At 39.7% G+C, this 72,089-nt stretch overlaps 2 protein-coding genes across 3 annotated transcripts; both read left to right on the top strand.

Moving 5' to 3' along the window:
• Positions 1 to 44,984: 44,984 nt before the first annotated feature.
• On the top strand, positions 44,985 to 47,951 carry LOC122001197. The gene is made up of 4 exons (XM_042555818.1): positions 44,985 to 46,010; positions 46,233 to 47,047; positions 47,136 to 47,241; positions 47,319 to 47,951. The coding sequence occupies exons 1-4, from the start codon at positions 44,985 to 44,987 to the stop codon at positions 47,949 to 47,951; spliced, it is 2,580 nt and encodes an 859-aa protein (XP_042411752.1).
• A 2,333-nt stretch (positions 47,952 to 50,284) lies between these two features.
• Positions 50,285 to 52,331, top strand: LOC122008471. Of its 2 annotated transcripts, none has more exons than XM_042564222.1 (3): positions 50,285 to 50,462; positions 50,546 to 50,713; positions 52,186 to 52,331. In XM_042564222.1, the coding sequence occupies exons 1-3, from the start codon at positions 50,320 to 50,322 to the stop codon at positions 52,199 to 52,201; spliced, it is 327 nt and encodes a 108-aa protein (XP_042420156.1). In that variant the 5' UTR covers positions 50,285 to 50,319; the 3' UTR covers positions 52,202 to 52,331. The 2 variants fall into 2 exon arrangements, with proteins under 2 accessions (XP_042420156.1, XP_042420150.1); XM_042564216.1 differs by lacking the exon at positions 52,186 to 52,331 and adding an exon at positions 51,109 to 51,185.
• Positions 52,332 to 72,089: the final 19,758 nt, after the last annotated feature.

Below are 72,089 nucleotides of genomic sequence, written 5' to 3'. Positions count from 1 at the left end.
TGTCGAGATTATACCACTAATGATGCAAAAGAAAACAAGGAAAGAGAGAGCCAACGTTCCTTTTAGTTCCATTGTAAACTATTATACTTGTTATTGTGTGTAAAATTAAGTGTCAATTTGCTCATATTTATAATGTCAATTCTAAACTTCCTTTATATTAAATTTTGAAATTATTATTGAAAAAGATAAATAATTTATTCTTACGGATCAGAAGTATTTGGAAAAATATTAAAAAAAGAAAACCTTATCATCTTATTGAATGACTATTATGGTAACACATTAATAGTTATTAAAAAAAAGATAATTACAAACATGGAAACAAATATCAAAGAAAAAGTTGAATAAAGAAATTAAAATATTCAAAATTATTATACCAGTAATAAATAAAAATAAATTAAAAAATATTTATGATTGATGCATCTATCTCTAAATATATAATTAGAAATATAATTCTTATTATTTTGAAATTAATATTTTCTATTTTGAAATATATGGAATATTTTTAATTCCTACAAAGTTTAAAATATACATTTTCTAGAATATTTATTTCTATATTAAATGTTGATTAGAGTTAAAAGGAGTCCATAATTATTTATCTTTTAATTAATAGAAATTTTAATTTGACTTTTGTATATGAGAATTTTTCCATATGTGAAGTTATTTCTTTATTTGCTCCAATTCGACATTGCGACATTCTACATCGGGCTACTACTCCAACTCGACGACTCGACTCTCAGCTAACCCAGCCGTATACAAGGCAATTCAGCCATCCCAAACAATTCATCCTTCTCTACTTAGTTGCTTGAGATTATGTCACTCCCCAGGTAGTCCCTGTCCGAAGAAATTTCGGCAGCATCTCCCCTGTACGGGTGACAATATGAATCAAGAATACATATATCTATACATCGGCCCACACGGCCGGAACAATTCAATACAAATAAGAAACACACCGCGCAGTTTATAACAATATTCCACACAGTTCAACATACAATCAATCCACGCAGTTTAATAAGGAAAGACGATATAGAATCTCGAAGATATATGTAAACATCCTACTCCACTACAACGAAGCAAAACAAAATCCACGAAGTAATGAAAATATATCCGCAGCGGAAAACCAAAAGTAGTAAATCCAAGTGTTCGATATAAAGTCCACAATGCAAAACCCCCATCACAAGTATATAAGATGCAAAAACAAAACAGATCCCGACAACAGGAAATCCTCGCGATAAAGGGGCTAGCGACTGGAATCTCTCCTGACGGCCTTAACTCGAAAAATAGTAACAACGGGGTGAGTTCAAAGAACTCAGCAGGTAATCCAATAGATATGTACAGCAACATATAACTACTAGCAATATCCTAAGGTACAGTCTCCTAAACCATAGGATCTATAGTACAGTTTCCTAACAGTACAATCTACGGTACATTCTTCTAACAGTATAACAAATATGCATAGCTGAAATAAACTGTAATATCCAGCAATAGGCATAAAGTACAGTCTATAGCCATAATAATAATAGAATGCATAACTGAAATAAACTGTAGTCACTTGCGAGGCTTGGGCAACTGACTGTGAACATACAGAGATAAAAGAAAACAGTGAGAGCAAATAAGCATGTATCCTGTATGCATGTCAATCATATGCAATCACCAAAATGCATCATCCAATATGCAACAATCACAATTAATGCAATCTGTGCATATGATGAAATATGACATGGTCACCCCTGTCAGCCAGTCAGCCATCTCACACACAATGGTGAGACCGACTGGGTAGGGCTGTGACACCGTGCACTCTGCCATCACTGCCCCTGAAAAGTCACCGAGTGGACGGGATGCTGTCGGAGTACACCTATCCTCCTACCTCAAACATAGTGAGGGAGTGCAATGCTCTCATCTCCCGGTACACAATGACAGGAAGGGATCCTTGCCTGCTACCACGCTGCAGTCACACTACCTATGAGCGGACCAGCGGAGCACTACAGAGCTAACTACCATACACACCCTAGTGCTGTGCCACTACCCAAAAGGGGACACGTTGTGTGCATGCCCATGTAGCCGGTCGACGAGCTCAATAATAATGGAGTCGTCAATCGCCCAACATGCAATCATGCGATATGGTGCATGTGGCTACAATATGACATACCTGAACAAAGCCTCCTCCATATATGTGCGTGCCAAAAAGGTAAGCACATATAACTATAACCATGATATAAGCAGCATAGATCCAACAACATATAACAAGTATCTACAGAAACTGATCCAGTGGAAAATAACACTAAATGTATCTATCCATCTCCATAACTGTAACGACCCAATTTTCTCTATTTCGAGTTCCAAATGTCCATAAAAATATTTGGAAATGTTTTTAAAATATTCTAGATATTTTTAGAGTATTTTTACGCAATTTTTGAAGGTCGTTTAGTATGTTTTCAAAAAGAAAGAAATTTTGACAAAAAACTGTTGAAGGCGAGGCTCGAACCCGTGACCTCGGGTCGAACCCGACCTAACCGGACGCAGCCGACCAGCTGAGCTACGCTGGTTTTGTTAACCATATAGGGAGTGAGATGTATATAAGTTGTGGTGAATAATTAAGCCCGGGTTTAAAAGAAAACTTAGGTTTTCTTTCCCTCAGCCGCTCGAACCTTTCTTCCCCTCTCCTTCGCGTGCGGCAACTATGCGGGCGAAAAATACACCAAGGCGACGGCGCTAGGCTTCACTCCGGCAGCCGGCGAAGCTCTCTCCTCCACGGATCCTTCTCCAAGCCGAACTTCTCTCGGCAAGGTCAGCGCGGGTACAAGAAGAAGCCGAAAATTTTCAAGCTTGGAACCCTAGAATCTCTTCCTCCTTCTCGGTTGTAAGTCCAAGAACGCTCGGTAAGTACTACTCACCTGTGGCAGGAGTAGCTCCGAGGTTAATTTCTTATTCCTCTTCTGGTTTCCGAGTTTAGGGTTTGTTTTCATTCCCTTTGTTTCAGTTTTTTTGCTGTGCCACGGTTCCGGGAGGAATCTGCTTATGCTGGCTTCGAATTTTGGTTGATGTTAGGGAACGTAGAACATATTCATAACGTTACTTGTTTTGTGCCAATCCGATGAAGCATGATTAGAGATTTCGGGTTGTATGGTGTTAGTTGCTGCCATGACTATTAATTCTGAATATTCTAGGGTGAATATGAAATCACTTCATTGTTGAGTAAGCTGGGTTGTAATCTTGCTGTGCCAACCAGTTAGGTGTTAGGAAAGATGGGCATAAACAATTCCTTAAGCTGGCCGTTCGGATTTGGGTTCGTGCCATGCAATGGGTGCAGAATTAGATGTGTCTTTTATCTTAGCAAATGCAGATTTTTATGAGAACAACAAACAGTTCCATGGGAGCTTAGAACAATGCATTCCTTTTAAGTGCAGTTTTTTTAGTTGTTTCATTGAATGCAAAATTCTACATTGTAGCTTAGTTTTTTTCCCTTGCTTAGAGATGCACATGAATAGTATAGAATCCGTATACTTCTCAAGTTTGAGTATGCTATACTGCTCGTGCAATCTTAATATCAACTATTCACTTATAAGTATACTGCTCGTGTATCTTCCCTTGCTATCAACTGTTCACTTATACAGATTTTGATAAGTATATGCACGGGCAGATTTCATAAATTGAGCAGTATTTTATTCCTTTAGAATTTGTTTCATGTCAAGTTTAGTTTTAGTTTAACATGAACAACCTTGTTTTTATGATTTGGAGTTAGCTTGTTGTGCTATTTTTTTGGCATTCTAGTATTTGGTTGCTTGGCATTTCAGTTGCTTAGTTCCTTAGCATTTCAATCCGTAATTCAGAATTTCATGGCTTGGTTTTTAAGCATGAAAGTTTCATAAGTAAGCTTGAGTAATTTCTTATCCAAGGACAGCCTTTAATTAAAGCATGTAGGGTTAGTTTATTGGTTTTCTTGAACATGAACAGCTATTAAGCTTATCTTGTAGTTTGATTTGCTTGCTCTATTTTATAGCATGATTAGTAAGTTTAAAGTTACTTTCTTTTGATCTATTTTATAGCATGTTTAGAAAGCTTAAAGTTACCCTCTTTTGCTCTATTCTATAGCATAATTAGTAAGTTCAGATGTGCTTTCTTTTCCCTTGTTTTACAGCATGTTTAGAAAGTTCAGATTTGCTTTTCTGTTGCTTTGTTTTATAACATGCTTAGAGAGAGTTTAGATTTGTTTCCCTTGTATTGTTTTTATAGCATGCTTAGTTAATTGTAATCCTACACTTGTTAGGTATATCTAAAGGATTCCAATAAACTCTAATTAAGGATTATGAGAAAACTGAGGTAAAAAAAAAAGAAAAAGACCAAGGTCTAGTTAAAAAGAGATAACAAGTAAACTAAAGTAAGAGGCTAGTACCTGACTTCCAAGGTTGTCGTTAAACAAATCCAGGTGACCAATTCCAAGGTCTTAGCCCTATTAAGACTAAGGTCTTTACCTCATAGGACTAGAGGTTCGCTACCTCAGTCACTATTAGAGAGCGCACAAAACAAAGATGGTACTAAGCCTGGGCCCAAAGAAGAAAAGAAAGAAAAGAAGAACAAGAAGAAGAAAGTGAAAGAGAAATTAAAAGATTAATTTCTAGTATAAGAAAAGTAAGAAGAACAAGAAGAAGAAAGTGAAAGAGAAATTAAAAGATTAATTTCTAGTATAAGAAAAGTAAGAAGAACAAGAAGAAGAAAGTGAAAGAGAAATTAAAAGATTAATTTCTAGTATAAGGATATAAGAAAATGAAACAAGTTTATGCTTAGAATCAATAAAAGTTTAGTTCTTTAATTCTAAGCTTACAGTAGTTGTTTCATTACTTTCCTGTCAGTTAGTGAGCATGTTTAGTATTCAGTTTTATTTCTGTATACCATGAGTACATGCTGCTTTGCTTTAGCATTTCAGTTTTAGTATTATTGCATTTCTTTTATGCACTTAGAGTTTTGTGAGATAGATTAGTACTTAATAAGCTTTTTCGCTTATAGTTTTGTTTTCTTTCCTCCTACTACAGATAAAGGAAAAGCTAAGGTATGAAAGGGAGGCGACAGGATGGTGGTGGTGATGAAGGTGTGTGATGTCTGGACTGTGGAGAGATCCAGAATTGGCTGGCAAAAATTGTCAAGACTCTGCTTTTAGTTTTCTTCTAATGTTATATTAAATTTGGGATTGTAGTTGAGTTTATTTCCGCATATGTAATTAGTCACTTCCATTATTTATGGTGTGATGAGTTGTGGTATTGTTTTCTTTATTTTAGATTTATTATACTGCGTGGTTGATTGATATGTGTTCTAGCCGCTTGTGGCTGAGTATATATTGCATGTATTGTTGAATATGGTCACCGGTACAGGGGAGATTATGCCGAATTTTTTCGGTAGGGTTTCCATGTGATTTTTAATCAAACCGGTTAAGTAGAGTTAGTAGTTAAGTAACGGTCATCCTTAGAGAGTAGTAGTAGTAGTAAGAAGGGTGGTCGTTACAATAACATACATAAACATAGCACAAAGTAAAAATCATCCAATTCTAAAGTACAGCAACTAACAGAAGAAGCATGTGATAGGTATCAACTGAGCTAAGACCAGGGAAGAAATAAATCCACCATCTACCACTAGTAATTATATATAAACTATACATATCATAAGACAGTATCAAAAGATAAGTTAAAGGGTACCCACATCAAATAGAAGGTACAATCCAGTCCTAATCCAATGTTGAGATGCTCGTCTCGAATCAGAGTCCTGTGTAAATAAATACATTTATATTTTATTTAGCTAAATTCAAATGAAATAGATAAATAAAATTCCTAAAACTAAATTAGGGCAAAACCCTAATCACGTCACTATTATCCTTCCTAAACTAATCTAACAATTAATTAGGGTTAGTTGCCTAATCCCTAATCATCCATTAGATTAGATACAATCAACATCTACTACAACCTCCAATCAAACCTATTCATAAACCCAATTCCATGCATTTACATCAAGTATCAACATCCCTTCACATACCTCAATTCACAGAACCTATTGACTGCTGGATCAAAGGATGCTGTTAGGAATCGCCTCACGATCTAAAGCCACGGGTGATGATGTTGAAAATCACCTTACGATCACAATTCCAGCAATAACAACACCTCAATCTGGATAGATGCTGCTGGAACCAAACTGAGCTACTAGATCAAGAACACCACAACAAGACCTCCCTACTGGAATTCTTCTCCACTTCAACCGAGACCTCAATCATAGTGAAGAAGAGAAAGTCCAAGTACTGATCAAGAGATTTACAGCAACAATTGAATCTGACATCAAGATCACAACAAAGAAAAGAGAGTAAGAATCAACAATGCATTACCTCGATCGGTTGCCTCCAGAAGGTGTCACCTAATCCAATCCATAATGCAAGGTATTGAATCTACTGACCCTCAACTAGCTAGTGTCTGCCAAGACCTAGCTCCGGCAGAGGAATCCAAGATCCAATCAAGCGATCCATAACCTGACCTAGGATCGCCGACGATCAAAGAGGGAAAGCAAGAATCGAGGATGAAACTCGAAGCTAGGGCACAAATCAAAGAACAGAAAAGCGAGAGGATCGATTGCTTACCCTCGGAGCCCTAAACGCCTCTTCTTGCCGGCAATCGATGGATCGACGATCCAGTGGTGTCAATCGGAGATGAAAAGGGTCGGCACACGCAGGAAGAAGGGCTTGGGAAGGGGTTGAGGAGAAGATACCAATGACCCGCCTCCTTGTTTGACCTCTGGTAGTCTCCGGCGATGAGCTCCTCTGGCGATGTCGTCGATCGCCACAGATGCACCCGCAAGAGGAAACGAGAAGGAGTGGAGTCGGGGGGAAGAGGAGAGTCGAGAGAAGAGAGGAAGAAGAAAGCTGGATTCGGCGATTTAGGTTTGGGAAGGAATAATAAAGGAAAAGAATTTATATTAAACACTTTTCCTCACTTAAATGGGTATCCCTAATAGGCTTTGTCCGTACCCACCGATCAATCCCCTCAAAACCCTCCGTACGAACCTCTAAAAATTTCGAAAAAATTATATAAGGCTATTTCTCAAATAACCCTATTTATTTAAATTTTTCGAGATCTCACAGATTATCAGTTCAAGTCGTCTCAACTTTAATTTTCCCTAATTCTTTGACAAAAATTATCAAACATAACCCGATAGACAACTCAAAGGGAATCAAGTAAAAAATTTATTCACTTTGTTTTTTTCCCAAAGTTTGATGCTCAATTTATAAATTCTTCCGAATCACAACTTTATAATTTGGGAGATCATGAATAGGAAGCAAGGGTCAAGTATAATTTTTATATTTTTTTATGAGGAAATTCTTAATTCTCATTAAAATAATGTCAGATATCAAGTTTTTCAACCAAACTGGTTAATTCCCATTCTCCCAAACAAGTGGAGAAGGGGAAGAAGAAATAAAATATGTCATATGATGGGAAACAAACTTAGTAGTGTTTTTAATATGTACGAGAGCAATAGTGTGTGTTTTATCCAAAAGATTACAAATTTGCAAAATTTGAGCTTTTGTATAATGTAAATTCTCATCACCATCCATGATTTCCTGCACATATGTGAACGAGACAAAAAACACCAAAAGTCTTCTTAATCCCCGAGCATTAGCGAATGCTAGTCCTTTGTGAATTCCATTGAGTTTACCATCTATAAAAAAGTGTGGGGTGCTTGTGTGCACCTCCCAAATCCGTATATATTCCTTCCACGATGATCTCGTATCACTCCACCAATAAATCCATAATGGTTAAATTTCTCATAGACACAAGTGTAAACTTCTAGTTTTAATGTTCCCGATAACGGATCCGTTAGTTCTATGGCTCTTATGTAGCTTGATTCGGTTGGTTTGTTGGGATGTATACTATAAGCCTAGGTTTTGTATGAACATCTATTTTGAAATGAGAATCACTTTGATCAAATGTCTGCATTTTATATTTATATATATGTAGATGCAATTGTCCATTTAATTTATATTGTAGATAACATGGTATGTGGTGTCACACAGAAGATCATGTTATCAGTACTTTGTATTTGAGCTTAATTTTGTAATAAGTTGTCCTAATTATGGTTTTGACCCTAGAGGCCATTTTTATCCATTTTTGGATTTTATTGTTGCGTAAGTTGTGTCGGCATGCATTCTATCGACTTTGTTTATTTTCCTGTGTGGTTTGTGTAAAATGCCGGAAAATAGAGAATAATAATAAGGGAATTTTCTGGAATTTTTTCGGGAATTTTTCGGAGCTCGTATGGACGAGTTAACGGGGATAAAAATGGGGTCCAGAAAAGGCTGTTTAGGCTACCCTATTTTAAAGAGGAAAAGTTTTATTTCTCCTTTCCTTTTATTCCTTTTCTTTTCCTCTTATTCCCGTGCCCTAACCCATGCGACGTCGTCTCCTCCTTTTCTTAACCGGCGCCACAAGCGACGGTTCTTCTTTTCCCTTCCTCTCTGATTGACGCCGGCCAAGTGTCTGCTTCCGCGTCTCTTCCTCTCTTCCGGCAAAGCAGCGCCGACTTTCCCTTTCCCTCGCGCCGCCCCGGTTGCTACGGCCAACACCGGTCGCCAGCCGCTGGTTTCCTCTTCGCTTCTTCACGCCACCACCTGAAGCATACCTCGGCGCTAACCGATCGTCGGCCACCGAGGGTTTGAGCTCTTCCCCCTGCCCTAGTTGGATTCGCCAATCTTCCCTTCTCTCCCGTGCAACCAACCCAAGCTTCTCTGCCCTAGATGCTGTCAGCATTGTCGCAGCTCTTGCATATGGTTCCAGTGCCTGCAATTGGGGGCTACTCTATCGCCGGCCATCCTCACCAGGCTACCGCCGTCCACTAGATCTCTCCGGTGTGCCCTGGATTGGGTCTATAGCAGCCGAATGCTCCACTGATCGATCCACTACTTCCTACTGCAGTCACCTCCCGATGCCTAGTGCCCTCTGCCCTAGTTCACCACCGCAGACACATTTGGATTCCATCTGAGGGAAATCAGTGGACTCAGTTAGGGCTTTTTGGCTGCTAGATTTGAGGGATAGCTGGATTATCTTTTTCTCTAGAAGTGGTTCAGTAGATGAGATATTCAGATTTAGGTAAGGTTTATAGTCATTTGAATTCTATTATTTCGTTAGGGATGTTTGTGGAGTTATTTGGCCGACCATTGTTGATCCTATTACAGTTTTTCTGGTAGCAGTTTCTCCTAGCTCCAGCCATTGTTTACCAATGGCAGGTTTTCTTCGGGTGTGAGCCAACAAAGGAACATCCAAATTTGGGAAGTTGGTTTGAGACGAGCATCTTGACATCGGATTGGACCGGATACAATCCTCTTATCGGAGGCGGGTACCTTGACTTATCTTTTTGATATGTCTTGTTGATATGTCTAGTAGGTTATAGCCTTTAGTAATAATTATGTTCGTCCTTGTTTCGGTACGTCACTACCGGATACTCGTCACATGCTTGTTTGCTCACCTGTTATGCGTTTTTATGCTAGTACCCATATGATTATATATATGCTAAGTGAGGTGGTGACATACCATGCTTGTTATGTTCAGGACCTAGGTTTTTGATATCCTATCTGACCTGTGTACTTTAGATCTTCATCTTTGACCATCGATATTACAGTACTCATTCTATATTTATGGATATGGCTATGCTGATCAGTTTATTGCTATGCTTAATGTCATGCATCATGATTGCATGCTGCGCGATTGTCGGCTCCACTATGGTTGAGCACATCGCCAGTTACATGTACTGCACACACCACCACTCATGGATTAGTGGTATATCAGGCAGGTGTGTGGCAGTTCTGCTGTTTGGCTCCGTTGGTCAGGTGACTCAGCGTGATAGCCGGCAGACAGTTCCGCTCTGTTTGGCTCCGCTAGCATTTAGTGTAGCAACGTAGTAGCCGGCAGACGGTGGACTCTGTTTGGCTCCGCTGGTCAGGTGACTCAGCGTGGTAGCCGTCAGAGATACCTCCCCGTCATGGTGTATCGGGAGATGAGAGCATTGAGCTCACCCATTTATGATTTGGGGTCAAAGGACAGGAGTACTCCGACAGCATCCCGTCCACTCAGTCACTCGTCAGGTGTAGTGATGGTAGAGTGCACGGTTGTCACAGCCCTACCCACTCGGTCTCACCATTGTGTGTGAGATGACTGACTGGCGTCAGGGGTGACCAGGACGCATCATTGGCATCATACGCATTTATGCTTTTACTGCTTGTGTTTGCTGCACTTATATGCTGCATTCGGATGGATGCATATGTTTGACATGCATACAGGATTTATGACACATCCGGTCTGATTATTCTGATAGGTGGCCCTGGTGAGTACAGTACCCTTCAGCCTTTTCTATTATACATTACCTACTTTTGTTCATGAGACTGTACTACATAGTTATTATTATTTGTTATAGTTTACTATACATGTCAACTAGGTATCCGCTGAGTTGTTGAACTCACCCCCGTGGACACTATTTTTTTCGGGTATCAGGTTGTTTATGGAGTCGCTTGGAGTATCCTGCTTGCCGGTCCCCACATCACATATAAAGACCTGTCTCTGCCTTTGTTTATTGTTATTTTTGGTATATGTATTTGTGTACTTAGCTTTGTATTCCGGTTTTGTGTTCGGAGTGTTGTTTTGGTTGTGTGGTGTAAGCCTAGCCGACTAGCAGTGTTTTATTTGTTTTTGCATGGGCTTGTATTTTATGTTTATCCGCTGTATTGGTTTTATTTCAGCCATGTAGGCTGATGATATATATTTAACTGCGTAGTTGTATGTATATTCCAGCCGCCTGTGGCTGATGTATATTATACCTGTAGAAATGCTTCAGATTGTCACCTGTACAGGGGAGGTGCTGCCGAAATTTCTTCAGACAGGGACTCCTCTGGGGCGTGACAATTTAAGTGGTATCGGAGCAGGTATACGATACTTGCTATGTGTTCTGGATTTTTGAGATTTATCTGATACCGATTTATTTGGTATCAGAGCACGGTTTATGAGTTTTATATCCCGTGTTTTGGATTTTTTTTATTTTAGTTTTCTCGATGTGATTTTTTAGGTTTTGGGACCCGGCAGCGGCAGGACATCTCCAAGCTATAAGAGGTATGCTGGTATATGTTATCCTATCTTTTTGGTTAGTATATGCCCTATTGACTATTATAGTTTATGACATGTATTAGTATTCTTTATTAGTACCTGTCTGGTTGTTGTAGCAAAGGATTATAGGCTCTGGTGATATTTTTTTTTTCCTATCATACCCCCAGTAGTTTTAGCTTATGTCACGATTAGTTGGTTAGAAGATCGAGGCATATACCAGCCTCTGCTAGTATTAGCTGGGTAGTGGATAGTGTCTATATCTTCATGTTGACCTAGACAGTAGTATATCATTTTATCTTAACTAATTTCATCAGTAGATGACTGATTTACTCTTGTTAGATTGGTCAGTGGAACACTGATTTTACGCTTGTCGACTTGGGTAGTTGTAGATTGATATACCTTAGTAGCTTGTAGAGGATTAAGGTATTTTTGATTAGTTAGTAGATGACCGATTTAGCTTTATTGGTCCGATCTGAATCTTTGGGTTGTTTGTGCTTGGTTTGGTATCTAGAGCACAATTGAGTACATGACCTGTACTGATATGGAAAAGACTGAATTAGCCGTATATCATTGTCGGCTTGGTCAGTCTATAGAGGATCGATGTATCCTATTCCATGGATACGTTAATTTTGGCTGAATGTACCTAGTTGGATAACTTAGAAGGTGACCCTGTCGTTTCAGAATGCAAGGTGGATTGGATTAAATATGCTGATTTTGCATATTTATGTGGTAGGTGCATATGATTGTAATGAGTTGTAGGAGTTCTATGATGGATAGTTCATTTGCAGGTAGAGTGAGTATTCACATCTAGATATGGTTATTGTAGGTTCCTTGTGGATTATAGCTATTTAGTTAGTTGTACGTGTTCGATTGACATATTGGAGGTATCTTATCGATTTAAAACTGTGTCGTGGTATATGCACATGGGTGTGAGTGTCATATTCGAAGTATCTTGTCAACTACATCAGTGTTGTGAGATGTACATATGTGTTTTGTGTGGTATCTGAGGTATTTTGTTGATTATGTGTGATTTTTGAGTGCATCTGGGTTTAGTATGCCTTATTGGAAGTATAGGTTGGTTATACTCTTGGCATATGCGTATATATATGTCATGTGAGTGTTGTTTGAGGTATATGGTCGATTATACCTGTAACGCCCGAAAATTCTCAAATTATTTTTAGAAATATTCTATGATTTTTCTGGAATTTTTAGATATTTTTCCGGAATTTTCCGAGTAGCGGAAGTAGCAAAAATAATTAGAACCGCAAAATAGCTTAGGCGGGACTCGAACCCGAGATCTATGGTTTACGGATAATGTTAGAAACCAGTGAACCCAGCAGGGCCGTGCTGAAAGAAAGGAGAACCAAATATATTTATATTAGAGTTGGGTTCATTAAACCACTTAATATAAATTAAAAACTTAAAGAGAGTTTGGTTTATTTGAGAAGTTTGGTTCGGCAATTCTCTCTTCACCGAAGCCCTCACGCCACTTCCTCTTCTTTCTCCTTCTCTCGGCGCCAACCACAAGGGAACACCTAGGGTTCCCTCCCTAGGGCCCTAAGAGCACTCTCCAGCGACGACTCCGACACAAGAACGTTCCCCTCCACGAGAGGAACGTGAAGACGCTAGTGGATCGTCGAGGGGATCGTTTCCATCGGAACACCAGCGATTTGAATCGTAAGAAATTATGAATAGGAGGTTAGAAACCCCTCACCTGCAGTATAATAGCTTCGTTTGGTTTTCTACGCATTAGTTTTAGCTATATGCAGGTTTTTCGGCACATAGGGTGTGTTTAAACCCTCCTCGAGGATTAGGGATCTAGTTGAGCACCTCTAGACGGGCCGGACACGTTGGTCTCCTTTAGTTGGAGATTCTAGACGTTGTCGGGTGCCTAGAGGTGATCTCCCTATTAGAGGAGAGAGTTGGAGCACACCAAGTGTTCGGGAAAATGTTAGTATAGCTAAATACCACCTCAGTTATGTTTAATAGCTCAGTTAAATGCATTAGGAGCATTTAAAATAGCACATTAGTTTAGTTCAGTTAATGGACTACGGTCCAATGGGTGGCTTCCACAGTCGCTAGGTTCAGATAACCTAGCTCTAGGTTCAGATAACCTAGAAAGCCAAGTTAAAACAGTTAGCTATATTCAGATTTTATTTTCGGCAATTGGATCAGATATCCATTGGGTTGGACTCCCGTCCCTAGGTTTAGATAACCTAGTTAACCCTACTAAATTCGGACTTGCAGACCCCGGGTCTAGTTAGCAAGTACAGTTGCCGGGCCCAAACAGCATGATTACTATTTTCACTTATTATGATATTAGCTTTCAAACTCTTAATCTAATCCAGTGATTAAAGTTTAAGATCAGTTTTAGCGCAGTTCATTTTCAGTTCAGTATCATGCTCCAGTTTAGTTTTTCCCTGTGAATATGCATGATAACTTTATGTGCAGTTGTTATACATGTTTTTATGTTCAGGTTTAGATATTCCATGATTGTATGCTTATATGCCATGCCATGCTAGTTTATTCAGTATATCCAGCATATGTTTTAAACAGCATGATTTAAAATCATATTTGCATCGTTGCATCGTTGCATGTTTTTGCATACTATTTTTCCTTATACTGCAGATAAAGGTAAAGGAAAGATGGACTAGCAGAGGGAGCTGGAGGACAATGCAAAGGATGGTGTGTGTGGCAGGAACTGGAATAAAAGACCTTAGAGAGTTTAGCAAATTAGAAACTAGTTCTTCCTTAAGACATTTTCTTATACTTTGCTTTTTATGCATTTCTAGTAGTTAAAGGTTATGAGTTGATGAACCTTGCTTTAGCTTAAGTTTAGAATGGTTACTACATGTTATTAGAATAGTTTATCATGCATTAGATAGTTGTTAGGCGGTATTTTGGCACGCCAGAGTGCTGAAATCAGAGTTCCCAGGCGAAATCAGAACTCTGATCGGTCTCTATGTCACTTGATCGGTCAGCCGACCGATCCAGACAGATACAGTATGCTACTGTATCCTCCTGGATCGGTCAGCCGACCGATCCAGCACGATACAGTAGTTTCCAGAGAGCTTCAGGTACCTGGATCGGTCAGCCGACCGATCCAGACATACCTGGATCGGTCTGCCGACCGATCAGTGTACTCCTGGATCGGTCGGGAGACCGATCCAGCAGCATACAGAAGCGATGCAGCTTCTGGATCGGTCAGCTGACCGATCCAGGGTGTTCATCCGTGCCAGTAGCAGCCTGGATCGATCCGTGGATCGATCCAACGGAAAGCAATCGATCCAGTTCAGTTTGGATCGATTGGGAAGCTCAGTTTCGACCAAGAAACTCAGTAGATCAACTTCTAGTCCATGGGGGATGTAGGATACGCTTTGTGTTCCTCAGATTACATCCTTTAGCACATGTAGAACCAAGAACAGTCATCAATTAGTAGAAAAATTTTAATTAGCCCAGCATTCCGCACAGTATAGTTTAGCATAACTGTAGGTCGTTACAGAGTGGTATCAGAGCCAGGTTCCATACTTCCTACACACACATCAGCATTGACCTGCAGCTTCCAAGTAAGAATACCTCTACTTTATTTATGCTCCTTGTCTTGTTATTACAGTTCATGTTTATATGCCTACTGCTTGTTAGTATGTGATAGTTTTAAACATGATATCAGTAGTTATATAACTGTGATTACAATAGTTATGTTATGTTCTCTATGTCTTTAGAAATGGCACGAGGACGCCCAGCTAGAAGGGCATTAGCTACTGAGCCCCAGCAAGAGGCAGGCAGCTCAGTGCCTCCTCCAGACCTTACAGCATTAGTGGCTCAGGTACAACAACAGGAACCGAAATTGACGACTCCGGTAGTCTTAGAGGTTCCACCAGCTCAGCCTACAGCACCAGCACCAGCACCAGCACCAGCAGCCCCAGCAGCTGAGCCAAGAAAGGAAGCCTATCTGATCCAGTGGCAGCGAGTCAAGCCAGAGAACTTCTCAGGCACTAGTGAACCATGGGATGCACAAGCCTGGTTCAAAACACTGGAGAGCACGATGGAGCTTCTGGACTGGCCAGAACACGAGAAGGTGAAGTGTGCCTCCTTCTGCCTGACAGGAGACGCACGCATGTGGTGGGAGAGAATCAGAACGAAGCGCCCAGTGAACCAGATGTCATGGGCTGACTTCGAGAAGGAGTTCTTCGAGGAGTTCTTCCACATACGGGTTACCAACCGCCACTACGACGAGTTCACTGAGTTTCGTCAGGGCAACCTTTCAGTTGAGGAAGCCGTGAAGAAATTCAACAGGTTGGCTCGTCTATGCTAGTCAGCACAGAGAAGGAACGAATCCGGTTGATGCTTAAGATGCCGAGAGATAGCGATGGCCGGTGGCGTATACGCCACAAACCACGAGAGGAGTTAGTGGGGCCTTGACCACGAGCACTACCGCACAAAGCATAAAGCCAAGTCTCCTCGAGTCCAAAGGCCAAGGAAACCCTCACACTCGAAAACAGCAAGGTCACAACTCTAACTGGGGAACTCCAACAGCAAGCGCAAATCGGGGAGTGACCCAAAGGGAGGACCATCTAGCAAGCGACCCGGTTATCCAAAGTGTGCTACTTGTGGGAAATTCCACCGGGGTTTGTCGCAAGGGCACACGAGGATGCTTGAATGTGGACAAGAAGGGCACATGGCCAAGCAATGCCGAACAAGACCGGTCTTCCTCACCCAGATTCAAGATGTCAGCCACCGCTTATATCGATGCAGCCGCTCTAGAAGGTCCACTTATCGGCCGAGGCAGATTAGAAGCCCTCCGATTATGGCGAAGCGAGGATCTACTCACTCACTGGGAGGACGTAGCCAATGCCTCGGCAGTTGTCACAGTCGATTAGCATTTTTGATAGTGTTACTCTGTTCTATTTGATCGGGCAACCCATTCATATATAGCGGGTGTTCTCGAAAAATTAGAAATACCCTTAGAGGTACTCTGGTCGAAGACTACCGGAGAGATCATGGCATCTAAGCAGCTCAGGCGTCATTATAGCGCATGAGAGCTCTTTTGTGATCCGATAGTGCTAGAAATGACCGACTATGACGTTATCTTTGGAATGGACTTTACGATACGGTGCTACCATAGAGTGCCGTAAGCAGAAAGTCATCTTCCAACCTGAGGCGGCAGTGCAATTTGAATACAGCGGAGAACCAAAGAGAAAGGCCAAGAAGTTCCTCTCAGCTATGAAAGCACAGAAGCTACTGGATTCAGGATGTACAGGATTTCTAGCACACGTGGTCAACGCCAGCCAGGACAAGAACCAACAGCTAGCAGAGGTTCGAGTCGTATGTGACTACCCAGCAGTCTTCCCTGAAGAGCTACCAGGCTTAGCACCAGACAGGGAGATTAACTTTGAGATAGAGCTCATTTCCGGTACAAATCCTATCTCCAAAGCGCCATATCGCATGGCTCCAGCAGAACTGAAGGAACTTCAGGAGCAACTACAGGAGCTGCTTGACAAGGGCTTCATACGCCCTAGTCACTCACCATGGTGAAGAAGAAGGATGGAAGCATGCGGCTATGCATAGACTACAGAGCACTGAATCAGGTCACGATCAAGAACAGGTATCCTCTCCCCAGAATAGATGATCTGTTCGACCAGTTAAAGGGAGCGGCAGTGTTCTCTAAGATTGACCTCAGATCAGGATATCACCAAGTCAGAGTTAAGGAGGGTGATATACCGAAGACAGCATTCAGAACCAGATACGGAAACTACGAGTTCGTAGTCATGCCCTTTGGCATGACCAATGCTCCAGCTACATTCATGGATCTCATGAACAGAGTATTCAGAGAGTATTTAGATAAGTTTGTTATTGTGTTTATCGATGACATTCTTATCTACTCAGGAACTCAGGAAGAACATGCAGAGCACCTGAAGACAGTACTACAGACACTTCAGCAGAATCATGAAATGTGAATTCCGGTTGATCGGGTGTCCTTCCCGGGTCACATCATCTCAAAGGATGGTATTATGGTAGATCCCAGCAAGATAGAAGCGATAAGTAACTGGAAGAGACCTAAGAATGCCAGCGAAATCAGGAGCTTTCGGGATTAGCAGGATATTACAGAAGTTTGTAGAGGACTTCTCCAGGATAGCCTCCCCACCGATCTTACCGTAAAGAACAGGAAATTTCAGTGGACAAAGGACTGTGAGAACAGCTTCAGCGAGCTAAAAAGGAGATTGACCAGTGCTCCCATTTTGGCTCTACCAGACAATATCAGCAGCTTTGACATCTATAGTGATGCCCCTAAATTGGGACTAGGAGCAGTACTGATGCAAAACGGCAAGGTGATCGCCTATGCCTCCAGACAACTCAAGGATTATGAGAAGAATTACCCTACTCATGACCTTGAGCTTGCAGCAGTAGTGTTCGCTCTCAAAATTTGGAGACATTACTTATATGGAGCTCAATGCAGAGTATATACAGACCATCAGAGTCTGAAGTACTTCTTCACTCAGAAGGATCTGAACATGCGACAGCGCAGATGGCTTGAGCTGGTCAAAGACTACGATATAGACATCCTCTACCATCCAGGGAAAGCCAATAAGGTAGCAGACGCCCTTAGCAGAAATTCCAGTGCTACCTTATTATCTCTTACATGTTGGGATCCTTCATACGGAGGCTAGAGAGGGGGATGTGAATAGCCGACCCCAAATCGTCGCGTTTCTACAAAGTAGGGTTAGCGCAGCGGAAAATAACACGTAGAAACGAAGGAAAAGAAGACAAACCTCAAACAAACCGATGTAACGAGGTTCGGAGATGAACTCCTACACCTCGGCGTGTCCGTAAGGTGGACGAAGCCTACCAATCCGTCGGTGGATGAGTCCCCGGAGAACCGGCTAAATATGAGCTCCTTATGGGTGGAGAAACCTCGCCACAACTACTTCTTGCAACAGCAAGATAAGGAGTACAAATACAAGAGAAGCAAGAAGTAAATACACAGCAAATGTAAACAACCCTTGCCTTCTTGTTAACTGTTGATGGTAGAAGGAAACTCACGCGAAGCTTCAGCTAAGAAGAGCTCAACAAAGCTCAAGCACCAGCAGCACTTAGGGCAGGAAGAAAGAGAAGAAAAGGAGGAGATACCCTTTATACCGCGAAGAAGAAACAACGAAGAAACTAGCCGCTTGCAGCTAGAACCGACGTGGACCGATCGATCGGTCCCCCGTCACCGCTACGTCGAGACGTCGTGGACGATCGAATACAATTGGATCGGTCCAGGGACGATCCCAACTCTGGCTTTGAAGCTCTTCCTTCGCGACGCCTCGACGATCGGTCGCCACGGATCCCGATCGGTCCACGCACCGATCAGCATCTTCAGCGGACTCGATCGTGTCGGATCGAGCACATCGACGAGGCAAGATCGGTCACCCGATCAGATAACTAGTGACTTGGTTTTGCCCAAACCAAGTCCCAAGCCTTCCAAACCAACATTCGGTCAACCTCGACTGTTGGTACTTCATTCCTAGCATCCGTCACTCCTTGACTGCTAGAATTCCCGCCAAGTGTCCGATCAATCCTTTGACCTACTTGGACTTTCCTCAACACCATGTCCGATCATCCCGATCCATCTGGATTTCCTGGCTTCACTCACCGGACTTTCACCTGGCTCCAGGATTTCCACATTGCCTAACATCCCGATTAGGACTTTCTCACTCCAGCTTCACTCACCGACTTTCCAACCGCCTAACATCCCGCTTAGGACTTTCCTGCTTCACTCAGACTTTCCACACTAACATCCAGTTAGGACTTGGCTTCACTGGACTTTCCACCGCCTAACATCCCGTTAGGACTTTCCTCGTGTCAAGCTTCCTTTTCCAGTGCCAAGTCTCCATACTTGGACTTTTTCTCGATCAGGTGCCAAGTCTCCACACTTGGACTTTTCGCGTGCCAAGCTCCCTGCTTGGACTTTTCCAATGCCAAGTTCGCTGCTTGGACTTTTTCCGTTGCCAAGTCTCCATACTTGGACTCTTTCCCGAATCAGGTCAATCAGGTCAACCAGGTAAACCTAGACCTACGGTTGCACCAATAATCTCCCAAACATCTATTCTTGTCCCATATCAAGAATACAACTCTTCCACGAGTGTCAAACATCAAAATACAACTCAACTAGGTCAACCTTGACCTAAGGTTGCATCAACAATCTTCCTAAGTCAAACATCAAAATACAACTTGAGTCAGGTCAACTCGAGTCAGGTCAACCAGGTAACCTTGACCTAAGGTTGCACCAACATTACAATCATGTCACCGCCCCTCCAGAAGGAGATCGTAGATTTCGGTCTCGAACTCATCGTTGGACAGCTCTCTACTATGACTTTAGAGTCTACCTTGCTTGGTGATATTCAGTCAGCTCAGGAGCAGGACCCTGAAATTCAGAAAATCAAGCAAGGGCTAGCAGAGTGTCCGATAGCGGGGTGTTATATTTTGGTGATAGACTCCGTGTTCCAGGAGGAGCTACGGAGACAGATTTTAGATGAGGCTCACAAGACTTCATGCGATGCATCGGTTCTACCAAATGTATCAAGACCAAGAAACATTTTTGGTGGCCGGGATGAAGCGAGACATTGCAGATATGTTAGCATCCCACCTGGGTCAAGGCGAACATCGGCGACCGGAGGAGTTCTCGCCCTATCTATTCGAGAATGGAAGTGGAGGATATCTTTATGGATTTCATAGTGGGACTACCCGAACCACGAATGGTTTTGACGCCATATGGGTAATAGTGTTGACTAAATCAGCCCACTTCTTAGCTATCAAGATATCCTACTCCATGGAGAAGCTAGCTTTGTATCTCCGTGAGATCGTCGACTACATGGAGTCCCACTACCATTATCTCGACAGGTTTACATCACACTCGACCGTATAGTCGATTGGGCACGGTTAAAGTTCAGACACGATTCCATCCGCATGATGGTCGAGAGCGAGTAAATCGTGTACTTGAAGATATGCTCCGCGCTGTACTTCAAGGAAGTTGGTGCAAATATCCGAGCTTAGCGAATTTGCATACAACAACAACTATCGTGCCACTATCGACATGGCACCTTATGAGGCTCTCTATGGGCGGAGGTGTAGATCTCCAATCTGAGAGTGGTGAGAACTAGAGCTTGAGATCTAGTAGCGATACCACATCTGCCCAGATCCGCGAAGGATAGAGAGGCAAGAGCTATGTCGATACAGCAGACTTAGAGTTTTCATTGGGATTCAGTGTTCCTCAGTAGATCCCATGAAGGGTAATGCGTGGGAAGAAGGGCAAGCTAAGTCCCAGATATGTGGGACCATACCTTATCAGCAGAAGAGTGGGCAAGGTAGCATATGAGCTAGAGCTACCCCAGGAAATGTCAGCTGTCCACAACGTATTTCATGTCTCTATGCTGAAGAAGCATACCCCAGATGCCACCCAGGTGATTGAGCCCCAGTCGGTATAGATCCGCGAAGACCTCAGCTATGATAGTCGACCTATTCAGATAATAGACGGAGCAGTTAAGAAATTACGGAACAAGGAAGTACCATTAGTCAAAGTCATTTGGCACAGTCACACAGCAGAAGAGGCAACTTGGGAGACAGAAGCCAGCATGAGACAGAAGTTCGAGGATGAACTTTTTATAAGGTATGGGGAGTTGTAACGCTCGAAAATTCTCAAATTATTTTTAGAAATATTCTATGATTTTTCTGGAATTTTTAGATATTTTTCCGGAATTTTTCGAGTAGCGGAAGTAGCAAAAATAATTAGAACCACAAAATAGCTTAGGCGGGACTCGAACCCGAGACCTATGGTTTGCGGATAATGTTAGAAACCAGTGAACCCAGCAGGGCCGTGCTGAAAGAAAGGAGAACCAAATATATTTATATTAGAGTTGGGTTCGTTAAACCACTTAATATAAATTAAAAACTTAAAGAGGGTTTGGTTTAATTGAGAAGTTTGGTTCGGCAATTCTCTCTTCACCGAAGCCCTCACGCCACTTCCTCTTCTTTCTCCTTCTCTCGGCGCCAACCACAAGGGAACACCTAGGGTTCCCTCCCTAGGGCCCTAAGAGCACTCTCCGGCGACGACTCCGACACAAGAACGTTCCCCTCCACGAGAGGAACGTGAAGACGCTAGTGGATCGTCGAGGGGATCGTTTCCATCGGAAAACCAGCGATTTGAATCGTAAGAAATTACGAATAGGAGGTAAGAAACCCCTCACCTGCAGTATAATAGCTCCGTTTGGTTTTCTACGCATTAGTTTTAGCAATATGCAGATTTTTCGACACATAGGGTGTGTTTAAACCCTCCTCGAGGATTAGGGATCTAGTTGAGCACCTCTAGACGGGCCAGACACGTTGGTCTCCTTTAGTTGGAGATTCTAGACATTGTCGGGTGCCTAGAGGTGATCTCCCTATTAGAGGAGAGAGTTGGAGCACACCAAGTGTTCAGGAAAATGTTAGTATAGCTAAATACCACCTCAGTTATGTTTAATAGCTCAGTTAAATGCATTAGGAGCATTTAAAATAGCACATTAGTTTAGTTCAGTTTATGGGACAACGGTCCAATGGGTGGGCTCCCACAGTCGCCTCTAGGTTCAGATAACCTAGCTCTAGGTTCAGATAACCTAGAAACAGCAAGTTAAAACAGTTAGCTATATTCAGTATTTTATTTTCAGTGACACCATTGGGTTGGACTCCCACAGTCGTCCCTAGGTTTAGATAACCTAGTTAACCCTACTAAATTCGGGACTTACAAACCCGGGTCTAGTTAGGGATGCGCGCACAGCAAGTATAGTTGCCGGGCCCAAACAGCATGATTACTATTTTCACTTATTATGATATTAGCTTTCAAACTCTTAATCTAATCCAGTGATTATAGTTTAAGATCAGTTTTAGCGCAGTTCAGTTTCAGTTCAGTATCATGCTCCAGTTTAGTTTTTCCTGTGAATATGCATGATAACTTTATGTGCAGTTGTTATACATGTTTTTATGTTCAGGTTTAGATATGCCATGATTGTATGCTTATATGCCATGCCATGCTAGTTTATTCAGTATATCCAGCATATGTTTTAAACAGCATGATTTAAAATCATATTTGCATCGTTGCATGTTTTTGTGAGGTAGATGGTTTCTTACTAAGCTTTAAGCTTACAGATACTATTTTTCCTTATACTGCAGATAAAGGTAAAGGAAAGATGGACTAGCAGAGGGAGCTGGAGGACAATGCAAAGGATGGTGTGTGTGGCAGGAACTGGAATAAAAGACCTTGGAGAGTTTAGCAAATTAGAAACTAGTTCTTCCTTAAGACATTTTCTTATACTTTGCTTTTTAGGCATTTCTAGTAGTTAAAGGTTATGAGTTGATGAACCTTGCTTTAGCTTAAGTTTAGAATTGTTACTACATGTTGTTAGAATAGTTTATCATGCATTAGATAGTTGTTATGTGGTATTTTGGCACGCCAGAGTGCTGAAATCAGAGTTCCCAGGCGAAATCAGAACGCTGATCGGTCTCCAGACCGATCAGAGCCTGGGCAATGTCACTGGATCGGTCAGCCGACCGATCAGTGTACTCCTGGATCGGTCGGGAGACCGATCCAGTAGCATACAGAAGCGATGTAGCTTCTGGATCGGTCAGCTGACCGATCCAGGGTGTTCATCCGTGCCAGTAGCAGCCTGGATCGATCCATGGATCGATCCAATGGAAAGCAATCGATCCAGTTCAGTTTGGATCGATTGGGAAGCTCAGTTTCGACCAAGAAACTCAGTAGATCAACTTCTAGTCCATGGGGGATGTAGGATACGCTTTGTGTTCCTCAAATTACATCCTTTAGCACATGTAGAACTAAGAACAGTCATCAATTAGTAGAAAAATTTAAATTAGATCAGTTTTCTGCATAGTTAGTACAGCAGCAACTGTAGCGATTCGCCTTACAGCCTAGTAGTAGAAGGCGGGTCGTTACAATACCTACGATGATTTATGCACATGGGTTCAGTATGTAATGTTGAGGGTATCACACTGATTTTTACCTGTGTTATGAGTATGTTTGGTGTATACTAATTAGAGGATTATGTCGATCGTATATGTGTTGTGTGTGCACGTGTGCCAGGTGTATGGTTGATAGCATCATGATGATTCTATTTATGTGGAATGTAGAATGTTAAATGTCTATATTATGACATTGGTTGTATTACCCTGTCAACTAATTCTCCTATTAGTGGGTGACCGACCCACTAGGAGGATGATAGAGTTGACTATGGATTTGATTTGCTTATTAGGTGGTTATACCCTAGGCTACCCACAGTGATCTGTGGTAGAGAGATCTCGTGCGGTCTCTAGCTAGATAATTAGGTGCTTTGGACACTTATGTATTTGTTGTGGTGGAGCGTTGCTCCCACACATGTTATGGATTGTTTGTGGTGGAGCGTTGCTCCTACATATTGAGGATTGTTTGTAGCGGAGCATTGCTCCCATATTTATTACAGATACCTATTTTAGATTATTTGTGGTTGAGCGTTGCTCCCACATATGGAGGATTTATTGTGGTAGAGCGTTGCTCCCATATATATGTGGTATTTTGTGTGATGGAGCGTTGCTCTCACACTAGAGGATCTATTCTTAGGTGATTTATGTTGTTGGTGATTAGATTTCCGATTTATTATCAGAGATTTTATGGTTAGGAATGTCTGTGATACGGACATTATGTGTCTCGGTTGTGCCATAGGGCTTGCGGAGCCTTAGATGTTTTCAGAGACTTGATGATTTTGGTATTCCCAGAATGTTTGGATCGGTTTCCATTGTCTTTGTTGACGATGTTGTGATCTATTTCGGGTCCACAGTGAGTCACGCACACCATTTTGCATAGTTCTAGAGATGTTTCGATGGGAACATCTATATGCAAAGTTCAGTAGTGCGTTTTGAGATTGTCTTTTGTGAGATTTTTGGGACACATGGTGACCCGTAGGGGTAACCGTGGTTCCACAGGAGATCGAGTTTGTTACCGTTGGGAGTAGATGGAGTCTATAGAAGAGGCTCGCAACTTCCTTTGTTTGACCGATATTTCAGGAGATATGTTGAGGGTTTCTCACGGATTGGTATGCTACTTACACGCTTGACCAGGAAAGGCGTGAAGTTCACTTGGACTGAGGATTGCAAGACCAGCTTCTAGGAGCTGAAGCGGAGACCAGTGTCGGCTCCGATTTTGGTTTTACCTTTTGGAGAGGACGGATTCGTGCTTTATACCGACGCATCTCTACAGGATTTGGCGCTGTTCTGATGCAGCACGACACGGTAGTCTTCTATGTTTCTTGGTAGTTGAAGGAGCATGAGGAGAATGACCTAGTACATGACTTTTGGCTGGCTGCCATTATTTTGCCTTGAAAATTTGACAGTGTTATCTGAACGGTGTTACATTTGAGATTCTCACTGACCATAAGAGTCTCAAATATCTGATCACTTAGAAAGAAACTTAAACTCAAATATCTGATCACTATCCCAATAGCAACTCTTTCCTGGTATCTCGATCTGGAAGTAATAGATTGCTATTAGTCAACCAACATTTACTAGACGAATAGCCCAATTGACTACTCCACAAATAGAATGAAATAAAAAAATCAATTTTTTTTTTAACTAAGTTGAATGCTCAATTTTTAAATCCATCTAAACCACCACTTTATAATTTCAGAGGTTGCGGATTACGAAGCAACAATCAAGTAAAATTTTTTATGTTAGCATTTGTTTTACATTTTTAATATTTTCATTGCACTAAACTCTTTTGTGTCACCTTGAAAGATATTCACAAAAGAAAATGTTTTATGTTTTAGGCTAAGGACTATTTACCTCACATCTAACTCCTTAATTCAACTATGATCGATTCTATTCCTATCGAAAGCTATTATTTGTTACAATATTTAATTTTTTAAAATAATATTTATTATTTATTTTAATTATATTTTTTTTTATGTTTTTCATATTTAAAATTTTAAATAATTTAGAATAAAAAAAAATCACCAAATGATAATGACTTTTGATGTGCTATGATAGCTCGGATCTTCCCAAAACTTTTTGTAAGTTATAACTAAGGATTAAATTAAAGGTGTGATTAATGCAAAATGGTAAAAATTTATAAATTACTATATTTAAATGAAAAATATTACAATTAAGATATAATAAATTTTATATAATTTTGTAAATTATTTTATAGTGTTAATTTATTATATATAAACTTTTCTTATTAAATCATTTAATGAAAAAGAGATTAATATTGAGTTCACCACTCCATCACAACTTTTTTAAATGTTCGTTTAGAACATCACTTTAATTTATTCAAAGGCATGACATGTATATAAAGTTTATGGACCTAGCCACAAATGCACCTCCAGACCACATTCTGCAAGAGCCTCCTAGTTCCACTGGCAACTGGTGGCACCGTGATCAGTCGTGCTCTGCATGGTGTGCAACCATTACACTTGCCATTGCAGTTCGGCGGCGTCGAACCTTGTTCAATCTGCCACAACTCTTCGGTTGTGATCACCTTGTTGTCTTGCACATTAGAGATTCTTTCGCTTGCAAGCTCCGCATCTATTCCTCTAGCTAAGAATATATAGATTAAACAAGCAATATAAATCTTAGGATCATATATATGTATTGTAAATCAAATTGTCATGCATCAAGAAAACCTTGTCGAGATTATACCACTAATGATGCAAAAGAAAACAAGGAAAGAGAGAGCCAACGTTCCTTTTCGTTCCATTGTAAACTATTATACTTGTTATTGTGTGTAAAATTAAGTGTCAATTTGCTCATATTTATAATGTCAATTCTAAACTTCCTTTATATTAAATTTAGAAATTATTATTGAAAAAGGTAAATAATTTATTCTTACGGATCAGAAGTATTTAGAAAAATATTAAAAAAAGAAAACCTTATCATCTTATTGAATGACTATTGTGGCAACAAATTAATAGTTATTAAAAAAAAAGATAATTGCAAACATGGAAACAAATATCAAAGAAAAAGTTGAATAAAGAAATTAAAATATTCAAAATTATTATACCAGTAATAAATAAAAATAAATTAATAAATATTTATGATTGACGCATCCTATCTCTAAATATATAATTAGAAATATAATTCTTATTATTTTGAAATTAATATTTTCTATTTTGAAATAAAAGGAATATTTTTAATTCCTACAAAGTTTAAAATATACATTTTCTAGAATATTTATTTCTATATTAAATGTTGATTAGAGTTAAAAGGAGTCCATAATTATTTATCTTTTAATTAATACAAATTTTAATTTGACTTTTGTATATGAGAATTTTTCCATATGTGAAGTTATTTCTTTATTTGATCCAATTCGACATTGCAACATTCTACATCGGGCTACTACTCCAACTCTACGACTTGACTCTCAGCTAACTCAGCCATATACAAGGCAATTCAGCCATCCGAAACAATTCATCATTCTCTACTTAGTTGCTTGAGATTATCAGTTCAAGTCGTCTCAACTTTAATTTTCTCTAATTCTCTGACAAAAATTATCAAACATAGCCCGATAGACAACTCAAAGGGAATCAAGTAAAAAAATTTATTCACTTTGTTTTTTTCCCAAAGTTTGATGCTCAATTTATAAATTCTTCCGAATCACAACTTTATAATTTGGGAGATCATGAATAGGAAGCAAGGGTCTAGTATAATTTTTATATTTTTTTATGAGGAAATTCTTAATTCTCATTAAAATAATGTCAGATATCAAGTTTTTCATCCAAACTAGTTAATTCCCATTCTCCCAAACAAGTGGAGAAGGGGAAGAAGAAATAAAATATGTCATATGATGGGAAACAAACTTAGTAGTGTGTTTAATATGTACGAGAGCAATAGTGTGTGTTTTATCCAAAAGCTTACAAATTTACAAAATTTGAGCTTCCGTGTAACGTAAATTCTCATCACCATCCATGATTTCCTGCACATATGTGAACGAAACAAAAAACGCCAAAAGTCTTCTTAACCCCCAGCATTAGCGAATGCTAGTCCTTTGTGAATTCCATTGAGTTTACCTTCTATAAAAAAGTGTGGGGTGCTTGTGTGCACCTCCCAAATCCGTATATATTCCTTCCACGATGATCTCGTATCACTCCACCAAAAAATCCATAATGGTTAAATTTCTCATAGACACAATTGTAATCTTCTAGTTTTAATGTTCCCGATAACGGATCCGTTAGTTCTATGGCTCTTCTGTAGCTTGATTCGGTTGGTTTGTTCGGATGTATACTATAAGCCTAGGTTTTGTATGCACATCTATTTTGAAATATTTTGAAATGAGAATCACTTTGATCAAATGTCTGCATTTTATATTTATATATATGTCGATGCAATTGTCCATTTAATTTATATTGTAGATAACATGGTGTGTGGTGTCACATAGAAGATCATGTTATCAGTACTTTGTATTTGAGCTTGATTTTGTAATAAGTTGTCCTAATTATGGTTTTGAGCCTTGAGGCCATTTTTATCCATTTTTGGATTTTATTGTTGCGTAAGTTGTGTCGGCATGCATTCTATCGACTTTGTTTATTTTCCTGTGTGGTTTGAGTGTATACCTGACATGTAAGTTGTGTATTATTTTTTGAATTTTGTTGTATTTTGGTTCCAACTGTGTGGGCAATATATACAACTGTGTGGTTGTGATTGTTTATATCTGTGTGAGCACTTGTTATCATACTTGTACAGCCGTATGGCTATCTATATAGGATCCATACGTTGTCATAAGAGGGGAGATGTTATTTGTTTGTCAGGCAAGGACTCCTCTGGGGCGTGCCACTATGCCAATAGCAACTCTTTCCTGGTCTCTCGATCTGGAAGTAATAGATTGCTATTAGTCAACCAACATTTACTAGACGAATAGCCCAATTGACTACTCCTCAAATAGAATCAATTAAAAAAAATCATTTTTTTTACCTAAGTTGAATGCTGAATTTTTAAATGCATCTAAACCACAACTTTATAATTTCAGAGGTTGCGGATTACGAAGCAATAATCAAGTAAAATTTTTTATGTTAGCATTTGTTTTGCATTTTTAATATTTTCATTGCACTAAACTCTTTTGTGTCATCTTGAAAAATATTCACAAAATAAAATGTTTTATGTTTTAGGCTAAGGACTATTTACCTCACATCTAACTCCTTAATTCAACTATGATCGATTCTATTCCTATCTAAAGCTATTATTTGTTACAATATTTAATTTTTTAAAATAACATTTATTATTTATTTTAATAATAATTTTTTATGTTTTTAGTATTTAAAATTTTAAATAATTTAGAATAAAAAAAATTCACCAAATGATAATGACTTTTGATGTGCTATGATAGCTCGGATCTTCCCAAAACTTTTTGTAAGTTATAACAAAAGGATTTAATTAAAGGTGTCATTAATGCAAAATGGTAAAAATTTATAAATTACTATATTTAAATGAAAAATATTACAATTAAGATATAATAAATTTTATATAAATTTGTAAATTATTTTATAGTGTTAATTTATTATATATATATATCATTATGTGAAAAACGACGTTTTACTTCGCCACGATTTACTTCATCAATTTAAATATACGAGGTAAAAGTGTATAATCAACTTCGCTCAAAAAACTAACGAAGTATATACAAATATAGACTTCGCAGATTTAAAAACGCGGGCTTCGCTTTAAACTAAAATAAGCTATTACTTCGGAAAGTTGTTAAATACCGAAGTAGTAACGTCGTGAATAGAATTTTTAGTGTTTACTCCGAAGTAATAGTACAAGAGTTAACTTTTATTTTGAGACCACTTTTATTTCCCCCCACTTTTTTGTTAACTTCCCTCTGCCGAAATAAGGATGGACCTCCTCTTCCTTCCCCTTCATTTCAGTCCTCTCCGTTCCCTCTCGTTAGGGCTTCCCTCTGCCGAAATAAGGTTAGACCTCCTCTTCCTTCCCCTTCATTTCAGTCCTCTCCGTTCCCTCTCATTAGGGCTTCCGATTTGGAGTCTTAGGCAACAGAGACGAAGGTTTCCTCGTTAGGGCTTCCGAAATAAGGTTTGGTAACTTGAACTTTCTTACACAGGGTTTAGGTTGCAAGTGTTTGAGATATACCGTATGTTTTCTTTCCTTTGATTTCTTTGCAACGCCCGAAAATTCTCAAAACTATTTTAGGAATATTCTATGATTTTTCTGGAATTATTAGATATTTTTCTGGAATTTTTGGAGTATCGGAAGTAGCAAAAATAAGTAGAAAAGTAAAATGGTTTAAGCGGGAATCGAACCCGGGACCTCTCGGGTCCGCTAAACCTTTAGTTAGCCTTAGTAACCGGTGAACCCAGCAGGGCCGTGCTGAAAGAGAAGGGAAACATTTATATTTATATTTGAGTTGGCCCTAGTTACCCACTTAATATAAATTAAAAACTTAAGTTGGTTTGGGTTATTTTTAGTTTGGTTCGGCAACATCTCTTTCTCAAAAACCCTCACCGCCGAACACCCTCTCCTTCTCCTCTTCCTTCTCTCTGCGCCCAAACAAGCCAAAGCCAACCCTAGGGCCCTAAGAGCACCTTCCGGCAGCGATTCCAACACAAGAACGTTCCCCTCCGCGAGAAGAACGCGTTGGAGCGAGGAGATTATCGAAAGGATCGTCTCCACCGGAATTCTAGCGAATAGAGTTGTAAGAAAATTAGCGTACGAGGTAAGAAACCCCTCACCTGCAGTATAAGTAGCTCTCGCGTGTTTTCTTTTATGTATTAGATTAGTTTTATTGAATTTTGTCAGCATATAGTGTGTATTTTAACTCTTCTCACAGATTTAGGGATTAGTGAGCATCTCTAGATGGGCCGAGCACGTGTATCCTCTGTAGATAGGGGTTTAGACGCTGCTGGGTGCCTAGAGGTAGTCTCCTTGATTGAGAGGAGAGTTAGAGAGCGCCAAATGCTTGACAAAATGCCTAGCACAGCCTTATGATACAGTGGGCATTTAGTTAAATGCCATAGAACATGTTAATTAGCCTGATCAGTTTTTATTTCAGCTTTTATGAGACTAGATGTCTAAATGGGTGGGCTCCCACAGTCGCCTCTAAGTTCAGACAACCTAGTTCTAGGTTCAGACAACCTAGTTCAGCAAAATAAGTATATAGCATTCAGTATTTTACTTTTCAGTGGCACTGTACTGGATTAGATATCCATTGGGTTGGGCTCCCATAGTCGTCCCTAGGTTTAGCTAACCTAGTAAACCCTACTAGATTCAGAACTTGCAATCCCGGGTCTAGTTAGGGATGCGCGCACAGCAAGTACAGTTGTCAGGGCCCATCAGCAGCATGTTTAGTATTTTTACTTACTATATGTATATGGTTTTCAACCTTTCACAAATTAGTTCGTGAATTCAGTACAGTCCTAGCAGTAGCTCAGTATTAGCTTAGCTCAGTTTTTAGTATCAGCTTAGTTCTTCATTGATACCATGTGATTGATATCATGTTCAGCTTTAGATATGCCATGATTGTATGCTTATATGCCATGCCATGTTTAGTTTATTCAGTATACTTAGCATATCCTTTCAAACAGCATGATTTAAAATCATATTTGCATCGTATGCATGTTTTAGTGAGGTAGATGGTTTCTTACTAAGCTTTTTAGCTTATAGATACTATTTTCCTTATACTGCAGATACAGGTAAAAGGAAAATGGAGGCTGGAGGTCAATGCAGATCAAGATGTGTGTGGAAGGAACTGGAATAAAGATCCTAGGGATCTAGTTTTATTTTATTATGCATTAGAACGTGTTCAGTATGCATTAGTACTTATAGCAAGCGTTATCTTATGTTTCTGTTAGTTAGCAAGAGAACAGTTTAAAACCTTGTTAGTTTTGGTTTCCATATGTTTACATGCCATGAATTAGTATTCTATGCCTTAATCATGTTTAGTATGTTAGCCATTACCTAGTAGAATGTTTCTCTTAGCTTTTATAGTGTTGTGTAATGACCTTGGCACGCATCAGTGCTGATATCAGGGGCCTGATACGAAATAAGAAACCCCTGATCAGTCAGCAGACCGATCAGGGAGTCTCTGATCGGTCGGTAGACCGATCAGGGACCTGGTTTCTGCGAACAGAAGCTTTCTGTTCGTTCCCTGATCGATCAGGAGCTGGGTCGCGAAAAAAAAATGGCTCACTGATCGGTTAGCAGACCGATCAGTAAGCCACTGATCAGGGACCAGCTGGATCGGTCGGCAGATCGATCCAGCAACGTACAGGATTGCAGCGTAGTTTATGGATCGGTCGGTTGAACGATCCGGAGTTTCCTACCGTGCCAGTATCTGTAGATCGGTCTGTGGATCGATCCGAAGTTTATTATCAGTTGTAAACACCTCCCCTAGCATGTGTACAACTCCTAGGTACACCCAGAATACTAAGTTAAACTTTACAGCATTTAGTTCAGTAAAATTTTAAATTAGTCAGTTTTCATTCCGCATTAATAGCCCAACACAGCATAATGTAGTGATCGGCTTCGCAGCCTTGCTAGTAGGAGGCGGGTCATTACAGAGTGGTATTAGAGCAGTGTTCCATACTTCCTACACACACATCAGCATTGAACCTGCAACTTCCAAGTAAGAATACCTCTACTTTATTTATGCTTTCTGTTTCCTTGTTATAGTTCATGTTTATAGATAAACTGCTGCATGATAGTATGTGATAGTATATAACATGATAACGATAGTTATACAATTATGATTGTAATAATTATTCACGTTCTGTCCTCTATGTCTTTAGAAATGGCACGAGGACGGCCAGCTAGAAGGGCACTAGCTACTGAGCACCAGCAAGAGGCAGGCAGTTCAGTGCCTCCTCCTGACATTACAGCATTAGTGGCTCAGTTACAGCAGCAGCTAGCTGAACAGCGACAGGAAATAGCCACCTTAAAGGCTAATCACTGCCACCCCCGAACCGAACTTAGCGACTCCAGTCGTTAGAGGTTCCACCAGTCCAACCTACAGTACCAGTAGCCCCAGCAGCAAGGGCAAGGAGAAAAGCCTATCTGATCCAGTGGCAGAAAGTCAAGCCAGAGAACTTCTCAGGCACTAGTGAACCATGGGATGCACAAGCCTGGTTCAAAACACTGGGAGCACGATGGAGCTTCTGGACTGGCTCCTTCTGCCTGGCAGGAGACGCACGCATGTGGTGGGAAAGAATCAGAACGAAGCGCCCAGTGAACCAGATGTCATGGGCTGACTTCGAGAAAGAATTCTTCGAGGAGTTCTTTCACATACGGGTTACAAACCGCTACTACGACGAGTTCACTGAGTTTCGTCAGGGCAACCTATCAGTTGAGGAAGCCGTGAAGAACTAGTCAGCACAGAGAAGGAACGAATCCGGTTGATGCTCAAGATGCTGAGGCCAGAGATAGCAGTGAACGTGGCTGGTGGCATACATAGGCCACAAACCACAGAGGAGTTAGTGAGCAGTGCCTTGACCACAGAGCATTACCAGAACAACATAAAGCAGCAGAAGCAAGTCTCCTCAGAGTCCAAAGGCCAAGGAAACTCTCACACTCAGAAACAGCAAGGCCACAGCTCTAACTGGAAAGGGAACTCCAATCAGGGAGTGACCCAAAAGGAGGACCATCTAGCAAGCGACCCAGTTTTCCAAAGTGTGCTACTTGTGGGAAATTCCACCCAGGGGTTTGTCGCAAGGGCACACGAGGATGCTTTGAATGTGGACAAGAAGGGCACATGGCCAAGTAGTGCCCGAACAAGACCGGTCTTCCTCAGCCACAGCAGATTCAATATGCAGGCCAGCCAGCTAGAAGGTCCACTTATCAGCCAGGGCAGATTAGAAGCTCCTCCAGCTATGGCGAATGCGAGGATCTACTCACTCACCAGAGAGGACGTAGCCAATGCCTCGACAGTTGTCACAGGTCAGATTAACATTTTACAGCATAGTGCTACTGTTATATTTGATACTGGGGCAACTCATTCATATATAGCCAGGAGGTTCTCTGAAAAATTAGAAATACCCTCAGAGGTACTCAGTGGTCAGTTTTTGATGGCACTACCTTCAGGAGAGATGATGACATCCACGCACTGGCTCAGAGCAGTGCCGGTCATTATAGCAGACAGAGAGCTCTTTTGTGATCTGATAGTGCTAGAGATGACCGACTATGACGTTATCTTTGGAATGGACTTTCTGATCAGATATGGTGCTACCATAGAGTGCCATAAACAGAAAGTCATCTTCCAACCTGAAGCGGCAGTGCAATTTGAATACAGCGGAGAACCAAAGAGAAAGGCCAAGAAGTTTCTCTCAGCTATGAAAGCACAGAAGCTACTGGATTCAAGATGTACAGGATTCCTAGCACACATAGTCAACGCCAGCCAGGACAAGAACCAACAGCTAGCAGAGGTTCGAGTCGTATGTGACTACCCAGCAGTCTTCCCTGAAGAGTTACCAGGCTTGGAGATTGACTTTGAGATAGAGCTCATTCCGGTACAAATCCTATCTCCAAAGCGCCTTATCGCATGACTCCAGCAGAATCAAGGAACTTCAGGAGCAACTACAGGAGTTGCTTATGCCCGAGTCACTCACCATGGGGAGCGCCTGTATTGTTCGTGAAGAAGAAGGATGGAAGCATGTGACTGTGCATAGACTACAGATCACTGAACCAAGTCACGATCAAGAGCAGGTATCCCCTTCCCAGAATCGATGACCTCTTCGACCAGCTGAAGGGAGCAGCAGTGTTCTCTAAGATAGATCTCGGATCAGGTTATCATCAGGTGAAGGTTAAGAATTAGATACGGACACTACGAGTTCGTAGTCATGCCCTTTGGCGTGACCAATGCTCCAGCTACATTCATGGATCTCATGAACAGAGTATTCGGGAGTATTTAGATAAGTTTGTTATTGTGTTTATCGATGACATTCTTATCTACTCAGAACTCAGGAAGAACACTCGAGCACCTGACACTTCAGCAGAACCAACTATACGCCAAGTTCACGAAATGTGAATTTTGGCTAGATCAGTGTCCTTCCCGGGTCACATCATCTCAAAGGATGGTATTATGGTAGATCCCAACAAGATAGAAGCGTAAGTAATTGGAAGAGACCTAAGAACGCCAAAGAAATCAGAAGCTTTGGGATTAGCAGGATATTACAGAAAGTTTGTAGACGACTTCTCCAGATAGCCTCCCACCGACTCTTACCGAAAGAGCAGAAATTTGGTGTGGGCGGAGTGTGTGAGCTAAAAGGAGATTGACCAGTGCTCCCAGACAACACCAGCAACTTTGACATCTATAGTGATGCCTCTAAGTTGGGACTAGGAGCAAGACTGATGCAAAACGGCAAGGTGATCGCCTATGCCTCCAGACAACTCAAGGATTATGAGAAGAATTACCCTACTCATGACCTTGAGCTTGCAACAATAGTGTTCGCTCTCAAAATTTGGAGACATTACTTATATGGAGCTCAGTGCAGAGTGTATACAGATCATCGGAGTCTCAAGTACTTCTTCACTCGAAGGATCCGAACATGCGACAAATGGCTTGAGCTGGTCAAAGACTACGATATAAACATCCTCTACCATCCAGGGAAAGCCAATAAGGTAGCCGACGCACATAGCAGAAAATCCAGTTCTACCTTATTATCTTTTACAGCCATGTCACCGCCCCTACAGAAGGATCGAACTCATCGTTGGACAGCTCTCTACTATGACCTTAGAGTCTACCTTGCTTGGTGATATTCAGTCAACTCAGGAGCAGGACCCTGAAATTCAGAAAATCAAGCAAGGGCTAGCAGAATCAGAAAGTAGAGAATTCAGAGTGTCCGATAGCGGGGTGTTGTATTTTGGTGACAGACTCTGTGTTCCAGATCAGGAGGAGCTACAGAGACAGATTTTAGATGAGGCTCACAAGACTCCCTATGCGATGCATCCAGGTTCCACAAAAATGTATCAAGACCTGAAGACCCATTTTTGGTGGCCCGGGATGAAGCGAGACATCGCCAGATATGTTAGCATCTGCCTCACCTGTCAGAGGGTCAAGGCAGAACATCAGCGACCAGGAGGAGTTCTACAGCCTATACAGATTCAAGAATGGAAGTGGGAGGATATCTCTATGGATTTCATAGTGGGACTGCCCAGAACCACGAATGGTTTTGACGCCATCTGGGTATTAGTCGACAGGTTGACTAAATCATCCCACTTCTTAGCTATTAAGATATCCTACTCCATGGAGAAGCTAGCTCAGTTGTATCTCCTGGAGATCGTCAGACTACATGGAGCGCCACGAACCATCATTTCAGACAGAGACAACAGATTCACATCACACTTCTGGGAGTGTGTACAGTCAGCGTTGGGCACTAAGTTAAAGTTCAGCACAGCATTCCATCCTCAGACAAATGGTCAGACGGAGCGAGTAAATCAGGTACTCGAAGATATGTTTCGAGCGTGTGCCCTAGACTTCAGGGGAAGTTGGTGCAAATATCTGAGCTTAGCAGAATTTGCATACAACAACAGCTATCAGGCCACTATCAGCATGGCACCTTACGAGGCTCTCTATGGGCGGAGGTGTAGATCTCCAATCTGCTGGTATGAGAGTGGTGAACAGAAAGAACTAGAACTAGATACCACAGCAGCTATACAACAGATCCGCCAGAGGATAGAGATAGCTCAGTGCCGCCAAAAAGCTATGCTGACCCTTAGAATTTTCGGTTGGGGATTCAGTGTTCCTCAGAGTAGCTCCCATGAAGGGAGTGATGCATTTTGGGAAGAAGGGCAAACTAAGTCCCAGATATGTGGGACCATACCTTATCAGCAGGAGAGTTGGCAAAGTAGCATATGAGCTAGAGCTACCTCAGGAGATGTCAGCTATTCATAATGTATTTCATGTCTCTATACTGAAGAAGCATACCCCAGATGCCACCCAGGTGATTGAGCCCCAGTCGGTACAAGTTCGCGAAGACCTCAGCTATGACAGTCGGCCTATTCAGATAATAGACCGAGCAGTTAAGAAATTGCGGAACAAGGAAGTACCATTAGTCAAAGTCATTTGTCACAGTCACACAGCAAAAGAGGCAACTTGGGAGACAGAAGTACCCAGAATTATTCTAAGTTCGAGGATGAACTTTTTATAAGGTATGGGGGATTTTAACGCCCGAAAATTCTCAAAACTATTTTAGTAATATTCTATGATTTTTCTGGAATTATTAGATATTTTTCTGGAATTTTTGGAGTATTGGAAGTAGCAAAAATAAGTAGAAAAGTAAAATGGTTTAAGCGGGAATCGAACCCGGGACCTCTCGGGTCCGCTAAACCTTTAGTTAGCCTTAGTAACCGGTGAACCCAGCAGTGCCGTGCTGAAAGAGAAGGGAAACATTTATATTTATATTTGAGTTGGGCCTAGTTACCCACTTAATATAAATTAAAAACTTAAGTTGGTTTGGGTTATTTTTAGTTTGGTTTGGCAACATCTCTTTCTCAAAAACCCTCACCGCCGAACACCCTCTCCTTCTCCTCTTCCTTCTCTCGGCGCCCAAACAAGCCAAAGCCAACCCTAGGGTTCCCTCCCTAGGGCCCTAAGAGCACCTTCCGGCAGCGATTCCAACACAAGAACGTTCCCCTCCACGAGAAGAATGCGTTGGAGCGAGGAGATTATCGAAAGGATCGTCTCCACCGGAATTCTAGCGAATAGAGTTGTAAGAAAATTAGCGTACGAGGTAAGAAACCCCTCACCTGCAGTATAAGTAGCTCTCGCGTGTTTTCTTTTATGCATTAGATTAGTTTTATTGAATTTTGTCAGCATATAGTGTGTATTTTAACTCTTCTCACAGATTTAGGGATTAGTGAGCATCTCTAGATGGGCCGAGCACGTGTATCCTCTGTAGATAGGGGTTTAGACGTTGTAGGGTGCCTAGAGGTAGTCTCCCTGATCGAGAGGAGAGTTAGAGAGCGCCAAATGCTCGACAAAATGCCTAGCACAGCCTTATGATACAGTGGGCATTTAGTTAAATGCCATAGAACATGTTAATTAGCTTGATCAGTTTTTATTTCATCTTTTATGAGACTAGATGTCCAAATGGGTGGGCTCCCACAGTCGCCTCTAGGTTCAGACAACCTAGTTCTAGGTTCAGATAACCTAGATTCAACAAATTAGTATTAGCGATTTCAGTATTTTACTTTTCAGTGGCACTGTACTGGATTAGATATCCATTGGGTTGGGCTCCCATAGTCGTCCCTAGGTTTAGCTAACCTAGTAAACCCTACAAGATTCGGAACTTGCAATCCCGGGTCTAGTTAGGGGTTGCCAGGGCCCATCAGCAGCATGTTTAGTATTTTTACTTACTATATGTATATGATTTTCAACCTTTCACAAATTAGTTCGTGAATTCAGTACAGTCCTAGCAGTAGCTCAGTATTAGCTTAGCTCAGTTTTTAGTATCAGCTTAGTTCTTCATTGATACCATGTGATTGATATCATGTTCAGCTTTAGATATGCTATGATTGTATGCTTATATGCCATGCCATGTTTAGTTTATTCAGTATACTTAGCATATCCTTTCAAACAGCATGATTTAAAATCATATTTGCATCGTATGCATGTTTTAGTAAGGTAGATGGTTTCTTACTAAGCTTTTTAACTTATAGATACTATTTTCCTTATACTGCAGATACAGGTAAAAGGAAAATGGACTAGCAGTGGAGGCTGGAGGTTAATGCAGATCAAGATGTGTGTGGAAGGAACTGGAATAAAGATCCTAGGGATCTAGTTTTATTTTATTATGCATTAGAACGTGTTCAGTATGCATTAGTACTTATAGCAAGCGTTATCTTATGTTTCTGTTAGTTAGCAAGAGAAAAGTTTAAAACCTTGTTAGTTTTGGTTTCCATATGTTTACATGCCATGAATTAGTATTCTATGCCTTAATCATGTTTAGTATGTTAGCCATTACCTAGTAGAATGTTTCTCTTAGCTTTTATAGTGTTGTGTAATGACCTTGGCACGCATCAGTGCTGATATCAGGGGCCTGATACGAAATCAGAAACCCCTGATGGGTCAGCAGACCGATCAGGGAGTCTCTGATCGGTCGGTAGACCGATCAGGGACCTGGTTTCTGCGAACAGAAGCTTTCTGTTCGTTCCCTGATCGATCCGTGGATCGATCAGGAGCTGGGTCGCGAAAAAAATAAAAAAATGGCTCACTGATCGATCGGCACACCGATCAGTAAGCCACTGATCGGTCTCATTGACCGATCAGGGACCAGCTGGATCGGTTGGCAGACCGATCCAGCAGCGTACAGGATTGCAGCGTAGTTTATGGATCGGTCGGTTGAACGATCCAGAGTTTCCTACCGTGCCAGTATCAGTAGATCGGTCTGTGGATCGATCCGAAGTTTATTATCAGTTTTAAACACCTCCCCTAGCATGTGTACAACTCCTAGGTACACCCAGAACACTAAGTTAAACTTTACAGTATTTAGTTCAATAAAATTTTAAATTAGCCAGTTTTCATTCCGCATTAATAGTCCAGCACAGCATAATGTAGTGATCGGCTTCGTAGCCTAGCTAGTAAGAGGCGGGTCGTTACATTCTTTTTCTTATTCTTCTTCTTTTTCTCCTCCTTTATTTTGCAAAATCATGTTTTAGATGGTCTCCAATTTGTTGTAGGTTTGGTGCTATTCTTCCAACAAAGACAAGTGTTTGGAAATTTTTTTTGCTTTTTTTTTTCAGTCTCTATATTTACGAGGTCATTACCTAAAAATACGCATGCTTTCAAGTTAGAGTAAGACATGTGTTGTACTCTTACTCCTTCAAGTTGTCCCTCAAAATCTCAGTTCCACATGTATTAATTTTTCTTTAAAAAAAATACTTGCCTCCTAATGCAAGCAAGCATAGCACCAGTTGAATTTAAATATCAACTATAGAAGATGGATTGTTTTCCCATGAGATAGCAAAAACTAATGTAACTAATGTGTGTTTTTGTTTCCTTGTTCAGACAATTTGCTTAGCAACCATCAACATTCATATACAAATCAATATTGCTAGAACACTCACCTTTATAATTTCTATTTTGTCCTTGCTCTCTCGGTGACCACTACACTCCTATTCAAATCTTGATGATGAATGCCTCCTTTCTTTATATAAATGTGATCAGATACTTTATCTTTGTCCTCTTAAAATGGATTGAAATAAAACAGAGATGCATCCAATTTCTATCTAATGCCTTGTGTTGTATACTTGATCCACACTAGGTATAATTTGATAAAGAGTGATTACATCTCTCTATTATTTGCTACTCTCTTTGGCATAAGATAGCTTAGCATTTTCTCCACTAGGTAGATGATGATAATAACTTTTAAATACAACATTCACTAATAGTTATAGTAAATTCTCACCATCCTAACATAATTTGTCTTTGTGCTACCTGTTTCATCCACTATGAAGATCCCAAATACAGCATTTCAGAATCAGACAATCTCAACTATGCTATCACTTATTGAGATTAAATGTGTAACTGCTTCATCCAGCACAAATACAACAATTTAATTTAACAATTTCTAACTATGATACCACTTAAGATAAATAATTTAATAAAATTCAAAGTAAATCTTTGGCTAAAAAAAATATGAGAGTAAAAATACAATAAAACTAAATAAAATTACTATTCACACTTTCTATAGTTACATCTCAAACCTTTCCTAACTCCTCAGGATGACAAAAAAAGTTCTAATAAAAAAACTTGTGTAAGCTCTCTGAAAATGTATCACACAACTTGTACAAATGCAACCCAGCATATCTCCTACATTCTGAAATGCTCCATCCATGAACAATTTATAACCACCATAAATTTCAAGAAATTTGGTTACAATTGGATTAAACGAACTCAAAACTGCTTCCATCACAAATTTCAACAATCACAACAGCATGATTATGAAAAACTAACTTTAAAATCAGAAATTAGAGGGGTTTTCTTTTACTACTATCAGGCTGAATGGTCTCCGACACTGGATTGCTGACAACCCAATAGATTCAATCTATTTAAGAGCGTTCATATGTCAAATGATTGAGTGTGCATGTTCGAAAAAAGACAAGTGTTTGGAAATTCAACTGGTGCCATGCTTTCGTTCTTTATATATCCACATATTGTACAAAATACGCATTATTTTTCTCAATGATGAGTAGAAAATATTGATAGCTATTAGAATGAGTATAAAATATGGAACTATGCTCGATATGAATTTGACTACCTTTTTGCAGTCTTACTCTAATGTTTGCTTAACATATATGTAGTATCTTCAGGTTTTGATCAAAGAACACATTGAGCTAGCGGTAAATAATTTTAGCACGATAATTCTGAAGAAGTTTCTTGGGATTCTGTTGTACTATAATGGATAAATCCTGGATTTACTTAGATAGGAGGTCCAAAGAGTATGAGGAGGGTGTGGAACAATTCATTAGACGTTGTTTGCAGAATCCACATATCGACCCCAATTTAATTCATTGTCCTTGTTGCAAATGTATGAATCTTAAAAAGGGAGCGGTTATGTGGATTCGGGAGCATCTTTACTTCAATGGTTTCAGTAAAAATTATTTGAATTGGATTTGGCATGGTGAGGCTGCGGAGAAGGATAGATTAAATTCGAGTGTCAACCAAGAGACAACTGATAATTGTCATGATGATTTTGAAACTGTTAATTTGTGTGAGGCAGCGTATGATAACCATACAGAAAATCCAGAAGCATTTATGAAGTTTTTGAAGGAAGCAGAGAAGCCACTGTATAAGGGATGCAAACGTTACACAAAGTTGAGTGTGTAACACCCATAGGGTCCTTAGCAAAATTCTAGAATATTCTATCATGAATAAAGAAAAATATATATGCTTTAGTTGAATTTTTGCTCCTAGCCGAACACATAAATAAATAAAATAGAAATAAAAATACATAAGGTCTAGGACTTGAACTCTAGATCTCTCATTAGATACCTGAATAAGATAACCACTAGACCAAGAGAAATTATTGTTGGGAAAGAGAAGGAAACCATAATTAAATGTAAGAAGAAAAGGCTCTTCTCTTAGAAGGAGAAGTGAGAGTTGTCTTCTCCCTCTCTAATGAAGAGATGCTCTAGAATATTCCTTTCTTACTCACCAAGAAGGGATGTATCTAGACTTTTCTTAATTATCAAGAGAGTAAAAGAAAGGAGGAAGAAAAATATATTTTTCCTTCCTCCTCTCATGATGAATAAAAGGAAGAAATTAAAATGAGTTGGCATTTTTCTCATTCACTCTCTTACTCCTTCCTCCTTCACCGTGCCCCCTTCTTCACCCATTCCTTCTTCTTACCGAGACCAAGGAGTAAGGAAGCTTCCCCTCTCTAGGAAGGATCCACAACAAAAGGTTTAATCTCTAAGGAAAACAAGCGCAAGGATGTGAGTATCCCCTCACTGCAGTACAAGTAGCTTCGGTTTTTAGAATGTTTTTCTCTTTCGAAACTCTAAAACTTTTCTTGAAAGAAGATGGTCAAGATAAAGAATAGGTAGTCACTTAGGGTTAACAAGTGATAAGAGATGCTTCATGTTATAAAAAAAAAAAAAAGAAAGAAATTTAGAACTTGTTGCATGATTCGGCCAAGGATGGAAGAAAGGATCTAGAACAAGTTTTTCTTTGATCACATGCTTAAATTTATACTCTATGATATATGAATTTCATATGTTGTTAGTTTAGTCTTCATTCTTCATGTTGTGAAGAAAAAAAAGAGAAACCTATCTATATGGTTCGGCCAAATTGATTATAAGGCCTTAGGTCAAGAATTTTAGTTAGAAACCATACTAGTTGTACCTCTTTGTGATGTATGAATTTTTACATGTTTATAACAAAGGTTTTTATGCTTCATATGGAATGAAATGGTAGTAAACCCTACTGATATGGTTGGCCAAATTGAATAAATGGGTTAGGGTTTAAGTTTTTGAACTCAAATATGCTTAGAACATGAAGTACAATACCTTGTAAGCACTTAGATTAAATGGGCTTGTTATAAGTTTAAGTTTTATGCTTCTTATGGAATAAAATGATATGGAACTCTACTGATATGATTCGGCCAAATGAAAATAAAAGGGTTAGGGTTAGAGTTTTGAACTCAAATAGGCTTATTCATGAAGGATGGTTCCTTGTAAGTACTTGTACAATATTCTATAGGTACTTAGATTAAATGTGCATGCTACATGTTTAAGTTTTATGCTTCCTAAGGGATAAAAAGACATGAAACCCTACTGATATGTTTCGGCCAAATGAAAATAAAAGGGTTAGGGTTAGAGTTTTGAACTCAAATAGGCTTATTCATGAAGTATGGTTCCTTGTAGGTACTTGTACTATGCTCTATAGGAACTTAGATTAAATGTGCATGTTACATGTTTAAGTCTTATGCTTCTTATGGAGTAGAATGATATGAAATCCTACTGATATGTTTAGGCCAAATTGAAATAAATGGGTTAGAGTTAGAGTTTTGAACTCAAACATGCTTATTCATGAAGTATAATGCCTTGTATGTGCTTAGATCAAGTTTACATGCTATGTGGATAAGTTTTATGCTTCATATGAAACCAAATGATATAAGAACCCTAATGATATGTTTTGTCCAAATTGAGATAAATGGGTTAAGGTTAGAGTTTTGAACTCAAACATGCTTATTCATGAAGTATAATGCCTTGTATGTGCTTAGATCAAGTTAACATGCTATGTGGATAAGTTTTATGCTTCATATGGAACCAAATGATATAAGAACCCTACTGATATGTTTTGTCGAAATTGAGATAAATGGGTTAAGGTTAGAGTTTTGAACTCAAACATGCTTATTCATGAAGTATATTGCCTTGTATGTGCTTAGATCAAGTTTACATGCTATGTGGATAAGTTTTATGCTTCATATGGAACCAAATGATATAAGAACCCTACTGATATGTTTTGTCCAAATTGAGATAAATGGGTTAAGGTTAGAGTTTTGAACTCAAACATGCTTATTCATGAAGTATATTACCTTGTATGTGCTTAGATTAAGTTTTACATATTATGTGGGTAAGTTCTATGCTTAATATGGAATGAAATGAGGATGAAACCTACTGATATGGTTTGGCCAAGATGGATAAATTGGGTTAGGAAAGAGTTTAAACCTAACCAAACATGCTTAGGCATTTTTCATGATATGTAGTCTTTGATATATAAGTGGAGTAAGCTTTCATGCTTAATGATATGTTGCATTTCTATGTCTTTTGATAAGATGTGCCATGTTTATGATATGACATGATAGACTTATGACATGATATGCCATGTTAATGATATGATATGCTAGACTCATGATATGATATGCCATGTTCATGATATGTATGCTAAGTTCATGAGATGATATGCCATGTTTGATGATATGAAAATGACATGTTATGCTTTATGTTATGATAAGAACATGTTATGTTTCATAATGCATGTATGAATGGCTTATGTAAGAAGAAAAGCCTAAAGAGTTGCTTCCCTTAAGCTGGGACCAAGAGCACTCTTCATGTTATGGAAAAGAGTTGCTTCCCTTAAGTTGGGATCAAGAGCACTCTTCATGCTATGGTAAAGAGATGCTTCCCTTAAGTTGGGATCAAGAGCTCTCTTAATGATATGACAAGAATTATGACATGTATGATATGATGAGATATGATATGCATGATATTTTACTTTGTATGGCTTGTACCAAGGGTGGGATCCATAAGCGCCCCGGGGTCGACGGACTATGAACAGACCTCGTTAAGGGATGGGCTCCTCAGTACGCCCCTAGGTCGACGGACTATGAACGGACCTAGATCCCTAGTAGGTTCGGGGCTAGCTACCCTGTCCTAGGGATTGCGCGCATTTATGTTTACATGTGGTACAAGCCAGAGCCCTTCTCATGATGATGATATGATATTCAAGTATGTATACTATATGTTTTGAAAGAAGCATGATGCATATGTGCATTCCATGATACATGTTTTCAAAATATACATATTGCATCTACATGCACATATTTATGAAATTATGTTGATGCACCCTTATGAACAGGTATGAGTTATGATACATGTTTACATGATATGATAGACTTCATGATATGTGCTTATAGAATGTGATATGAATCATGATATACACTCACATGATAGACTTTGATATGTTATGCTCCTTATGTGATATGATATATTATGTTCTGCTTTCCCTCATGATATGCTATGAGTTGTTATGGTTTTTACATGATAAGATATGTTCTATGTTATGACTCTCCATGCTATGTTATGCTATGTTATGTTTTCTACATGTTATGTTATGTTATGTGTTTTTCGGATTTATGGGTAGGCAAGGATCTCATTAAGCCTTTGGCTTATAGCTACACGTTTTCCTTGTACTGTAGATAAAGGCAAGGAATGGATTGTTTAAGGGGAGCAGAGCAGGAAAGGCAAGGAAGATGTGTGTGGAAGTGCTGGTGGATAGATCTATTTAAGTTTCTTTGAATTATCTAAGTTATGCATGTGAACAATGTTGGACCTATGCTTATGATGATGATTTCAGCTAGTATTTCATACACTTATGATATTTTACTCATGTTAGAATAATGATGATATGATGATAATGTTCAGTATGCTTTGATTCACATGCCAGGATAAGTAAACTAAATGCATATGATAAAAGAAAAAAAAATTAAATAAGTCTTCCGTTGCCATGAATCCATATGCATTAGTATAATTGATGTCTATGTTTCAGTGACGTCCGTCCCTCCGGGGTGGCCCTAGTGCTACCTGAAAGGGCGGGCGTTACAGAGTGCACTTGTAAAAATATACAATACCAAAGCAAGGCATGGGATGAGTGATGCTCTATTTTCAGATCTACTAGCAGATTTTGGGGACATGCTGCCAGATAACCACAATCTGCCATCGTCAATTTATGAAGCAAAGAAGACGTTGAGTTGTTTGGCTTTGGGTCATGAAAAAATTCATGCTTGTTCCAATGATTGCATCCTTTATAGGAAACAATATAAAGACTGCGTAAGCTGCCCGAAATGTGGCTTATCAAGATGGAAGCTAACCAAGAAAAATGTTGAGAAGAAAGGTGTTCCTGCCAAAGTGGTTTGGTATTTCCCTCCCATACCAAGATTTAAGCGCATGTTTAAATCTTTAGAAACTTCCAGAAATTTAACATGGCATGCAGATAGCACAAGAGTTGTTGGTCAGTTACGCCATCCAGTTGATTCACCGTCATGGAAATTGGTGGATCATATGTGGCCCGACTTTGGAAGTGAGGCAAGAAATATTCGCCTGGCACTTGCAGCCGATGGAATTAATCCTCACAGCAATCTTAGTAGTCGCTACAGTTGCTGGCCAATCATGCTGGCCACATATAATTTGCCTCCAGACATGTGCATGAAAAGGAAATTCATCATGCTAACGATGCTCATTTCAGGGCCGAAACAGCCTGGAAACGATATCGACGTCTACCTTGAGGTTCTGGTTGATGATTTGCAGCTCTTGTGGGAAGGAGTTGATGGAGTTTATGATGCTTATCGAAGGGAGGTTTTCACTCTTAAAGCAGTTCTTTTATGGACCATCAACGACTTTCCTGCATATGGTAACCTTAGTGGATGTACTACACATGGTTATTACGCATGCCCAATATGTGGTGAGGATACTTATGCAAAGCACTTACCAAATGGGAAGAAAATGTCATTTGCTGGGCATAGACGATTCCTACCACGATTTCATCCATATCGGAGGCAAATAAAGGAGTTTAATGGCATGGAGGAACTTGGTGAAGCAGGTAGGCCATTATCTGGAATTAAGTTGTTTGACAAGCTTTCAGACATAACATGTGAGTTTGGAAAGAAAACAAGTGTGAAGGGGAAAATAAGGAAAAAAGCAAAGGAGAATATTGTGGAAGACATTGAAGAAGAAAAGTATGTTGGAGCTACAAATTTCAGTAAATGTTGGAAGAAGAAGTCAATTTTTTTCAATCTTCCATACTGGAAATACCTACATGTTAGGCATTGTCTCGATGTTATGCACATTGAGAAAAACGTTTTCGAGTCTCTGATTAATACTTTGATGAACATCAAGGGAAAAACCAAGGACAATGTGGCAGCTAGGTTGGACATGGTTCAGATGAGAATTAGGCCTCAATTGGCTCCTAAAATTGGTGAGAAAAGAACATATCTACCTCCTGCAGCATGCTCATTCACAAAAAATGAGAGATTACAAGTATGTAGGTCATTAATGGATATAAAAGTTTCGGAAGGTTTCTCATCAAACATGAAGAATCTTGTCTGCATTGATGAGATGAAGCTGAGTAGCTTGAAATCACATGATTCTCATGTTATAATGCAGCACTTCCTGCCAATAGTCATACGTAATTCTCTGCCAAAATATGTTAGATATGCTGTCATAAGATTATGCTTCTTCTTCAAAGATATTTGTTGCAAGATTATCGATGTAGCCAAGTTAGATAAGCTGCAATCTGACTTGATCGTTACACTCTGCTTATTGGAGCAGTATTTCCCCCCTTCTTTCTTCGATATCATGCTCCACTTAACAGTTCATCTTGTTCGTGAAGTCCAATTATGTGGACCAGTCTACTTCAGATGGATGTACCCATTTGAAAGATGCATGAAGGTGTTGAAAAGTTACGTAGGCAGTCGAAAATATCCGGAAGGTTGCATTGTTCGGAGATATGCAGCAGAAGAAGCAGTTGAATTTTGTTCAGAATATCTCAATGACCTTGATCCTGTTGGGGTCCCTAAATCACTACGTGACCCAAACACAAGCATTCCTGGATTCTCAGCAAGCAATTCATCAATCATCGTCCAACAAATTGATCTCCAACAAGCACACTTGACTGTTCTAGAAAATACAGAAGAAATATCTCCATACATTATGTAAGTGTACTGCATAACTAATAATTATATGTACTTGGCAGTCCATATGTATTCATGAAAATAAAACTTTAGAAGTAAAATTCTTCAGTGAACACAAATCCTTCTTGAAGACAATGTTTCCCAAGAAACAGAAAGATGCAAGGTGGATACAAGATGCTCATAATAAGAGGTTCATTGACTGGTTTCGTGCAAAGGTGATGTAGAAGATGCTAACATACAATATTTGTTAATCATTGTTTTGATCACACTAATTAATAGGAATGCATGTCAGGTGGCTGCTGAAATCGATAGTTGCAATGGTGGAATGACATCGTCATTGAGATGGCTGGCCCATGGACCACGTGTGCGAGTCTTAAAGTGTGATAGCTATGTCATAAATGGCAATTTATACCAAACAAAAGAGCGGGATGATGAGAAAGTTTGTCAAAACAGTGGTGTTTCTCTACTTGCCAACACGATGCTTGTTTGTAGTGCCAAAGATAAGAATCCCGTGTTAGAGAATGTGACTTTTTATGGAGTTATTGAAGAGATATGGGAACTAGACTATCATCAATTTCAAGTTCCTCTTTTCAAGTGCGCATGGGTATCAAATGACAAAGAAATACAATACAATGATGAATGTGGCTTCACCTTAGTTAATCTAAACAAACGAGGCCACCAGAAGGATGAATTTGTGCTTGCAAGTAAAGTTAGACAAGTATTTTATGTTGCTGACCCACTGAACAAAGGGTGGTCAATAGTGCTTCAAGTTCCAAATAGATGTTACGATGGAGAAGAGGATCTTTGGACCATAATTCCCGAAGCTCGACCAATTGATAATGTTGATATTCATTGTATTCCTACACATGAAGGATATTTTAGATCTTCTAAAGAGGGTTTCTTTGTAACAAACAAGAAAAAATGATGTTTTCCACTTTTATGTCATCTGCATTAATATTTATTGTCTTTACTAGTATTATTTTTACTTGTTCGTATGTGTTAATGTTATTATTTGTATCACGTCTTCTTTTATTATATTGTCACTGCAGACTTTATATACCATTATCTCATCATTTATTTTCCTATATGCAGGGAAAAGAATAATGCGTCCTAAAAAACAGCGAAAAATAGCAAAATATGATGAGCCACGTGTAGTTGAGGACACCGAACTACACCAAGATGCTGATGGGTTAGCAGCTGCAGAGCTACGAGGAGAGACTGAAATAGAAGAACCTCCTATTACTGGGCAGAAGAAGACTCGGGGGCCTACATCAATGTGCAGACTTATTGCTGCTACAAGATGGGGAAAAAAGTCGACGATTGAATATGATGACATAGGACGACCTGTGTACAATGAAAATGGGAAGGCACTACAATCTTTCATAGGCTCTGTTGTTAGATCCATGGTGCCTATTAACATAAAGTCATGGCCCACTGTTCCAGAGAACATGAAACAGAAAGTGTGGGAAGAAATATCGGTGAGTATAATCCAATAATACACTTCCTTATGAGATTGCTTATGTTTTTTTTTTCATTGTGATTTTTTCAATATACAAACTGATAGCAATTACTGCTGTGTGTTATAGAATGTCTTCGACTTAGCACCTTAAAGCGAGGCGGCAGTGATGAGTTCAGCAGGCCAGAAATGGAGAGACTTCAAAAACAAACTCAACAGTAGGTTTGTCTGGCCATATAGAGATAATCCTGAAAAACTGAGGTCACCACCGAAGCAGTATCAGATCCCATCTACAATTTGGAAAGCTTTTGTTGATGAGAGGCTACATCCATCTTGGGAGGTACATGATGATATTATCATGTTATATTTAAATTATTATATGCACCAAGATTTAAAACATTTAGGGCATTTAATTAACAAAATGAAGTTCTGTATATAATAAGTTCATGTACAGCAGGAATATATATAATAACTTCATCATACTCCATCCTATTGTTTTTAAATTCTAGCCATTCTTCTAAAAATTTACTTTTTTTTACGTGACATAAGTCACTCATGAAAAACAAAAGGAACGGGCGAGCAATTGCAAGTATCATCACAAAATGTCTCGCAAGGGATACATTAGATTGGAGACAGAATTGGTAATCCATGGAATATTATATTATCCTTTTCATGTAGTACGTCATGTTTTAAATGATCATTTTTTGGAATTGTAGAGGCAGAGAAAAATATTCAGGGAGGATGAGGAAGTTGATAGGTCATTCCTTTGGCGTAAGGCCCGCGAAGACAAATCCGGAAACATCACAAATACAGAGACTGCTGAAGTTGCTGAAAAAATTGTATTATTTTAGTTTTATTTCAAGTTCATTCATAATCAGTGAAAAAAGTGTCTTCATTGGATATTTAATGTTACCTCCATATTTTTAGGACGATTTGTTGGACAAAAAAAAGAGGGGAGAGTTCATATCTTTTGGAAGCAATGACGTATTAACTACTGCATTAGGGAGCCAAGAACCTTACGGAAGGGTTAGAGGTGTAGGGGGATTTGTGAAGCCCCAAGTCTACTTCAAAACTCCAAAGAAGAAGAGGGAGTTGGTGTCAAAGGCTTTGGCTGAAAACTTCAAAGAGCAAGCGGAGGAAACAAAGATTTTGAAAGCTGAAGTTGCAAAACTGAAGGCTCTTCTTGCTCGATTTATGCCAGAAACAAGTGATCGAGTTTCTAAACGTGTAGCATCTAACAAGTCATCGCACATGGCAGTTCAAATATTGGAAGATGATGTGGAAGTTTTTGAATGCGACAATTCATTCAATCAGGTTTTGTATTATATTTGGTACATTAAATTTGTTTCCTAGCTTCAGATATTAAAAGATAATATCTTATTGTTCAGGGGAAAAAATGTCATCTGGCTCTGAAGAATAAGAGGAATGTGGTGGCATATGGCACGATAGTATCCGACGGAGGCCCAAATGTAATGCTGCACAATGCTCCACTTGGGGAAGGCAACTTAAAGGTGTCTGCTGATGTTGTTTTATAGGAGGAAGCAGAGCTTCCAATTCCACTTAAGTCAGGACCAACAGTAATGGTAGATGCTGTTGGAACTGTGGTTGGCTGGCCAAAAGAATTGGTGATATTTCCGACGACAAAGGTATTTTCAGTTCACTTTTTTGTTGCTATAGTTATATATGTTGCTACAATTATTTAAAATTACAGAAAAAGGAGAAACCTGCACCACCATTTGCTATTTTGGAGGTTCCTGATGAGAAAAATAAATTCAAGGAAGTTGAAAGTGCTCTACCAATGCCATGCAAGTTTTTGTATTCTTTTGTTGTTAGACTGATGACTGAGGAGGAGACCATTCCTATCGAATTTGATGAAGCCATGTTTGGATGTAATGTGAGTACATCGTTGTTGAGAGAGGATATCATGCGCTGTATGGAAATGAGAGAGATAGGGTCCAGGCAAATTTTGGTTTACATGGGGTAAGTTATGTCTTATATACAATTCTTCTCTTTGCATGAGTTCATGTCTTAAGTAACCATGTTTTTTTATTACTTGAATGCAGTTACTTGTACAAGTACTTGAAGGAAACAAACAGGGCTGAGTATGTGTCGTTTGTGGATCCCAACAAAATACCAGCCGCTCAAGATGGCAGTACCTCTTCACAACACATTGCTAATCAGTTGAAAGCATCAAACGGAGACAGCATATGCCTTATCCCATACAACACTGGGTATATTTTTAATCCCTGCTCAATTCCTAATACATAGTAGCTTAGCTATATATTGACAATCGTGCAGGAACCACTGGATCTTGACCGTTATAAACGAGGACAAAGATACAATTTATTTGTTGGACTTAATGGGTAATAGGAACTGAGATAATGCTTGGAAAACTACAGTGTGCAAGTATGTTTTAGATTATGTAGATTATGAATAGATTGATTAGCAAATATGAAATGAAATAAGTTCTATTTTTACAATGTAGTGGAGTGAGGACGTACCTTTGTATGAGGGGTAATCCAAAACAACCAACTTTCAAACAGTTGACGGTATGTCTTATTGAAAACATGCATTCCTGGTTCTTATATATTTGGTTTTTCACTTTGCATTAACTTTGATTCATTAGGGTAATCTCAAACAACAAGGTTGTGTTGAATGTGGATATTGTGTCATGCGGTACATGAAGGAGATTGTTGAATGTGAGGATCTATAGATGGAGAGGAAGGTGTGTGAATTTCTTCCATTTTGAACAGGAATGCACATACTGAATCAAATCGTTCACGCCCTGCTATTGCATTCTTCTCATGCTTTGATATGGCTTCTTTCCTTTTTTTTTTCCTCGCCCTTAGATGACACCCTGTTTATGGTTTTATACAAAACTGTGTTATGCATAGTTCTATTAGTAGCTGGGGGATATTAGTAACTGATTTGGGCATGGTTACCTTATAGACCTAATAAACTATTAAATTTCTGCTTGCCGATGATTGAGAATATAGAAGGCTGTCAAGGAACAACTATAATAGTCTTGCTATTAGCACTAATGTTATAAAATGCTTTTAATTAATACTAGTCATTTTCTAATAACAATGACAAAACCTTTCTAGACACGTGCTTAGTTTAAATCAAATCCAATAGAACCTTAGGCATCAAAATATAAACTGTATTATGAGTTGAAATTTAGATGTTTTAAGATGAGAGACAAGGGATCATACCTCGATATTGAACATTATTTATGACCAAGGTGGGTAGAATACTGACATCTCCACGAGAACCATGCCCAAGCTACCATAAGTAGATGTTCAGCATATCAGCTAGGCTACTTGAAAGATCCAGTTATCTGTCCACACCGCTAATTCAGTACTTTCGTGTTGTGTGATTATTGAGCAAGTCTCATTGTACAATTTTTTGCTTTTTTGTCATAGTGCATGTGAAATTGAGAATGCAATACATTAATTTGACTGAGCATCTAATCACCATGCGATTGGAACTAATAAAACTTAAGGTTCAAAAAACTGTTGGATCATTTTTATTGCACATTTGATGAAATGTTATTGTTACTATAAGAGTGCATATAACAATACATATTTATTTGTCTTATCATGCTTTTGTTAATTTAATTCATGATTTTTTTGTCAACTTACTGTGTTTTGATTTAGTGTTTTCAGTTACAAAACATAACATGATGGTTCTTTCTAAATTGCAGTTTGCAGGTTGTGTGAAGAACCAGTACTATACGCAGACACAATATGATGAAGTGAGAATTGAATGGAGTGAATTTGTGTACTCGTATTTGAAGTGAATTACAAGTTGTGTGAATGAACCAGTACATGTTTTTGGTTTTTTATAGCTTATTTTGATCATATTTAGGGAGATTTGTTTTGTATAAACATATGCTGAAATCAAGGCTTATGAAGTTACCTTTTGTGATGCTCAAAATTACTGAAGTCTAAAAATAATGAAGTAAAAAGAGAAAAAAATACTTCACTTTATTCTTAAAATCCGAAGTAAAATCTACTTATAACGTCGAAGCAATATAATTTGTTGCTGTAAAATAGTATCAACTACTTCGGTTATTACCAAAAATTTCGAAGTAGTATCTATCTATTACTTCGATCCAGAACGAAGCTAAATGTAATTTAATCGATAATTACTTCAGGAATTAACGATATATGACGAAGTAAAAGTAATCCATTTACTTCATTTTTAACCGAAGTTAAAGTAGGTATATTACTTCACACCAAATACTAAACGATGAAGTCGAAAAGGATTAATTACTTCGATGTTTTTAAAAAACCGACGAAGTTATATGCACTTTTTACTTCGTAATATGTCCGAACCCGACTCCCAATACGACTTCATTTTTTCTGGGCCTACGACTTCGGAGTTTATCCGAAGTAAAATGAATCTTTTTACTACACGAGTGTCTACTTCGGTAAAAACAGGTCTTTTACTTCAGGTAATCAACGAAGTAAAAAGTCATTTTTCACATAGTGTATATATATATATATATATATATATATATATATATATATACTTTTCTTATTAAATCATTTAATGAAAAAGAGATTCAATATTGAGTTCACCACTCCATCACAACTTCTTTAAATGTTCATTTAGAACATCACTTTAATTTATTCAGAGGCATGACATATATATAAAGTTTATGGACCTAGCCACAAATGCACCTCCAGACCACATTCTGCAAGAGCCTCCTAGTTCCACTGGCAGCCGGTGGCACCGTGATCAGTCGTGCTCTGCATGGTGTGCAACCATTACACTTGCCATTGCAGTTCGGCGGCGTCGAACCTTGTTCAATCTGCCACAACTCTTCGGTTGTGATCACCTTGTTGTCTTGCACATTAGAGATTCCTTCGCTTGCAAGCTCCGCATCTATTCCTCTAGCTAAGAATATATAGATTAAACAAGCAATATAAATCTTAGGATCATATATATGTATTGTAAATCAAATTGTCATGCATCAAGAAAACCTTGTCGAGATTATACCACTAATGATGCAAAAGAAAACAAGGAAACAGAGAGCCAATGTTCCTTTTAGTTCCATTGTAAACTATTATACCTGTTATTGTGTGTAAAATTATGTGTCAATTTGTTCATATTTATAATGTCAATTCTAAACTTCCTTTATATTAAATTTAGAAATTATTATTGAAAAAGATAAATAATTTATTCTTACGGATCAGAAGTATTTAGAAAAATATTTAAAAAAAGAATACCTTATCATCTTATTGAATGGCTATTGTTGCAACAAATTAATATTTATTAAAAAAAATAGATAATTGTAAACATGGAAACAAATATCAAAGAAAAAGTTGAATAAAGAAATTAAAATATTCAAAATTAGTATACCAGTAATAAATAAAAATAAATTAAAAAATATTTATGACTGACGCATCTATCTCTAAATATATAATTAGAGATTTAATTCTTATTATTTTGAAATTAATATTTTCTATTTTGAAATAAAAGGAATATTTTTAATTTCTACAAAGATTAAATATACATTTTCTAGAATATTTATTTCTATATTAAATTTTGATTAGAGTTAGAAGGAGTCCATAATTATTTACCTTTTAATTAATACAAATTTTAATTTGACTTTTTTATATGAGAATTTTTCCATATGTGAAGTTATTTCTTTATTTGCTCCAATTCGACATTGCGACATTCTACATCGGGCTACTACTCCAACTCGACGACTCGACTCTCAGCTAACTCGGCCATATACAAAACAATTCAGCCATCCCAAACAATTCATCCTTCTCTACTTAGTAGCTTGAGATTATCAGTTCAAGCCATCTCAACTTTAATTTCCCCTAATTCTCTGACAAAAATTATCAAACATAGCCCGATAGACAACTCAAAGGGAATCAAGTAAAAAATTTATTCACTTTGTTTTTTTCCCAAAGTTTGATGCTCAATTTATAAATTCTTCCAAATCACAACTTTATAATTTGGGAGATCATGAATAGGAAGGAAGGGTCAAGTATAATTTTTATATTTTTTTATGAGGAAATTCTTAATTCTCATTAAAATAATGGCAGATATCAAGTTTTTCAACCAAACTGGTTAATTCCCATTCTCCCAAACAAGTGGAGAAGGGGAAGAAGAAATAAAATATGTCATATGATGGGAAACAAACTTAGTAGTGTGTTTAATATGTACGAGAGCAATAGTGTGTGTTTTATCTAGAAGCTTACAAATTTGCAAAATTTGAGCTTCCGTATAATGTAAACTCTCATCACCATCCATGATTTCCTGCACATATGTGAACGAGACAAAAAACGCCAAAAGTCTTCTTAATCCTCGAGCATTAGCGAATGCTAGTCCTTTGTGAATTCCATTGAGTTGAAATTCTATAAAAAAGTGTGGGGTGCTTGTGTGCACCTCCCAAATCCGTATATATTCCTTCCACGATGATCTCGTATCACTCCACCAATAAATCCATAATGGTTAAATTTCTCATAGACACAAGTGTAAACTTCTAGTTTTAATGTTCCCGATAACGGATCCGTGAGTTCTATGGCTCTTCTGTAGCTTGATTCGGTTGGTTTGTTAGGATGTATACTATAAGCTTAGGTTTTGTATGAACATCCATTTTGAAATATTTTGAAATGAGAATCACTTTGATCAAATGTCTGCATTTTATATTTTTATATATGTCGATGCAATTATCTATTTAATTTATATTGTAGATAAAATGGTGTGTGATGTCACAAAGAAGATCACGTTATCAGTACTTTCCATTTGAGCTTGATTTTGTAATAAGTTGTCCTAATTATGATTTTGAGCCTAGAGGCCATTTTTATCCATTTTTGGATTTTATTGTTGCGTAAGTTGTGTCGGCATGCATTCTATCGACTTTGTTTATTTTCCTGTGTAGTTTGAGTGTATACCTGACATGTAAGTTGTGTATTATTTTTTGAATTTTGCTGTATTTTGGTTGCAACCGTGTTGGCAACATATACAACTGTGTGGTTGTGATTGTTTATATCTATGTGGGCTATTGTTATCATACTTGTACAGACGTATGGCTATATATATAGGATCCATACGTTGTCATAAGGAGGGAGATGTTATTTTTTTGTCAGGCAAGGACTCCTCTGGACCTGACACTATCCCAATATCAACTCTTTCCTAGTCTCTCGATCTGGAAATAATAGATTGCTATTAGTCAACCAACATTTACTAGACGAATAGCCCAATTGACTACTCCTCAAATAGAATCAAATAAAAAAAATCAATTTTTTTTTACCTAAGTTGAATGCTCAATTTTTAAATCCATCTAAACCACAACTTTATAATTTCAGAGGTTGCGGATTACGAAGCAATAATCAAGTAAAATTTTTTATGTTAGCATTTGTTTTGCATTTTTAATATTTTCATTGCACGAAACTCTTTTGTGTCACCTTGAAAATATTCAAAAAAGAAAATGTTTTATGTTTTAGGCTAAGGACTATTTACCTCACATCTAACTCCTTAATTTAACTATGATCGATTCTATTCCTATCTAAAGCTATTATTTGTTGCAATATTTAATTTTTTAAAATAACATTTATAATTTATTTTAATAATATTTTTTTTGTTTTTAGTATTTAAAATTTTTAATAATTTAGAATAAAAAAAAATTCACCAAATGATAATGACTTTTGATGTGCTATGATAGCTCAGATCTTCCCAAAACTTTTTGTATGTTATAACTAAAGGATTTAATTAAAGGTGCCATTAATGCAAAATGGTAAAAATTTATAAATTACTATATTTAAATGAAAAATATTACAATTAAGATATAATAAATTTTATATAAATTTGTAAATTATTTTATAGTGTTAATTTATTTTATATATATATATATATATATATATATATATATATATATATATATATATATATAATTTTCTTATTAAATCATTTAATGAAAAAGAGATTCAATATTGAGTTCACCACTCCATCACAACTTCTTTAAATGTTCATTTAGAACATCACTTTAATTTATTCAAAGGCATGACATATATATAAAGTTTATGGACCTAGCCACAAATGCACCTCCAGACCACATTCTGCAAGAGCCTCCTAGTTCCACTGGCAGCCGGTGGCACCGGGATCAGTCGTGCTCTGCATGGTGTGCAACCATTACACTTGCCATTGCAGTTCGGCAGCGTCGAACCTTGTTCAATCTGCCACAACTCTTCGGTTGTGATCACCTTGTTGTCTTGCACATTAGAGATTCCTTCGCTTGCAAGCTCCGCATCTATTCCTCTAGCTAAGTATATATAGATTAAACAAGCAATATAAATCTTAGGATCATATATATGTATTGTAAATCAAATTGTCATGCATCAAGAAAACCTTGTCGAGATTATACCACTAATGATGCAAAAGAAAACAAGGAAAGAGAGAGCCAACGTTCCTTTTAGTTCCATTGTAAACTATTATACTTGTTATTGTGTGTAAAATTAAGTGTCAATTTGCTCATATTTATAATGTCAAATCTAAACTTCCTTTATATTAAATTTAGAAATTATTATTGAAAAAGATAAATAATTTATTCTTACGGATCAGAAGTATTTAGAAAAATATTAAAAAAAGAAAACCTTATCATCTTATTGAATGACTATTGTGGCAACAAATTAATAGTTATCAAAAAAAAGATAATTACAAACATGGAAACAAATATCAAAGAAAAAGTTGAATAAAGAAATTAAAATTTTCAAAATTATTATACCAGTAATAAATAAAAATAAATTAAAAAATATTAATGATTGACGCATCTATCTCTAAATATACAATTAGAAATATAATTCTTATTATTTTGAAATTAATATTTTCTATTTTGAAATAAAAGGAATATTTTTAATTCCTACAAAGTTTAAAATATACATTTTCTAGAATATTTATTTCTATATTAAATGTTGATTAGAGTTAAAAGGAGTCCATAATTATTTATCTTTTAATTAATACAAATTTTAATTTGACTTTTGTATATGGGAATTTTTCCATATGTGAAGTTATTTCTTTATTTGCTCCAATTCGACATTGTGACATTCTACATCGGGCTACTACTCCAACTCGACGACTCGACTCTCAACTAATCAGCCATATACAAGGCAATTCAGCCATCCCAAACAATTCATCCTTCTCTACTTAGTTTCTTGAGATTATGTCACGCCCCAGGTAGTCCCTGTCCGAAGAAATTTCGGCAGCATCTCCCCTGTACGGGTGACAATATTGTTGGTGCAATATTCCCTAGGTCAAGGTTGACCTGGTTAACCAAGCATGAGTCTTGGTTTGGGTTTCGATGTTTGACAATATATTGGGTTTAGATGATAAGGACAATGCAGGTGCAGTTGTTCATTTGGGGAGATTGTTGATACAATTCCCGTTTGGTCAAAGTTGACCAGTTAAGATTGTGAAGGAAAGTCAAGTGAGTCAAGGTTGACTGGATATTTGACTGAAAGTCCTGGTGAGTGAAGCCAGGCAGAAGGAAGTCCTGGTGAGTTGTAATGACCCGCCTTCTACTGGCTAGGCTGTAAGGCCGGACCGTCACATTATGCTGTGCTAACTATCCCATGACCATTATTAAATCTAATTGCGGAAGCTGAACTAATTAAAATTTTGCTAAACTATTATCTTTTCACCTTTCTACATGTGCTTAGGGGTGTCATCTAGAGTATACCTAGCATATACTACGACCCCTACGGTCACGGAACTGAAATAAATCTTTTCCAGCTGTTATCAGACCTCCCAATCGATCCACCGATCGATTGGAATAGTCGGATCGATCCAGTGATCGATTCAGAAGGCTACTGTATGCGGAACATAGGTTGGATCGATCCAGTGATCGATCCAGCACGCTACTGTGCTCGGGACGATATTTTGGATCGATCGGCTGATCGATCCAAACTGGTCAATCGATCCAGTGATCGATCCCAGAGCTCTCTGTTCGCGACACCAATTGCTGGATCGATCGGCTGATCGATCCAGAAGCCTACTGTTCGTGGAACAGATGTTCCAATCGATCAGCTGATCGATTGGGAACCCCCCAATCGATCCACCGATCGATTGAGGTTTCTGATTTTGCAGCTAAGCTCTGATTTCAGCATTGTTTCGTGCCTCAATCATATTACAAGTTCTAAAATGGCTAGGAAACACTCTAAACACAAACAACTAACAGTCTACACAGGTTTACTAGCAATCTAAGTAGACTTTCTATTACTCCATGCATGCAAACACTTAAATAAGCAAAAGTAGCATAATAAGAAATGCTAAAGGTTCCAATGCTTCAAAATAAACTTGCTGAAATTCCCTAAGGTCTTTATTCCAAGTTCCTGCCCACACACATCTTCGTAGCATTACCCTCCAGCCTCCGCTAGTCCATCTTTCCTTTACCTTTATCTGCAGTATAAGGAAAAGAAAGTATCTATAAACTTTCGCTTAGTAAGAAACCATCTAACTCACTAAAACATGCATACGATGCATTTATGCCTTTAAAATCATGCTATCAAATATATGTTAAACTTGTTAAAACATGGCAAACTGAAATCACTGAACATGAACACCAAAGCATGGCATACCAAACTAACCATAAACTATCATGTGTATCAACAAAGAAGAATTGAGCTGAACATGAATTAAGCTAGACTGGAACTGAATTCAAACTCAACTAACATAACTGATCTTTATGAGTTTTGAAAAGCTAACAATATAATAGATTAAAATACATAATCATGCTGCTAATGGGCCCGACAACTGTACATGCTATGCGCGCATCCTTAACTCGACCCGGGGTTGTAAATCCCGAATTTAGTAAGGTTTACTAGGTTATCTAAACCTAGGGACCGACTATGGGAGCCCAGCCCAAAGGATATCTAATCCCGTACAGTGCCACTGAAAAGTAAAATACTGAACATAAGCTAATACATCCTTGTCTTGTTTTTACTAGGTTGTCTAAACCCAGAACTAGGTTATCTAAACCTAGAGGTGACTGTGGGAGCCCACCCATTGGACATCTAGTCCTGTAAAAACTGGAGCAAGACTAAATAGGCTGTGTAAATGCTTCTATCGCATTTATCCTAGCTAATAAAAATGCCTAATTTGCATTTGACTGTGCTAAACATTCTATCAAGCACTTGGTGTACGCTAATGCACACCCTATGTGCCAAAATTTGCATACGACTAAACTAATGCATAAAAATCATACGAATAGCTTCTTATACTGCAGGTGAGGGGTTTCTTACCTCCTGTTCAGATTTTTGTACGATTCTAATCGCTAGATTTCCGGAGGAGACGATCCTTTCGATGATCTTCTCGCGTCTAAGCGTTCCTCTCATGGAAGGGAGCGTCCTCGTGTCGAAGTCGTCGCCAGAAAGTGACCTTGGGCCGAACCCTGACCTTGCTTGTGATTGGCGCCGAGAGAAAGAGAGGAGGAGGAGGGTTGCGGCGTGGCTAGGGTGAGGAAAGAAGTTGCCGATTAAATCCCATCTCCCCACTTATTAATTCCTATTTATATTAAGGAATTATTTCCCCCAACTCTAATTTAAATAAAATTGTTTCCCTTTCCCTTCAGCATGGCCCTGCTGGGTTCATCCAGTTACTAAGCTATCTATAAGTCGTAGGAGCCAATAGGTCTCGGGTTCAATTCCCACGTAGGCTATTTTACGGTTCTATTTATTTTTGCTACTTCCGCTATTCTAAAAATTCCATAAAAATATTCTAAAATTCCAGAAAAATCATAGAATATTCCTAAAATAGTTTTGAGAATTTTCGGGCATTACAATCCCCCATACCTTATAAAAAGTTCATCCTCGAACTTAGAATAAATCTGGGTACTTCTGTCTCATACTAGCTTCTGTCTCCCAAGTTGCCTCTTCTGTTGTGTGACTGTGCCAAATAACTTTGACTAATGGTACTTCCTTGTTCCGCAATTTCTTAACTGGTCGGTCTATTATCTGAATAGGTCGACTGTCATAGCTAAGGTCTTCGCGGATCTGTACCGACTGGGGCTCAATCACCTGGGTGGCATCTGGGATATGCTTCTTCAGCATAGAGACATGAAATACACTGTGAACAGCTGATATTTCCTGAGGTAGCTCTAGCTCATATGCTACCTTACCAACTCTCCTGTTGATAAGGTATGGTCCCACATATCTGGGACTTAGCTTGCCCTTCTTCCCAAAACGCATTACTCCCTTCATGGGAGCTACTCTGAGGAACACTGAATCCCCAACTGAAAACTCTAAGGGTCTGCGCCGTGTATCAGCATAGCTTTTCTGGCGACTCTGAGCTGTCTCTATCCTCTGGCGGATCTGCTGTATAGCTGCTGTGGTATTTGCCACTAGATCTGTCTGAAGTTCTAGTTCTTTCTGTTCACCACTCTCATACCACCAGCTCATAAGGTGCCATGCCGATGGTGGCCTGATAGCTGTTGTTGTATGCGAATTCTGCTAAGCTCAGATATTTGCACCAACTTCCTTTGAAATCTAGGGCACATGCTTGGAGCATATCTTCGAGTACCTGATTTACCCGCTCCGTCTGTCCATCTGTCTGAGGATGGAAAGCTGTGCTGAACTTTAGCTTCGTGCCCAAAGCTGACTATACACACTCCCAGAAGTGTGATGTGAATCTATTGTCCCTGTCTGAAATAATGGTTCGGGGGACTCTATGTAATCTAACGATCTCCTTGAGATACAACTGAGCCAGCTGCTCCATGGAGTAGAATATCCTGATAGCTAAGAAGTGGGCTGATTTAGTCAATCTGTCGACTATTACCCAGATGGTGTCAAAACCATTCGTGGTTCTGGGTAATCCCACTATGAAATCCATAGAAATGTCTTCCTACTTCCATTCTGGGATCTGGATAGGCTGCAAAACTCCTCCTGGTCTCTGATGTTCTGCCTTGACCCTCTGACAGGTCAGACAGGTGCTGACATATCGAGCGATGTCTCTCTTCATCCCAGGCCACCAAAAATGTTTCTTCAAGTCCTGGTACATTTTGGTGGAGCCAGGATGCATCGCATAGGGTGTCTTGTGAGCCTCATCTAAAATCTTCCTTCTGAGTTCTTCCTGATCTGGAACACATAATCTGTCGCCAAAATACAACACCCTGCTAGCGGACACTCTGAATTCTGCACTTTCTGATTCTGCTAATCCTTGCTTGATTTTCTGAATTTCAGGATCCTGCTCCTGAGCTGTTTGGATGTCACCAAGCAAGGTTGACTCTAATGTCATAGTAGATAGCTGTCCGACTATGAGTTCGAGACCGAAATCTTTGATCTCTTCCTGTAGGGGTGGTGACATGGCTGCTAGAGATAATAGGGTAGCACTGGACTTTCTGCTAAGGGCGTCTGCTACCCTATTTGCTTTTCCTGGGTGGTAGAGGATGTCTATGTCGTAGCCTTTGACCAGCTCTAGCCATCTGCGCTGTCGCATATTCAGATCCTTCTGAGTGAAGAAGTACTTCAGACTCTGATGATCTGTATACACTCTGCACTGAGCTCCATATAAGTAATGTCTCTAAATCTTGAGAGCGAACACCGCTGCTGCAAGCCCAAGGTCATGAGTAGGATAGTTCTTCTCATAATCCTTAAGTTGTCTGGAGGCGTAGGCGATTACCTTGCCATTTTGCATCAGCACTGCTCCTAGTCCCAACTTAGAGGCATCACTATATATATCAAAGCTATCTGCGTTCTCTGGTAGAGTCAGAATAGGTGCACTGGTCAACCTCCTCTTTAGCTCACTGAAGCTATTCTCGCAGTCCCCTGTCCACTGAAATTTTTTGTTCTTCCTGGTGAGAGCTGTCAGTGGGGAGGCTATCCTGGAGAAATCCTCTACAAACTTTCTGTAATAACCTGCTAGTCCCAAAAAGCTTCTGACCTCACTGGCATTCTTGGGTCTTTTCCAGTTACTCACAGCTCCTATTTTACTAGGGTCTACCATGATACCATCCTTTGAGATGATGTGACCCAGGAAGGACACTTGATTTAACGAAAATTCACATTTTGTGAACTTGGCGTACAGCTGATTCTGCTGTAGGGTCTGCAATACTGTTCTCAGGTGCTCTGCGTGTTCTTCCTGAGTTCCTGAATAGATAAGAATGTCATCGATGAACACGATAACGAACTTATCTAAGTATTCTCTGAATACTCTGTTCATGAGGTCCATGAAAGTAGCTGGAGCATTTGTCACGCCGAAGGGGCATGACTACGAACTCATAATGTTCGTATCTAGTCCTGAATGTTGTTTTGGGTATATCCCCTTCCTTGACTTTCACCTGATGATAACCTGATCTAAGGTCTATTTTAGAGAAGTCTGCTGCTCCCTTTAGCTGATCGAACAGGTCATCTATTCTAGGAAGAGGATACCTATTCTTGATCGTAACTTGATTCAGTGCCCGGTAATCTATACACAGGCGCATGCTCCCGTCCTTCTTCTTCACGAACAATACAGGCGCTCCCCATGGTGAGTGACTAGGGCGTATGAAGCCTTTGTCAAGCAGCTCCTGTAGTTGCTCATGAAGTTCCTTTAGTTCTGCTGGAGCCATGCGGTATGGTGCTTTGGAAATAGGATTGGTACCGGGAATGAGCTCTATCTCGAATTCAATCTCCCTATCTGGTGCTAAGCCTGGTAACTCTTGGTAGTCACATACGACTCGGACCTCTGCTAGCTGTTGGTCCTGACTGGTATTGACTACGTGTGCTAAAATCTCTGTGCCTTCATAGCTGAGAGAAACTTCTTGGCCTTTCTCTTGGGTTCTCCGATGAACTCGAACTGTGCTTCTACTTCAGGTTGGAATACGACTTTCTGCTTACGGCACTCGATGGAGGCACCGTATCTGATCAAGAAGTCCATTCCAAATATGACATCGTAGTCAGTCATATTTAGCACTATCAGATCACAAAAGTGTTCTCTGTCGCTATAATGACCGGCACTGCCCTGAGCCATGCGTGGATGCCATAATTTCTCCCGAAGGTAATGTCGCCGAAACGGACTAAGTACCTCTGGAGGTATTGCTAACTTCTCGTGCCCGGATATATATGAATAGGTTGCCCCAGATCGAATAAGGTTGTACTCCGTAAAATACTAATCGACTGTAACAACCGCCGAGGCATTTGCTACGCCTCTCGGTCAGAGTAGATTCGCATTTGTCGAGCCGAGGGGCTTCTAGTCTGCTCGCTGATGTGAACCATCTAAAGCGGCCTGCATCTGATGGCTTCGTACTGGATCGGTTGTGGTGGAGGAAAGCTGGCCTTGTTCGGACTTCTTGTCCATATTCAAAGCATCCTCGTGTGCCCTTACGACAAATTCCAGGATGGAATTTTCCACAAGTAGCACACTTTGGATAACTGGGATGTTTGCTAGTTGGTCCTCCTTTCGGGTAACTCCCTGGTTTGCGCTTGTTGCAGGAGTTCCCTTTCCAATTAGAGCTGTGGCCCTGGTGTTTATGAGTACCTGAGCCTCCTTGCCCTTTGGACTCTGAGAGGACTTGTTTATGCTGCTTTATACTGTTCTGGTAGTGCTCGGTGGTCAGGGCGCTGCTGACTAGTTCCTCGGTGGTTTGCGGCCTATGAATGCCGCCCGCCACGTTCATTGCTATTTCCGGCCTCAGCATCTTGAGCATCATCCGAACTCTTTCTTTTTCTATGCTGACTAGTTCGGGGCATAGACGAGCCAATCTATTGAATTTCTTCACGGCTTCCTCAACTGATAGGTTGCCCTGACGAAACTTAGTGAACTCGTCGTAATGGCGGTTTGTAACCCACATATGAAAGAATTCCTCAAAGAACTCCTTCTCGAAGTCAGCCCATGTCATCTGGTTTACGGGGCGCTTCGCTCTAATCCTCTCCCACCACATGCGTGCATCTCCTGTCAGACAGAAGGAGGCGCACTTCACCTTCTCATGGTTTGGCCAGTCCAGAAGCTCTATCGTACACTCCAGTGTTTTGAACCAGGCTTGAGCATCCCATGGTTCGTTGGTGCCTGAGAAGTTATCGGGCTTGACTCTCTGCCACTAGATCAGATAGGCTTCTCTCTTTGCCTCTGTTGTTGGGGCTACTGGTGCTGTAGGCTGGACTGGGGGAACCTCTAAGACTACTGGCGTTGCCAGAACTACTGCTGTAAGGTCTGGGGGAGGCTCTGAACTGCCTGCCTCATGCTGGGGCTCAGTAGCTGGTGGCCTTCTAGCTGAGCGTCCTCGTGCCATTCTAAAGACATAGAGGATATACATAACTAAGGCAATCATGTTTATATAACTACTATCACTATCATCTTAGGTACTATCATCAATCAACATGCTACAATATCTATAAACATGAAAGAAAGAACATAATAAAGTGAGAGACGTTTCTTACTTGGAAGCTACAGGTTCAATGCTGATGTGTGTGTAGGAAGTATGAAACACTGCTCTAATACCACTCTGTAACGACCCGCCTTCTACTGGCTAGGCTATAAGGCCGGACCGTCACATTATGCTGTGCTAACTATCCCATGACCATTATTAAATCTAATTGTGGAAGCTGAACTAATTAAAATTTTGCTAAACTATTATCTTTTCACCTTTCTACATGTGCTAAGGGTGTCATCTAGAGTATACCTAGCATATACTACGACCCCTACGGTCACGGAACTGAAATAAATCTTTTCCAGCTGTTATCAGACCTCCCAATCGATCCACCAATCGATTGGAATAGTCGGATCGATCCAGTGATCGATTCAGCCGGCTACTGTATGCGGAACATAGGCTGATTCCATGCACGGGACGATATTCGGATCGATCGGCCGATCGATCCAGATCGGTCAATCGATCCGATGATCGATCCCAACCTTTCTGTTCGCGGCGAATTGCTTGGATCTATCGGCCGATCGATCCAGAGCCTCCTATTCGCGATAGATTGTGACTGGATCGATTCAGCACTGTTTCGTGCCTCAATCACATTAAAGTTCTAAAATGGCTAGGAAACACTCTAAACACAAACAACTAACATTCTAAACAGGTTTACTAGCAATCTAAGCAGAGTTTCTATTACTCCATGCATGCAAACACTTAAATAAGCAAAAGTAGCGTAATAAGAAATGCTAAAGGTTCCAATGCTTCAAAATAAACTTGCTGAAATTCCCTAAGGTCTTTATTCCAAGTTCCTACCCACACACATCTTCGAAGCATTGCCCTCCAGCCTCCGCTAGTACATCTTTCCTTTACCTTTATCTGCAGTATAAGGAAAAGAAAGTATCTATAAGCTTTCGCTTAGTAAGAAATCATCTAACTCACTAAAACATGCATACGATGCATTTATGCCTTTAAAATCATGCTATCAAACATATGTTAAACTTGTTAAAACATGGCATACTGAAATCACTGAACATGAACACCAAAGCATGGCATACCAAACTAACCATAAACTATCATGTGTATCAACAAAGAAGAATTGAGCTGAACATGAATTAAGCTAGACTGGAACTGAATTCAAACTCAACTAACATAACTGATCTTTATGAGTTTTGAAAAGCTAACAATATAATAGATTAAAATACATAATCATGCTGCTAATGGGCCCGACACTGTACATGCTATGCGCGCATCCTTAACTCGACTCAGGGTTGTAAATCCCGAATTTAGTAAGGTTTACTAGGTTATCTAAACCTAGGGACCGACTATGGGAGCCCAGCCCAAAGGATATCTAATTGAAAAGTAAAATACTGAACATAAGCTAATACATCCTTGTCTTGTTTTACTAGGTTGTCTAAACCCGGAACTAGGTTATCTAAACTGTGGGAGCCCACCCATTGGACATCTAGTCCCATAAAAGCTAAAGTGTAAATGCTTCTATTGCATTTATCCTAGCTAATAAAATGCCTAATTTGCATTAAACATTCTATCAAGCACTTGGTGTATGCTAATGCACATCCTATTTGCCAAAATTTGCATACGACTAAACTAATGCATAAAATCATACATAGCTACTGCAGGTGAGGGTTTCTTACCTCCTGAAGATTCTAATCGCTAGATTTCCAGGAGACGATCATTCGATGATCTTCTCGCCGTTCGTCTCCGGAAGGTGCCCTTGGCCGAACCCCGACCTTGCTTGTGGTTGGCACCTTAAATCCCATCTCCCACTTATTAATTCCTATTTATATTAAGGAATTATTTCCAACTCTAATTTAAATAAAATTATTTCCTTGCTGTTGGGTCATCGGTACTAAGCTATCTATAAGTGGACCCAATAGGTCCAATTCCTCGTAGGCTATTTTGTCCTATTTATTTTGCGCTATTCTAAAATTCCATAAAATATTCTAAAATTAGAAAAATCATAGAATATTCCTAAAATAGTTTTGAGAAATTACATGAGTGAAGCCAAAGAAAGAAAGTCCTAGTGAGAGGTGTGAAGCTAGGCGGAAGGAAAATCCAGTGAGTGAAGCCAAAGACCTAGTGAGTGAAGCTAGGCAATTGGGAAAGTCACAGTGAGTGATGGAGAAATCCAGATAGTCCAAGAGGTAGGTGAGGATTGACCGATACTTGGCAAGAAGAGAAAAGTCCAAGTGGGTCAAAGGGTTGACCGACACTTGGTGACCCAGCTGGTCAAGGGTGACCGGATGCTAGTCTTATGTACCAACAAGTCATGGTTGACTAGATGTTGGTTTAGGGGCTTTGGACTTGGTTTTGGGCAAAACCAAGATCTGGATTGGATCCAGGAGAGATTGATCGATCGGTGGATCGATCGATCGATCGATCGATTGGATCATGCCTAATCGATCGGCCGATCGATTCGATGAGTCACAATAACCCCTGGATCGATCGGTGGATCGATCCGACATTCCAATCGATCGTGGATCGACGATGCCGCCGCGATAAGCGATGGATCAATCCAAGCGTTTTTTCAGAGCACAGAGGCGCTCTGGATCGATCCGTGGATCGATCCAAAGCCTCCCCGATCGATTGGGATCATTCCAATCGATCGGGATTCGACCGTTAGCATCGATTTAAGTCGCAGGCGTTCATTTCCTTCGACATCGCTTCCACGATTTCATCTCAGATCAACACAGCGACTTCTCCACACTTCTCTCAAGCTCAAATCGCCAGTTCTTGAAGGTTCTTGGAGGTTTCCCAAGTCAAGAGGCGGATCAAAAGCAAGAAGAAGAAATCTAGGGTTAGGGTTTTCATTCCATATCTTGTAAGATATCTATTGTATTTGTTTCCTTTGCTTTCTTCATGTATTGTGAGAGTTGTAGGGCTTCTCCGCCTTCAGTAATTACTGAAAAGGAGTGATTTCATAGTGGAGGGTGTGTGAGTGTGTGGATCCTTAGACTAGACACCTCTTGTGAGGTGGATACAAAGTAAATCCTCTTGTCAGCGTTGTGTATTTTGTTTCTTTGTATTTTCGCTGCACATTCTTGAAGAAACAAGCAATGAAGAGCACACGAGGAGCGCAACGAGCTATTCCCCCCCCCCCCCCCCTCTAGCTACTTTTCGGTCCCAATAAGTGGTATCACAGCAAGGTTGCTCTTCACCAGAATCATCGCCGGAAGGGGCAAACAAAACAAGGAAATCTAGAGGGTGAAAAAGTTGAAGCAAATTCATCAAAAGTCAAAGATTTCAAGAAGCTCAACTTCAAGATGCAATTCCAAGATGGACTTGGATTTGACACAAGGGTGGCTCCACCATACACATCCACAAGCTTTGATTCTTGGAAATCAAGAATCGAAAATTTTCTTATGATGGAGATAGAGCAATGGCTTGCTCTAATGGAAGGCTTCAAAGCTCCAACAAACTCCAAGGGCAAGCTTCTCAAGAAAAGCAAATGGATCTTGGAGCAAATTCAATGGAGATAGGCAAATGATAAAGTGACCAAGCTTTTGGTCAACTTATTGCCTAGCCACATTTTGGCTCAAATCGGAGAATTCAACGATGCCAAGGAGCTTTGGAGCAAATTGGCAATAATCCATGAAGAACCCTCCACTGTACCGAATCAAGAGGAAGACAAAGAGGGCGACTCATTGGAGCAAGATCAAGAGGAGGACTCCGAAGTTGAGAGATGCTCAACTTCCGAAGAAGAGGAAGTCTAAGAAGCTTCATCCTCAAAGGAGTGCAATCAAAAGAGCAAGGAAGGAGCATATTCCTTGTTTCATGTACAAGAGGATGAAGAAGAAGGTGAAGCCTCCACCTCTAGGATTGAGGGGGAGCAATCTTCATTGACACCGGATCAAGAGCAAGAAGAATCCTCCACATCCGGGTCAAGAGAAGATGAGGATGAAGAAGCTTCCACCTCCGCAAGTCAAGCAAAATCGAATGGAGGAATATCTTCGGATCAAGAGGAAGCTTCTACCTCCGGATCAAAAGGAGAAGATGCCACCCCTACAAGCAAAGGTATAAACGTTTCAATTAATGATAAAAATCATATCATATGCTTTGAATGTAGGGAACATGGGCATTACAAAAGTAAATGCCTAAATTGGCCAAGAAGAAGGGCCAAGTGGCACAAAAGGGCAAGGTGAAGCCCAAGGAGACCATCCCCAATACAAAGAAGAGCAAGGAGCATATTATATGCTTCTCTTGCAATCAAAAGGGACATTACCGAAGTCAATGCCCCAAGGGGAAGAAGATGGTCAAGGCTCAAGGAGGAAGCTCAATTCAAGGGGGAGCCTCTAAGGTAAAAAGAAAGGTAACTTTCATTGAGCCTATTCGCTTGCATAATGGTAAAAAGCATGCTAATTCAAGTTTATATCATTTTAATGCTATTTACCATGAAAATAGGAGGCATGATAAAATTAAAGAAAATCATGTAGCCTATCATGCTAAGACTACCACACCTAGGATTAGGAAAATAGATAAAAATCTAGGCAATCACACTAAGGACCATAGTTATAAGCCTAGAAACAAAAATGCTCATCGGTGTAATGAAAAATCAAAATCTAAGGATTTAATGATAGAAAATCAAGTCTTGAGGTCAAGACTTGACAAACTAGAAAAGACCCTAAAAAAGATGGAAAATATCCTTAAAGGGCAAAATGAGCAAAATCTAGGTTTAGGACAACAAGGGTCATCCAAGGGCCATAGAGGTTTGGGATACAAACCTAAAATCAAAAAAGATGTACCTACTTACCATAGGGTTCCATATAGCTATGGAATCAACCCTAAGTCTAGAAGTCAAGTCAAGAATACAAGGAAAGTCATCCCTGTTAGTGCAATATCCCTCAGGTCAAGGTTGACCTGGGTAACCAAGCTGAGTCTTGGTTTGGGTTTAGATGTTTGACAATAAGATATTGATTGAAGAAGAGTCAAGTAGGTCAAGGTTGACTGGATACTTGACTGGGAAGTCCTAACTGGGATGTTAGGCTAAATGAAAGTCCTGGTGAGTGAAGCCAGACAGAAGAAAAGTCCTGGTGAGTGAAGCCAGGCAGAAGAAAAGTCCTGGTGAGTGAAGTGGAAGTCCTAGTGAGTGAAGCTAGGCGGATGGAAATCCCGGTGAGTGACGGTGAAAGTCCTAGTGAGTGAAGCTAGGGATGGAAATCCCGGTGAGTGAAGCCGGGAAGTCCTAGTGAGTGAAGCTAGGCGGATGGAAATCTGGTGAGTGAAGCCGGTGAAAGCCCCTGAGGTGAAGCAGATGGAAAACCCTAGTGAGAGAAGCTAGGTGAAAGCCCGGTGAGTGAAGCCGGGCAGGGAAAATCCAGATGGATCAAGGATGATCGGACATCCAGGAAGTCCAAGTAGGTCAAAGGATTGATCGGATACTTGGCATGAAAGAAAAGTTCAAGTAGGTCAAAGGGATTGACCGGATACTTGACACAGAGAAAAGTCCAAGTGGGTCAAAGGATTGACCGACACTTGGTAAGGGAGTCCTAGCAGTCAAGGGTGACTAGATGCTAGGCATGACATACCAACAGGTCAAGGTTGACCGGATGTTGGTTTGGGAGATTTGGGACTTGGTTTTGGACAAAAATCAGGCTTGGATCGATCCGTGGATCGATTCAGAGGCAATTCATCGATCGCGCGATAAGCGCCGGATCGATCCGTGGATCGATCAGAGGTCCCAATCGATCGCTGGATCGATTGGGACGCAGCCGCGATAAGCGCCGGATCGATCCGTGGATCGATCCAGCGCTTTCGAGCAAAGCGCTCGATCGATCCGTGGATCGATCCAAAGCCTCCCCGATCGATTGGGAACATTCGAATCGATCGGGATCCGACCGTTAGCGTCGTTTATAGCTGCAGGCGTTCGATGGCTGCGGCATCTCTTCTCCGATTCACTTCAGAGCTCTCGCCAACTCCTCCACAGATCGCCAGTTCTTGAAGGATCTTGGAAGCTTTCCAAGTCAAGAGGCGATCAAAGCCTAGAAGAGAAGCTAGGGTTAGGGTTTTGTACTCATTGTAAGCTTGTAAGCTTGTACTTCTTGTATCCTTTCCCTCTCTTCTTGTATTGAGTCTTGTAGGGCTTCTCCGCCCTCGGTAGTTACCGAAAAGGAGTGTTTTCATAGTGGAGGGTGCGTGCGTGGTGTGGATCCTTGGATTAGTCACCTCTTGTGAGGTGGATACCAAGTAAACCAACCGTGTTAGCGTTGTTGTATTTGTTTCTGTATTTTCCGCTGCACATCTTTGAAGGAACAAGCAACGCCGAGCACCGAGCGAACGCGACGAGCTATTCACCCCCTCTAGCTACTGGTATCAGAGCGAGGTCGCTCTTCACCGGAATCATCGCCGGAAGGGTCAAGCATAACAAGAAAAGCTAGAGGGTGAAGAAGTTGGAGCAAATTCTTCAAGTTCAAGATTTTATCAAGCTCAACTTCAAGATGCAATTCCAAGATGGACTTGGATTTGACACAAGGGTGGCTCCACCATATTCATCTACAAGCTTCGATTCTTGGAAATCAAGAATCGAAAATTTTCTTATGATGGAAATAGAGCAATGGTTTGCTCTCATGGAAGGTTTTGAAGCTCCCACAAATTCCAAGGGCAAAGTACTCAAAAGGAGCAAGTGGAGCAAAGACCAAATCCAAAGATGTGAGGCCAATGACAAAGTGACCAAGCTTTTGGTCAATTTATTGCCAAGCAACATCTTGGAACAAATTGGAGAGTTTGAAGATGCCAAGGAGCTCTGGAGCAAATTGGCAAGAATTCATGAGATCCCCTCCACTGTATCAAATCAAGGAGAATCCAAAGAGGGCGACTCATTGGATCAAGACCAAGAGGAGGACACCGAGGTTGAGAGATGCTCAACCTCCGAAGAAGAGGAAATCCAAGAAGCTTCATCATCAAGGGAATGCACCGAAGGGAACAAGGAGGGAGCGTACTCCTTGTTTCACATTCAAAATGATGAAGCCTCCACCTCTAGGATTGAGGGGGAGCAATTCTTGGTGACGCCGGATCAAGAAGAAGGAGAAGCTTCAACATCCGGGTCAAATGAAGAAGAAGAAGATTGTGCCACCTCCGAAATTCAAGAAATATCAAATGGAGGAGCAAGTGTCATCCCTATACAAGAAGGTATCAATGTTTCAATTAAAAATAAAAATCATATAATATGTTTTGAGTGTAGGGAAAGTGGGCACTATAAGAGCAAGTGTCCCAACTTGGCCAAGAAGAATGGCCAAGTGGCACAAAAGGGC

This window comes from Zingiber officinale, chromosome 1A, assembly GCF_018446385.1.
Source record: "Zingiber officinale cultivar Zhangliang chromosome 1A, Zo_v1.1, whole genome shotgun sequence".
NCBI lineage: Eukaryota > Viridiplantae > Streptophyta > Magnoliopsida > Zingiberales > Zingiberaceae > Zingiber > Zingiber officinale.
The sequence above is the reverse complement of the archived record's forward strand: the minus strand, read 5'-3'. Positions and strand labels throughout refer to the sequence as shown.

Coding starts and splice junctions, on each gene's coding strand:
- LOC122008471 (XM_042564216.1), top strand. CDS start 50,320: ATGACTGAGGAGGAGACCATTCCTATCGAATTTGATGAAGCCATGTTT. Junction 50,463..50,545: donor CAAATTTTGGTTTACATGGG/GTAAGTTATGTC, acceptor ACTTGAATGCAG/TTACTTGTACAAGTACTTGA. Junction 50,714..51,108: donor CTTATCCCATACAACACTGG/GTATATTTTTAA, acceptor TTGATTCATTAG/GGTAATCTCAAACAACAAGG.
- LOC122001197 (XM_042555818.1), top strand. CDS start 44,985: ATGAGTGATGCTCTATTTTCAGATCTACTAGCAGATTTTGGGGACATG. Junction 46,011..46,232: donor AGTTTGGAAAGAAAACAAGT/GTGAAGGGGAAA, acceptor ATGAACATCAAG/GGAAAAACCAAGGACAATGT. Junction 47,242..47,318: donor TTGACTGGTTTCGTGCAAAG/GTGATGTAGAAG, acceptor AATGCATGTCAG/GTGGCTGCTGAAATCGATAG.